Source organism: Beta vulgaris, chromosome 5 (assembly GCF_026745355.1).
Source record: "Beta vulgaris subsp. vulgaris cultivar EL10 chromosome 5, EL10.2, whole genome shotgun sequence".
NCBI classification, from domain to species: domain Eukaryota; kingdom Viridiplantae; phylum Streptophyta; class Magnoliopsida; order Caryophyllales; family Amaranthaceae; genus Beta; species Beta vulgaris.
This window is the reverse complement of record NC_079206.1, coordinates 21964924-22037012: the sequence shown is the minus strand read 5'-3', so window position 1 is coordinate 22037012 and position 72089 is coordinate 21964924. Positions and strand designations below refer to the sequence as shown.

General features: G+C 36.9%; 5 protein-coding genes across 5 annotated transcripts; 1 reads left to right on the top strand and 4 right to left on the bottom strand.

Annotated features, from left to right (window-relative positions):
• The first annotated feature begins 25910 nt into the window (after positions 1 to 25910).
• Positions 25911 to 35639, top strand: LOC104893098 (26S proteasome non-ATPase regulatory subunit 13 homolog B). The gene is made up of 6 exons (XM_010679174.4): positions 25911 to 26331; positions 29341 to 29787; positions 30943 to 31023; positions 33521 to 33717; positions 33829 to 33928; positions 35099 to 35639. The coding sequence occupies exons 1-6, from the start codon at positions 26182 to 26184 to the stop codon at positions 35282 to 35284; spliced, it is 1161 nt and encodes a 386-aa protein (XP_010677476.1). The 5' UTR covers positions 25911 to 26181; the 3' UTR covers positions 35285 to 35639.
• Positions 35640 to 37078: 1439 nt separating this feature from the next.
• Positions 37079 to 37729, bottom strand: LOC104893300 (uncharacterized). The gene has a single exon (XM_010679399.2). It carries the CDS (start codon positions 37727 to 37729, stop codon positions 37079 to 37081), a length of 651 nt encoding a protein of 216 aa, XP_010677701.2.
• Positions 37730 to 37751: 22 nt separating this feature from the next.
• LOC125497825 (uncharacterized) lies at positions 37752 to 38405 on the bottom strand. The gene has a single exon (XM_048645522.1). It carries the CDS (start codon positions 38403 to 38405, stop codon positions 37752 to 37754), a length of 654 nt encoding a protein of 217 aa, XP_048501479.1.
• A 2774-nt stretch (positions 38406 to 41179) lies between these two features.
• On the bottom strand, positions 41180 to 43030 carry LOC125497826 (uncharacterized). Its single transcript, XM_048645523.2, has 4 exons — positions 42754 to 43030; positions 42098 to 42676; positions 41642 to 41963; positions 41180 to 41486 (listed from the first exon to the last, which is right to left on the bottom strand). Exons 1-4 carry the CDS (start codon positions 43028 to 43030, stop codon positions 41180 to 41182), a joined length of 1485 nt encoding a protein of 494 aa, XP_048501480.2.
• An 8096-nt stretch (positions 43031 to 51126) lies between these two features.
• On the bottom strand, positions 51127 to 57570 carry LOC104893096 (metal transporter Nramp7.2). Its single transcript, XM_010679173.3, has 11 exons — positions 57316 to 57570; positions 55972 to 56050; positions 55850 to 55890; positions 54120 to 54198; positions 53811 to 54025; positions 53401 to 53582; positions 53055 to 53124; positions 52656 to 52937; positions 52238 to 52369; positions 52022 to 52117; positions 51127 to 51700 (listed from the first exon to the last, which is right to left on the bottom strand). Exons 1-11 carry the CDS (start codon positions 57493 to 57495, stop codon positions 51437 to 51439), a joined length of 1620 nt encoding a protein of 539 aa, XP_010677475.2. The 5' UTR covers positions 57496 to 57570; the 3' UTR covers positions 51127 to 51436.
• Positions 57571 to 72089: the final 14519 nt, after the last annotated feature.

Below are 72089 nucleotides of genomic sequence, written 5' to 3'. Positions count from 1 at the left end.
TTTCTCCAATCCTATTCATAAGACTGATGTTTGAGATAAATGATCCTGGTTTGTTCAAGGCTAAAATTTTGTTCTCCTCTCGTGGAACCATCATTTTAAATTGTTCTATAACACTATTGCCCATGTTGATAACTGGGTGGAAATTGCCTTCCTTCCTAATGAATTTTGGTCCATATATCACTTAGACACTATTACACAAAAGATTAGTCACTTAGTTAAGCTTGATCGTTTCACTCTCCTCAATGATGAAAAGCTCAATTTCCAAGAGTTTGCCTCAATATCAACATTGCCAAGCCAGTTCCATGCTCTTTAAAAATGACCTCTGATTTTGAAACTTCTGAATTTTTCTTACCTAGAGGTTCTTGTGTGGAAGTAATAAAGATCACTTTCTCAAAACTTGTCCGAAAAGACCCCATATTTAGATCTTGTTGTTACTTAATTGGAGGCAAACAATCTTGATAATCACTCTACTCCTATTCTTTCTTATGATTGTTTATTTGTTAGGCTCCAACGCCATTAGCATGGTCGTACATTCTCCCCCTGAAGTTCTAAATTTACTACTCGTGTTGCTACAAACTCCCTAATAAATGACTCTTTCTTGTGTAATGAACCCCCCTCCTTGCTATTCCTATTAGCCCTCATTGTCAATCCCCTCCCCGCCTCTGATGCCTTTGCCACTTAAGCCGAATCCCAAATTTCTTGTGATGGTGATATACAACTTAACCCCGTAGGTACCACTAATGACCTTGTTGATTCCGCTCACGAACCTACTGAGTAGGAACTTGGTCGGTCCTAAATGTACCTTAAAATACCACAAGTGTACGGGTCAATTAAAATAAATATAGGGTAAGCAAGATATCGTTTCCCACAAGGAGGTATAATCAACTACCAAATTAAGAGATACTAATATTATCTAGACGATCCGAAAATAGTGATTGGTGGTGATAAACTAGACTAATAAAATAAGAACTATACTAATTCTAACTCTAAAGACGTCAGACAATAGTTATAAATCAAGTATAAGAAATGGTTCTAGGACTTAGATTTCGCCAATTAACTTCTACAATGAAATTAAACTAATTGCAGGTTAAAATAATTAGATCGCAATGGTCGAATTCCTAATGTATATTATCCCCTCTTCCAAGGCAGAAAACGTATATTTGAATACTAAACTTATGCCTACTTCCGTGGTCATAAAATTTAGAACAAAATCATTAAGGATAAGAATTCATATAAAAGACCACCCTAAGTGTATAACTATTCCTAAAATTATACTACTTAGCGTTTAATAATCCCACGAACTAATATTGAACTTTCACTTCCGCTAATAATCCAATACCTTAAACATACAATTGATAGGGCCCTTATCAAAAGTAAGCAATTGAACTCAAGATTATCAAATTGCAATGAAAATAAATCAATCCAAACAACTTAGTTCAAATCATTGACAGAAAATAAAAGACTACATCTAGTCCTAGAACATGAAAATTTAGCTAGACATAACAACTAAATTAACCCATCTATTTGAGAATAAAATTCTGAAATTAAGCATAGTAATTAACAAAATTAGATAACATAAACTAAAAAAAGAGAGGAAGAACTCCAGATTCAGATGAACGTCATCACATGAACGACGCTTGCTCTCGTGTTGGCGTCCCGCGTCCAATTTCCTTCTGTAGTCTGCTGTTCTTCGTCCTCTTCCTCCTACGTACCCCCTGTTCTCCTTCTTTGGTTTTTCTTTTATATTGCTGCTATCAGGTTTCTTGTTCTGTCCTTAATTCTCTCTTTTTGCCAGCACCCTTGTTGGGTTAATATGGCCAAAATTTTATTTGGCCCAAATCACATGCTGCCACACTAAATATATATATCAGTAAGTTTCATGAATCATCTAGTAAATTCTTGATATGGTGTTAGAAGGGGTGATGCTACGTGCTTTTGCTAGATGGATTCTAGAGCTTTCTAGCTAAGCTCTTCTTGTTTCCTCAAGGCTCAACTAACCGACATTACAAGCCTATAAATAGAGTGTTGTGCATGCACCAAGAACACATCAAATCAAAGAAGCCATATCACAAGTCTTCCTACATTATAAAACCTCCTAGTTTTAATCACCTATTTTATTAATCCACTATCCCTCTTTGTAATACTCTTTAGCGAGTTTAATATTATAGTGAGAGTTTTATTGTAATACTCACCCTAATAATATATAGGGTTCTTGTACTCTCCTATTTTATATAGTGGATTTTGGGTACTCGTCGTCCGTGGGTTTTTTGCCTCTATTTGAGGATTTTTCCCACGTTAAATTCTGTGTCCATGTTTTACTACTTTTCTTGCCACATATTTCCAACTCTATTTATTTATCTCAATCTCTACATCTTTAATTTGCTTCCGCTACGCACTCACATTTACTCTCAATCTCTACATCTCTACATCTCTGTGTCCATGATAAAGTCGTGTTATTAATTGTCTCCCTACCTCCTTCGTACAAGCACTTCAAGGAAATCATGTTATATGGTAATAATGATACTTTATCTTTTGAGGATGTTAAATCACATTTACTCTCAAAAGAAAAATTTGACCTTGAAGTGAATTCCAACGATAATGCCGAAGGATTAAATGTAGAAGGGAGATCACACGGAAAAATAAGTACCAAAAATAGGGCCATATCTAATGGGCATAAATCTGAAAATTTATGCAAATATTGTAAGATGAATGGGCATGATGTTTCCGATTGCTTAAAATTAAAGAAAAAGCTCGAAAGGGAAGAAAATGAGAAAAAAGCATCGGAAACTACACAAGCCGATTTTGGTGAAATAGAATCCAATGATGTTCTTTTGGCTACTTCTCCTGGAAGAAGGTGAACTTCTAATTGGGTGCTTGATTCCGGTTGCACCTACCATATTTGTTCTCAAAAGGATTACTTTATTGATTACAAATCGGTGAAGAATAGATCCGTCTCTATGGGCAACGCTTCCCGTTGCAAAGTTCGTGGTATTGGCTCTGTCCGGGACATAAGATGGTAAGATCAGGACTCTGTCCAATGTTCAACATGTTCCTGATCTGAACAAGAACATCATTTCTTTGGGCACTCTTGATTCTAAAGGGTGCAAGATTTCGGCTCAAGGTGGAGTACTTAAAGTCTCCAAAGGTGCTCATGAAATTCTGAAGGCCGTCAGACATAGAAATCTCTATGTATTACAAGGGTCTTCTCTTATGGGTTCTTCCTACATAACCCCGAGTCGGCATCAATGCGTTCATAAAACGAGTTCCAGCATGTCACATTGCTCTAAGCCCAATATAAGATTGGGCCAGCGTGACATATCTACATAATGTTCGGGGTTCATACGACGAGTACATATAAAATTTGGTCCAAGGTGGAGATTGTTGGGTTAATATGGCCCAAATTTTATTTGGCCCAAATCACATGTTGCCCACACTAAATATATATATCAGTAAGTTTCATGAATCATCTAGTAAATTCTTGATATGGTGTTAGAAGGGGTGATGCTACGTGTTTTTGCTAGATGGATTCTAGAGCTTTCTAGCTAAGCTCTTCTTGTTTCCTCAAGGCTCAACTAACCGACATTACAAGCCTATAAATAGAGTGTTGTGCATGCACCAAGAACACATCAAATCAAAGAAGCCATATCACAAGTCTTCCTACATTATAAAACCTCCTAGTTTTAATCCACCTATTTTATTAATCCACTATCCCTCTTTGTAATACTCTTTAGCGAGTTTAATATTATAGTGAGAGTTTTATTGTAATACTCACCCTAATAATATATAGGGTTCTTGTACTCTCCTATTTTATATAGTGGATTTTGGGTACTCCTCGTCCGTGGGTTTTTTGCCTCTATTTAAGGATTTTTCCCACGTTAAATTCTGTGTCCATCTTTTACTACTTTTCTTGCCACATATTTCCAACTCTATTTATTTATCTCAATCTCTTCATCTTTAATTTGCTTCCGCTACGCACTCACAACCCTAACAACCCTTTTTCCTTTCTATCTTTTATTTTCTTTGTTGTTTGGAGGTTATAAATTCTTGGGCTTTAGTATGATAGGTTTGCTTTTATATTTCTTCTTGCAAATTCTTTTCACCTAAAAACAATTCAATAAGGTAATAAACAATTGGGCTCCAAACTAATATATTTGCATAGTAACACAAATCACTATTATAAATATTAATAAGCCAAATTAGCAAGTATAAATAGTACTAGAATCAAGCAAGTAATTTATTTGGCATACTTTTCATATTTTATTACAACTTTATTACTTAGATAAAGTAACTCTTAAAACGTTAAAATATAGGAAGAAAACCTATTAATTATTATAAGTCTCAGTTGTTATACCAAAGAGTAATATAATGGGCTAAAATTATATATAAAATAGAGTCTTATCAGAACTTAATGCAACTTTCCTCTAAGCTATTGGAGACTTTGGAGTCATTTATCATAATCCGCTTCCGATTTTGATGCAGAGATGACGGAGCTCCTCTCTGCTATTGGCAGTAGCTCCCCTCTTAAGAATGACTACCCTAGAAACGACACTCCAAAGATTCGCGAACGCCAAACTCTTAGCTCAAGGACACTCCCTTGGAATCTTCTCCATGATTAGACTCTTAATTATGTCCCATTTTGCTTTTAGGATCAAGATATTTTTGGGTCCCATCTTATACAAGCCTCTCTCTAGTTGTATTTTTAGTTTATCTTCGAGGCTCTTTCATCCTCATTTTGATCCCCCTCCCCTTCGTATGTATTATGAATCATTTGGAGGTGTAGTATTTTTTGCTTATTTAGTTTGTTTATAATAAATTAGTATTTAATTTCTATTATATGCAAAAGTTTAAAATTTCTAAGTATGAGTTTGATCTTTTTCATTTTTCGTCTTTATTCAATGTCTACTCCTATAATTACTCTGATCAAATTGCTCATTACCTTTATAAATTTGTTCTATGGTTTCTCCTCCACTCTGATACTATGATTTGGTGTAGGGTTTGTTCCACTAGAGAGCTTGTTTTCTTTGCTTTGAAGTCCCTAATTAAAGCTTCGTGCAAGCCTTAAGGTTTCCTTTGGGTCCAAAAGGTTGTTTCCTAAACTCCCTATCTCTAATGGAGCGTTTGGTTTATATAGTGGTATGAGTTTGGAATCAGGAATAAAATCAAGATGATAGAGGTTTGGAACATGATACCTAATACCATGTGTTTGGTTTTATTTCGGAATCAAATTTTTTCTTCTTTTTGACACCGAGAGGTATTGGTATGAGTCATACCCATCTCCTTCCTTGGGTTTCTAACCCTATACCTTATGGGTTTGAGGTATTGGTTTTAAATCTACCAATTTATTAAACAAACACTACCTATGGGTTTTGCTTATTCTAAACTCATACCTCATACCAGAATTATATGAACCAAACGCTCTCTAAGGGTGCGTTCTATTCAACTTATTGGTCCTGAACTTATTGGACTTTATCTGAACTGAACTTATTGAACCTGAACTCAACTTATTGGAACTTATTAAACCTGATTGGACATGATTCAACTTATTGGACTTGATTGAACCTGATTGGAACTTATTGGACCTTATTGGAACTTATTGACCTTATTGAAACTTATTAGACCTTATTGGCCCTGATTGAAACTTATTAGACCTTATTGACGCTACTGATTGAAACTTATTAGACCTTATTGGACCTGATTGAAACTTATTTGACCTTATTAGACAAAAAAAATTGATCATTATTAACATAAATATTACCACTAACGTAAATACTACCCCTCAAAATTTCTTATGGAGTAATAATTATTATAATTCGTCCTTTAAAAAATAATGATTATTAATTATCTCTTATGATGATTAATTTAACAAAAAACTTCACTATTTATATATTTGCCTATACATAACTTTCACCACTAATATATCTAATAGTCTTGTTTTGATTTTATAAAACACTAGTAGAAAAGCAAAAATTTTAATATGAATGATAAAATAATAGACATAATACAAATAAATGATAAAATAATAGACTTAATACAAATAAATAATAAAATAATGTAATTATAATTATTATTGCAAAATATTGTAATTATAATTATTATTGTTAACCTTAATTATTTGACCATGATTATAATATTATTTAGGGAAAATTTCAAAAAACTACCTTTTATAATCAAAAATTTTCAAAAAACTACCTTTTAAAAATTTTCTTTCAAAAAACTACCTTATATAACAAATTTGTTTCAATGTACTACCATTTTATCATAAATGAGGTTTAATCACCAATGATTAAGTCATCGTAAATTGCTTTTCTTTCTTCCCCTCTCGTTTCTCTCTTCTTTTCTCGCTGCCCCGTCGGCAACAACAGCTACGGTGACTATCATTTATTGATCCGTATTAAATATAAACATAAAGTAGTAGTATATTGAAAGGAATTTGTTATATAAGGTAGTTTTTTGAAAGAAAATTTTTAAAAGGTAGTTTTTTGAAAAAAGTTGGTTATAAAAGGTAGTTTTTTGAAATTTTCTCTATTATTTAATAGCAATATGAATAATCAAATAATAGACAATAATACAAGTATAATAATGTACATTGTGGTACTTTAATAAAAAATTCTAATAATAACATAATCAGCTAATAGTAATATGAATAATAAAATAATAGACATAATATAAATAAATAATAAAATAATAGACATAATACAAAAAAATAATAAAATAATAGACACTAATACAAGTATAATACTATATAATTATTGTGGTACTTTAATTAAAATTCTACTAATAATATAATCAGCTAATAGTGATATGAAATTATGAATAACAAAATAATGGACAATAATACAAATGTTTATTAAACATTGACTATGTGGACCTTATTAGACCCCATTGGAACTTATTGGACCTTATTAGACCTTATTGGAATTTATTGCACCTGATTGGAACTTATTGCACCTGATTAGAACTTATTAGACCTTATTAGACCTTATTGGAACTTATTGCCCTTATTAGACCTTATTGCAACTTATCTGAACTTATTGGACCTGAAACTTAATTTTTTAAGTTGAACAGAACGCACCCTAAGGGTGCGTTCTATTCAACTTATTGGACCTGAACTTATTGGAACTTATCTGAACTGAACTTATTGAACCTGAACTGAACTTATTGGAACTTATTAAACCTGATTGGATCTGATTGCACCGATTCAACTTATTGGACCTGATTGAACTGATTGGAACTATTGGACGATTGAACCTGATTGACCTTATTGGACCTTATTGGAACTTATTGACCCTGATTGAAACTTATTAGACCTTATTGGACCTGATTGAAACTTATTAGACCTTATTGAACCTGATTGAAACTTATTTGACCTTATTAGACAAAACATTGACCATGAATAACATAAATATTACCACTAACGTAAATACTACCCTCAAAATTTTTTATGGAATAATAATTATTATAATTCGTCCTTTAAAAATAATGATTATTAATTATCTCTTATGATAATTAATTTAACAAAAAAATTACTATTTATATATTTGCCTATACATAACTTTCATCACTAATATATCTAATAGTGTTGTTTTAATTTTATAAAACACTAGTAGAAAATCAAAAACTTAATAATCATTATTATTATTGTTAACCTTAATTATTATTATGTAATCATTATTATTATTATTATTATTATTATTATTATTGTTTACCTTAATTATTTGACCATGATTATAATTATTGTTAACCTTAATTATTATTATGTAATTATTATTATTATTATATGTAATTATTACTATTATTATTGTTAACCTTAATTAATTATTTGACCATGATTATAATATTATTCAATAGCAATATGAATAATCAAATAATAGACAATAATACAAGTATAATACTATACATTGTGGTACTTTAATAAAAATTCTAATAATAACATAATCAGCTAATAGTAATATGAATAATAAAATAATAGACATAATACAAATAAATAATAAAATAATAGATACTAATACAAGTGTAATACTATATAATCATTGTGGTACTTTAATTATAATTCTAATAATAACATAATCCGCTAATAGTGATATGAAATTATGAATAACAAAATAGTGGACAATAATACAAATGTTTATTAAACATTGACTATTTAAGCCTTATTGGACCTTATTAGACCTGATTGGAACTTATTGCACCTTATTAGACCTGATTGGAACTTATTGCACCTGATTGGAACTTATTGCACCTGATTGGAACTTATTGGACCTTATTAGACCTTATTGGAACTATTGCACTTATTAGACCTTATTGCAACTTATCTGAACTTATCTGAACTTATCTGAACTTATCTGAACTTATTGGACCTGAAACTTAATTTTTTAAGTTGAACAGAACGCACCCTAAATTAGATTATGTATCAATACCCCATTTGACTCGGGTGTTCCATCACTCTCTACTGAACTTTTCTTTAATGTACTCTAGTTTGTTTCCTTTGATGCAAATACCTTATGGGTTGTTTTTACACTACTTTCACTGAGCCCACTTCATATCAACAAAACCGCTTGTCTTTTCTGTGATCAATTTTCTCAATTGTATTATGTCCATTTACCACAGTATTTATTTATGAAAATATTAAGTTGGAATATTCAATGGGACAAAATATCCATGCCTTAGATGAGATTATTTATCTTAAGAACAAATTCAAAATGTACATCAATTTTTATGATGGGAACATTAACTAATCATCTAAATAGTAGGAAAATCCTAAATGCACTTCATGTCGATCATAAAATTATTATTGATTCTCATAATCATTGTGGAGGGTTTTGGGTTGCTTGGAATAACTCTAACATTATAGTCCATTCTCATGACTCTCACCCTCAATGCACTAGTTTAAATATAACTGATAAACCTATAATATCTTGAGTTTTGCCTTTATTTTATTAATAACTAGTCTTGATTATATATTGAACTAAAAGTGACCCAATTTTAGTAAATAACAATCACTAAGTTAATTTTAGTTTCTAAGTTATGTAAAAAAGGTATTAAATATTTTGAAAAATAATTTATGCATAATGAAGTTTATAAATCAAACTACTGAAATCTTTATATCAACTTTGTAAATAATTTGGGTATTAAATTTGATGTTAGTAAGAAATTATGTTGGTCCATTGCCCAAGTCCATGAGCCCAAATAAACAAAGAGAAACCCATAAACTGAAATTAACCCAACACACCATCCCCGAAATCAGATTAATAAAAATGAAAAGAAAAATAACTTCATCTTCTTCCTCCTCCATACGTGTAAGAGCAAGGATGGAGGTTGCTCATTAAAGTCAAAAACCACCTACCTTTTCCCAACTCCAACTCACTATACTTAATTTTCTAGAAACCCACTGAAAACTTGCTCTCACAATCACACTAATCCACCGAAATTTAGCAAAAATAATAGGTAAAACTTCTTGTTTTCTTGAATTTCATGGATTAAGTCTGAAAATATATCTCCTGAAATAGCTATTCCTCTATAAATAGGGGAGAATAGGTTCGAAATTTTGCATCTCAATCCAACAAATAAAACACAGAAATAAGCAACAATTAAAATGAATCAAAATTTTAATATTTCCCCTTCCTCTATTTTCGACCTCCACCACAGCCACCATCATTCCACCAAATAGCCATCGCAACCACTGCTTTCCACCTTCCGACCACCACTAATAAACACAGCCACACTCAACAATATTAGCTCATATTACTAAGTTTAAGTCACTCACATTTTTATTCTTTAAAATGAGCTTACATATTATAATCATAAGTAACATACTTTTAAGCTCTAAGTAAGAACAAGAATAATGTACTCACACTAGTGGAAAGATGCTCAATTGCTCCGGTTGGCTCCGGTTGAAAAGCTCTCAAATGCTTTGTATTTGACGCGTAGCAGACGTTATACGAGCATTTGAGTATTTTTCAATTGCTTCGATTGAAAAGCTCTCAAATGCTCCGTATTTGACGCATAGCAGACGTTATACGAGCATTTGAGTATTTTTCAAATGCTCCGGTTGTGCTAAAAACTGGAGCATTTGAGTTTTTTTACCCGCGAAAGAAGCCCAAATGCTCTGGTTTTTGAGGGAAAATCGGAATATTTGTACACACATGCTTCGGTTTTCCTTTACAACCGGAGCATTTGTATCTTTTTTTTATATAAAAAAAATTAAACCGCTAGTAGCATGAGTAACAGGTATTAACCTAGAAATACAATAACTTGAGCACTTAGAGTGTTAAAACATCAGAGCCACTTGTAGATAAAATATTAAATAACACATCCATATTATGTCCTAAAGGAAAATCACATTTAATGAAGAAAAAAGTTCCACATATTTAATGCATGAAATAATATAATCCCACATTTAAATAAATGCCATCAAATCCTATCCCTAAAATAGAAAGTTCTAGTAATAACTTGTCAAATCTCATCAACAACATGAAGCAGCACACAAAATCATAATTTGAAAGCTAATGTTAATGGAATAACTTGCACAAACAATTAGATTCAGCTACATGTAGTCTTACAATGCCTGTACTATATTCCTAAGGTTCCCACCACTCATTAATGGAAGTAATGAATTTAACAGAGAGAATGTTACTACAATCCAACAAGAAAAGCCTATCCTTCCTTGAATGGATTATCTCCACCAAAGCTGCAGCTCTAGAACCCAAAGAGATTGAAATGATTTACTAAATTAATAATGTATAAATACTAAGAAAAGAAGTAAAAAAGATCACTTAATAGGCAGAGTCAAAGAGTTACCTGATCTCGCTATCTCGTTATCTGTGCTAATTCCTTGTCAAAACACTTTGCATAACAGTTTTGTAATATTGAATAATTAAATGGGGAATTGTCATTGCGCTTTTCACTCTGCACATTATTTAATCCACCAGCAAGACCAAATTACAATCACAATGCAAGGTTCAATAGAGCATTCTATAGATGGTGAAAACGGATTCATAGCCTAAAGTAATGAATATGCACATGCTTGGTCTATTGGTGACAATGAAACACCCTATCTCTTTCTTTCTACAAAATCCATGTTCTTCTCCACCTTAGAAAACAATGATATGAATGACGAGGCAATCAAATTATAGTACAATCGATGTGCATAATTACATGATTAATTCTTTTTTGTTCTTTCTTGATAGAATTATAGATTTATGAATTAGGTCACCTAATACCACTATGAAGAAATCACACAGGCATACAATTCCACTCAGGATTTATTCATTACTAATAGTGAGTGTTTCTTCTCTACCTATCTTTCAAAGAATGCAGCGAGTCATTCCATGAACTTATAACTTATGATCTATATTACTCAAACTCTGTCATTTTACCCATGTATTGGATACGACACAACAACAAGCGCACAGATACAACATGACACTCCATTTCATGCGATTCGACAATTGGACAAATATAGCCGTGCTAGACACGAGTACCTGGGTCCAGCTACCTAAGTAATATAGCTTATGACAAAATGAAGTCTTAGTACTAGAACTTGCAGGAAAAGTTAATCCAGAAGGTCTGCTTAAGTTTGAAAAAAAAGTCGTAGATTAATTGGTTGAGGGCTTACCTAAGACGATGGAGGACAAGGAGAAAACAATAGAACCCTTCATTGAGACCCCTGCTTTACTACCTTCTGACCCCATGGCTGCAATCTGCTACTCTTAAATGCTGCTGAAACAACCTAGAAGCCACCACATAATCATAACACTGCAACTCCATAAGGACTTGACCAGGTAATAGCTGCTCCAACTGCAGAGTATAGGCATATATTCATGAATAAAATGACTAGGTTGGCAATAAAAAAACTTCAGATAACAAAATTACAATATTAAGATCATAAATTCAGCTACTACAAGCTGCCACACCTAGTTAGAGCAAGGAAAAGAGTTATGCATTCCAAATTTGCAAGCCCCTAGTTAGAGCAAGGAAAAGAGTGATGCATTCCAAATTTGCATAATTCAGCTGCTGTAATTTGCCACACCTAGTTCATAACCAGCCTTAAAACTAAGAAGGGCATAAGGATATTATCACCAGCATGATGAATTCTCTCTTGAAGACCATTACTCAACTCTTATCTTAATCAGTTTATCATCTCCACATTTAGAACACTGAGTTGCTTGTTAAGAAAAGAAAAGGTTAGGTCATTCACCCCATATTATGGGCATCAATCTGCAAGTTTGAGAAATAAGAAGTCAAGTATGATGTACAGAAAGTCGTATACATGCCTCAAAGAGTCAGAGATGAGGAGAGAGAAACCTTGCTGACTCGCACTTAGTTCCAAGGTTAATTCAGAACCGAATTCCTCGAAATTATTTGGTAGAGGAAATTAGGGTTTTCAAGCATCAAGATCAAGTGATAAAATTACTAAGAATCAACAACTTTAGCCAAGCAAATAAGCATGCTCAAGTGATTGGTTCTTCACTGCTATATAATTAGCCAAGCAAATAAGCGGCAGATAAATCACAAAGAAAAGAGAAAGAGACCAAGAGATAGCAAAGCATACCACCAAAGAACAGTCCGTAGCCTAAGAAGTTGCCAACCTATTAGTCAGAAAGTTTCATATCAGATTGTTTATGGGAATGATGTTGTTCTAGATTCAGGAAAAAGTATCCCGAAAAATTGATATAGTTATGTTGAAGATTCGTTGTGAAAGTTTACTGCTAGGCTACAATCCAACAAATACAATTTCACAAATGCCACACTTATAATAGTTAATCAAAAATTGCATAAAACATAAAAAACCAACGTTGCTATGTGCTTCTAAATCTATCACATCCATTTCTTCAAAGAGTTAAATTATATTAGTAGTTTAGTACTAAGCTATTTCTAAGCGTTAAAGCAAAAAGAGTAAGAAACATGAAACTGTGGCATCATAAGCTACCTTGAATCCTTATACATATCAATTAGTTAATTGCCAATTCCTTTCCTATAATATTCCCAGTCTATGGCTCAGGTCCTACATAGTGCATGATAAAAAAAATGTCATAATTATTTAATCCTCAGATTAAACAGACCTCATGAATTAACAAAATTTGTAAACCATCAACAAAATCCAGATAATCCATAATCAAACCAAGTTTCACAACAGGAAAAAACATCACATTTCATAAAATCACAAATAATCAATCGAAAAAGTGGACATTACAATAAGCCTTAAGATATTAAAATCAACACAAATAACATGTTCCTGAATATGAACCAAACTTTGCCATGCTTAAAATAAAATGTTCCTAAATATAACACAAATAACATGGACAAAAAAACCTTTGCCATGCTTGAAAGACTCAACTACGGATATGTGAATAGCCAACTAATTGCAAAAGGACTGGAGCATTACCAGACCTCGAGCTAAATGAATCATCACCTAAATATGAACCAAACTTAATGCAATTCGGGGGACTTGCTTATTAACTCTAAAGTCGTTCACTCATTACAAAGTTGTACCAGCTTAATACATTGCATGCCTCCCATTAGCACTAGCTTATACTGACTCTAAAGACGTGTATGTTCCTTCAATCCATAAGGCTACAGCTTAGACTGACTCGACAGTCGGCTTAATGATTTACAAGAGTTCCCATAAACCAAATAAGTAAATAAAGAATTGATAGTCTAACTAGTCAATGAACAGAACAAATAGACTATTATAACACAATTAGACTACCATCTTGAGTATACTTTCTTTCTATTCCGCAATAACTAATGCTCCAATTATCACAGTATATAAATCTCTTTCAAGAAACTTATGGTACCGATAAGTACCTTATGTTCCAGTGGATGTAATTTGTTTTTAACAGCCATGTCATATTGACCAAAAGAAAGTGATGCCAAGATCTTTGTAATATTTGCTTGACATATACGAAAAAGCTCCAGATGCTTGCAGATCAGATGAATTACATCACTGCATTAAAATAGATATATTATACACTTTTAATTAGATTTGAGCAAGTATCTCGTGCCTCAATTAAATATATATATATATATAATGCCTTAGAGAGTCAGCAGAGATGAGAAGAAAGAACCCTTGCTGACGGTAATAGATCAACACTCATCAAATAATTACAGTAACAACAAGTTCCAGTACAAATTTTAGATGGAGCGAAGAACGAAGTACCTGAGAAGAAGCCAGCGGGGAAGTCACGGCGGCGAGAAACGGCAGCACGGTCGGAGCGATCGTGATGTTCATCAGCGTCGTCAACTCTGGCCATCTCGGTTTGAAAGTCCCAAACACACCATATAAGTGGGCAAGTCGTGGTGTTCTTAGTCCAAATTTCAGGGTTGAAGGGAAATAAACTACTTGAAAATAGAACAATGAAGAGCAATAACAAGAGTGATCCTTCAAATTCACTCACTCTTTTTATATACCTTGCAATTTCCACTGTAGCAGGTGGGCATGTGTGTCAATATACAGAGAAGCATCGAGAAATGATCTCAGCAGCTTTATGGAAAGCAAAAAGTAACAATCTATTCTAAAAGCAAGATTCAAAATACTTGATTGCGCCCATTTTTGGACTTGCAGTGTTCCTTCCATAACACAACAACCATGTCAATTTGCTTCAACGTTTTCTCGATCTCTTTGACTTGACTCAGACTTAAGAGCTGAATTCATAAATGTAATAGCATTCCTTTGTTGTGGCAGGGAACGAGACAGGGAGGAGAGGACAGGTACTAATGTCAGGCACACATATCCAAGTGTCGTTCTAAATTATTATACAATGAATTTCCATGTTTCCTCAAAAATGAAGTATCGAGAATCCTATCCATGGTTGAGTATCAAGGATTAAAAAAGAATAATGCAAGTAAAATTAGAAGTTTCGGTATCAAGGATTAAACACAGTGGGAAGAGCTTAACAACCTAATATAAATCAATAAAGCAGCTTTGCAAAGTATACAGATAAGATGCTACAACATACCAGAGTAATTAGGCAGAAAGTTAAAATGCATGAGGGCTCCCACATTGTTCTTTTCAAAACTGTCTTCCACGTGTGGGAAGTTAAGAGGTTGAGGGTACTTTGAGATTGCTTGGTGATTATACTCTACACCAACAAACAACGCTCAAGCTTGATATATCAGATAGAAAATAATCTGAATAAATCAGTAGAAAATAATATAAATAAACCAATCAACAATTTGAGGCGAAAAGAATGAAGACAAAAGGGGAATACTTGAGTTAGAGAAATAAAGGTATAGTGATCAAACACAGTTTGGGTATAAATAATAGCACAGATTTGCAGAATGAGATTCACAAAGCAAGGGGAAGGAAACTACCAGATTCAATATCTTCATAAGAGGAAGTTAGAGAGCTAACTGCACTTGGCGATCCCATATTTCCCGTAAAAGCTTCACTGTGCCACAATTTATTAGCCATACTCCAAAGCGACATTTAGAAAAATATTCCTCAAATCAAAACTAATTAGCACAATTTATTCTCCTAGATTAACCTTCTAAATGTGGCAATTTCTCAACATTCATGCCATTTTTAAGCAAAACCCTTAATTTTCCAACACCGAAACTGAACAAGACCCAACAAACTCCAACTTATAGTCGAAAAACCCTAATCTAATATGCGAAAATGAACATAAAACCAACCAAATATATTAAGGAATTAAAGAAAGCACGAGATAATAAAAAATGCAGCGAAATTAAGCACAAGAAAATGAAGAAATGTCTTAACTTTAGACGAAATTAGGGTTTAACAACAAGATAAACTTTCATAAAACAATTTAAGATCGGAAGCTCTAATGATACAAACCTGGACCGAAGAACAATCAAGAACAAAATCAAGCAAACACACGAGATTAAGCAAAAACAAATAGTCGTAATTTGAAACCCTAAAAGCAAATTAAGAAGAGGAATTGAGGACAAGGAAATATACTTTATGCTTTCCATAGATAGAGAAGAGGGATCAGAGTAGGAGAGACGGAGAAGAGAGAGAAGCATCAGATAAGAGTTGTAAACAAGAGAGGAGAAAGAGAATGAAAGGAAATGCGAGGAGATGAGGTGCGGGTTGAGTACGAGAGAGGAGAGGGAAAATGAGAAAAAATGAGGAGATTTTTTTTTGAGGGGGTTCTAATTACGAGGGAAAATAACCAAATGCTCGTGTTGGGCAACCGGAGCCCTTATTTCCAAATGCTCGGGTTGATTAGTCCACCGGAGCATTTGACATCAAATGTTCCGGTGGACTAATCAACCCGAGCATTTGTTAATTTTTTTAATTAAAATTTTTACAAACGCTTGGGTTGATTAGTCAACCGGAGCATTTGATAAGTAGCAAAAATAGTTTTTTCCACTAGTATCATGTGAATGGTCAAATAAAAACCACTCATAAATTACAGGTTATCAACTCTTAGGTTATTTAAGTTATAACATGTTTGACATATATTCATAAACTAGATTAAAAGTTATAACTATTTATAATCTTAATAACTAGCTCATTTATGTTATTAATTTCTAAGCTTATAATATAATAATATGACTAAACTATGAGTAATACTTTAATTCGATTTCTAAATTTTCAAGAGAAGTATAAACTATTACAATATTAACATGCTAAGTATAATAAATTATTCGGCACATAAGTCAAATTTTATTTTAACTCATATAAATGATTATCTAAAGTAAAAACCATACTTAAAGAGGACTAGTAATAATTTCCAAATAGTTACTAACTTATTATAAAAATGGTCGCATTGGAACTTAAAAGAACTCGTTCCTCGTAGCTCGAGAAGGACGATCTCAAGAACATAAGAATAGATTTATTATACAACAATCGAGGTAACAACTACTACTAGTACCCACAACTTCCTTGAAATGTGTTTTATGGGATTATAATATGCTAGTGAAATGATAATTATTTATGAACATGTGTTTTGTGAGTTGTGGGACTAATATTCATATTTGTTTTGATTAAGTATTATGAGATTCATATGATTCAATAAGATGATATATGATAATCATTGATCACTGAAAATGATATTGTTTATGAGATATTACTGAAAGAATAAAAGTTACTATATTACTGAATTATACTGATCATTATTCAAGTAAAAGAAACGTAACATGATAAATTACAATGAAATCACTGGTTGGTTGTATCCACTGATTGACTGAAGGTCGTGCACGTACCATACTGTTTACTAGGACACTAGCCTGCTACCATTTACCGAGGCATTGTCCCACTACTGTTTACTAGTGTAGGGTAATGCTCAGGGTACATGCCTTTGCATAGTGGTGCATACACATACTAAGAGACATCCCAGAAATGACTGATGTACAACGACTAGAGTAAAAAAAAAACTAATCAAATGGAATTATGGTTTATTAAAGTGAAACTAAATGAATGTTGTTTTCTTAAGTTTTTTTTGAATTATTCTATCCCTCTATTTGCAAATAAAATGAATTGAAATGGATTCACATTGCTAAAGAATATATTTTTACTAAGCCTCGGCTCGGAACGTTTTGTATCTATGTTTTAGGTGATGTTGGGGACGATGGTGCTGTGTAGTGGCAAGGATTACCACCTTATAATATCATCTAGTAGTAGTGCTATTAACTTGTAAGGTTAACTTAACTAAAAAGTAAGATAATATACTTTAATATGAGTTATCATTGTTATATCATGTAATGTTAACATTAGATGCTTAATATAATATAAGTTGTTTAAGTTAACACTGTTATCATATTATGTATCATAAAGTTTAATTATGTTTTATAACTATAGCCTTGTACCTTCTTAACCGAAGGTGCGACGGTAATGCCTCGACCAAATAGGTGTTTCGCTGCTAATTAGGTCGTCTTAGATAATGAAACAGTGGTCGGGGCGTTACAAAATAGAATTCGAGCAAACGGTTCTGAACCCTAACGTTAACCTCATGATTTTACGTCAAATAAAAATGATTTAATTTATAAAAATGATTTGAAGACATTATGATCAAATTGTAGATAAAATAAGGAATTACGATTAGAAAATAAAAATCGAGTTAATTAAATTGAAAATAAAGTAAAAATTGTGTAAATTATATAACGAGTGTGAGCGTGGGTAACATGAAAAGGGAAATATTTTACCATTTTCTCCAACCTAACTGTAATTTGACATGCGGAATGTCAACCATTAACGTCAACAACGATGTTATTAACGGTGCTGAAAATTTGCATGTAGAGGATGACCATGATGACGATTATGAACCTTTAGAATGAAATGTAGATTAATGGAAAGTTTAGAAAATATGAGCACTTTGCTGAATTAATCCAAGAATCTCGGAGGAAGATAGTTGCAAATGAAAATGAGAGCGTTGTGATGTTCAAGAAGTTCTCATCTCTTAACCCACTATCATATGATGGTAAGCCTGATCTTGTGCAATTTGAATATTAGATTCATCGTATTCATCAGTTGATTGAAACCTTACAATACCCTGAGAATTTGAGAGTAGACTTTGCTGTGTTTTATCTCACGGGTCAAGCAAGTTTATGGTGGAAGATTGTTGAGGAAAAGAAAAATGAACCTGGGTTTGGATGGAGCAAACTCCAGGAATTGATGCAAGAAAAGTTTTTCCCTCCCTCCCTTCGGAAGCAAAAAGAGGATGAGTTCCTTCATTTACATTAAGGTACAATGAGCGTTTTGGAGTATGCTAATAAGTTCATGGAGCTGTCAAGATTAACACCCAAGTTGGTGACTAGTGAGCAGTCACGGATGAACCATTTTGAGTGAGGTCTTCAGCTCATATATCAGGATAGGTTGGCATCCCACGGATTCATTTATTATCAGGATGTGGTTGATCTTACTATTAATGTGGAGCGAGTAGTATTGCTTAGGGAATCTCAGAATATTAATTTTAAAAGGAAGAATGATGGGTGGAATGATAATCAAGGAGGGGTAAAAAGGCCTAATCAAGGGAGTCAAAATTTCAGGAGTAATCATGGTGGTCAATCTGGTTATAGGGGTCAAGGTTATCGTGGAGGTAACCAAGCTCAAAATAACTATAATGCGCCTGCGCGAGTGAGTGTCGTGTCAGCTCGAATGCTTTTTATAGATGCGGGAGCCGCGACCATTATGTCAGGGATTGCCCTAAGCCACCTAGAGTGAGCAATACAATTGGAGGAACATCTTCACCTGGTAATGATCGCAGCCGAAACAACAACATCGCTGGAGCAAGCCGTAATCCAACATGACAAGCACCAACAGGAACAGTTTATGTCATGACACAAGATGAGGCTGATGATGATGACACTGATATTATCGGTACTTTCTCTATCCAGTCTTTGCTTGCTCATGTTCTATTTGATTCTGGAGCTTCACATTCCTTTATTTCCCTATTGTTTGCCAAAGGCCTGAAATTGCAACCATTATGTGGTTTTCCCTCTATGAATGTTTCCCTGCCCACTAGACAAACTGTTAAATTTAGAGTCATGTATAGTAGTTGTCCAATCGTCTTGGGGAAATATGAGTTTTTACTTAACCTGATGGAGTTTGAGTTATTCGAGTTTGATGTGATTTTTGGATAAATTGGTTGACCAAATATGAGGTTGACATCAATTGTTTTAATCAGAGTGTAACCCTTAAAGCACTTTATGGGCGTAGAATTTCATGCCAAAAGAATATAAGAAAACCACAAATCCAAATTGTTTCTGGTTGAGAGCTCAAAAGATGCCTGGGTTTGACTATTTTGGGTACCTATGTAGTGTCATAGACTTAAATTCCCGTAAACCTTCCATAGCTGATATACATGTGGTCTGTGAGTACCCAAATTTGTTTCCAAATGAGATACCCGGCATGCCTCTACACAGGGAATTAGATTTTAGCATCACAATAATCCCAAGACCAGCTCTTATTTATAAGGCACCCTATACAATGGCCCCAACCGAGTTACAAGAATTGAAGAAACAATTAGATGAGTTACTTAAAAAAGGATATATTCAACCGAGTGTGTCACCTAGGAGAGCCCCAGTTTTGTTTGTGAAGAAAAAGGATGGAAGTTTGAAGTTATGTATTGATTATCGGAAGTTAAACAAGATCACCACTAAGAATAAGTACCCATTACTCGTATAGATGATTTGTTTGATCAACTCCGAGGTTTAATAGTCTTTTCGAAAATATATTTGAGGTCTGGTTACCACCAACTTCGTATCAAGCCTGAGGATATCCCAAAAACTGCCTTTGGAACCTGATATGGTCATTATTAGTTTGTTGTTATGCCTTTTGGGTTAACCAATGCCCCAGCTGTATTTATGGATTTAATGAACCATGTCTTCAAGCCATACCTAGACAACTTTGTTGTTGTTTTCATTGATGATATTTTGGTGTACTCTAAGAACACGGAGGAACATGAGATGCATTTAAGGAAAGTAATGGATATGTTAACAGAAATCAATTATATGCCAAGCTGTCGAAGTGTAAAATTTTGGCTGAAAAAATATATCATTTTTGGGTCATGTCATATCTGAAAAAGGTGTGTCGGTAGATCTCGAGAAACTAAAAGCAATAGTGTAGTGGCCTAGACAACCTAATGTTCCTGAAGTTCGAAGTTTTATGGGTTAGCTGGCTATTATAGAAGATTTATAAAAGATTTCTCTAGAATTGCGCTACCCATAACCAAATTTATGAGGAAGAATGTTAGATACACGTGGACTGAGGAGTGTCCGCATTATAATTACTAACTTATTATGAGATTCCCGCATTGAAACTTAAAAGAACTCGTTACTGGAAACTCATTAAGGACAATCTCAAGGACATAAGAAGAGATTTATTATATTCAAAATCGAGGTAACAACTATTGCTAGTACCCGCAACTCACTTGAAATGTGTTTTATGAAATTATAATATGATACTAAAATGATTATTTATGAACATGTGTTTTTGAGTTGTGAGATTATTATTCATACATGTTTTGATTAAGTATTATGAGATTCATATGATTCAATAAGATGATATATGACAATCATTGATCACTAAAAATGATATTGTTTATGAGATAATACTGAAAGACTTAAAGTTACTGAATTATTGAAATATACTTATCAATGTTCAAGTAAAAGAAACGTAACATGATAAAATATATTGAAAGAATTGGTTGGTTGTATCCACTGATTGACTGAAGGTTGTGCACGTATCGTACTATTTACTAGGGCAATAGCCCGCTACTGTTTATTGAGGCACTAGCCCACTAATGTTTACTGGTGTACGGTAATGCCCGGGGCATATGCCCTTGCACAATGGTGCATACACATATTAGGAGATGTCCCAGCACTGGCTGGCGTACAACAACCAGAGTAAAAAACCGATGACATGGAATTATGGTTTGCTGAAGTAAAATTGAATGAATAATGTTGTTTTTTAAAATATTTGAATTATTTTATCCCTTTATTTGTTTGCAAATAAAATAAATTGAAATGGATTTACTTTGCTAGAGTAGCTTGTTACTAAGCCTCGGCTCATAACATTTTATATTTATGTTTTAGGTTCTGTTGGGAACGATGATACTGTGTAGTGGCAAGGATTACCACCTTATAATATCATCTAGTAGTAGTGCTATTAACTTGTAAGGTTAACTTTACTAAAAAAGTAAGACAATGTACATTAATATGAGTTATCGTTGTTATATCATGTAATGTTAACGTTAGATGCTTTAATACAATAAATATATGAAAATTTGTCAGAAACCAACTTTTATAACCACTTTTTGTGAGAAACCACCTTTTAAAAAAATTGGTTAATTAGCCACCTTTTTAGTTCTTTTTTCGTTGGAAGCCACCACTTGACGAAATTCGTGGTTGACCTCGATTTTCTGGTGTTGACCACCTTCACGCTTCTCCCTTCTTCTGCTAGCATCTTCCTCCCTCGAATTTTTCTTTTAGGATCGACATTTTGATTTCAAAATGATCACTCTAGAAATGAAGAGTTTGAACAAAATGATTTGTTGTTACTTGTTACAATGGGGTCCGAGGAAGAGATTGAGGTGCTCAAGAGAGAGATGAAGGAAGATAATGGGTTTTGGGGGGAAAACCGGGGAAAAAAAGAAGAAAGAAGGGTGTTATGCCATCCCATGCCATGCGCGTGATGGTCAACGCCGGAAACCGTCAGTCAATACCCATTTTCCGGCAACAGGTGGCTTCCAACAAAAGAAAAAAGAACTAAAAAGGTGGCTAATTAAACAAATTTTTTTAGAAGGTGGTTTATAAAAAAAGTGGTTATAAAAGGTGGTTTCTGACAAATTTTCCTACAATATAAGTTGTTTAAGTTAACACTATTACGTCTCAAAAAGTCCAAAAATGTTTTATAACTGTAGCCTTGTTTCTTTCTAACCGAAGGTGCGTGGTAATGCCTCGACCAAATAGGTGTTCCGCTGCTAATTAGGTCGTCTTAGACAGTGAATCAGTGGTCGGGATGTTATAGAACCGACAAAAAGAACAATATACTATTGTTGGCCAGCTGAAGAAGAAGAAAAAGGTTATTTTTGGAATTATCCACTACTTCTCATCAAGCATCTACCACAGATTATTCATCTACTATACATGTCGCCTGGGTCCCTCCTATATATTACCAACTCAACTTTGACGTGTCCATTTCAAAAAACTCTACTGCATGTGGGGTGTAGGCGTGTTTTTATTTCGCCTACATGGTGTGAGCGCGTATTTGATTCGACTACCCCACTATAAATGTTTTATTGAAAATCGTTTTGGAAGAAGTCGCCAACAATTCCTTTTAGGAAGAATCATAAACCTAATTGTATATAGGATAATCGCAGGGACAAATTATCCAATGTAGAATTCCCCGTCATGACTCCATAGATGGTCAAAGTGAACCAAAGATTGATTTTAGGGGGTGAGGGTACAACACAGTCAGGAACTATGTTGTCCATTGCTGGCCTCTACTAAATATCGATTTATGCAATAGTATAACTAGATAATGTTTTAAGCACTCTAAAAATAATTAGTCTAGTTTGGTTCAAGAAACACATAAAAAGCCTATGTTTTTTAGTGATATGTTATTATGCAATCAATATTACAGGGAACCTAGCAAGTTGTCCAGATTAATCTGATTAATATTAGAATAGTTCTTTAGGTCTTTGATTAACAAATATAACATGTGGGTGATGAAAGCAATAATGTAGGACTATCATAATATGCATAGAATAATTAGGAAAATATACAATAATATATAAATATAAATAAAAAGAAGAAAAAGGTTTAAAATATACAGTAGCTAGAACGATTTTATATTAAAGATCTACATCATGAAAGAAGCAATAAAATAGAGAATTTATTTAAGAACCCTCAAGATTATAACGTGGTTTAGGTCTGCGAGATTGACAGCCTTCTGGATGAGCAATCGTGAAGCTTGAAAAATCTGAATGTATGAAAGTATGTAGATTGAATGTAATTGTATTTGAAAGGTGTGAATTTTGTAAGGAGGTTTCGTAGTTTGTAAAAAAGTATTCGTAAAGTATTCGTCGAGTGTTATGTGAAAAAATCCGTTTTTCTTTTCTGTATGGAAATCATGCCTATATATAGGGAAAACGGCATTGCGCCTCACACGCCAGTTGCGTCTGACGTGGGATGCCTAGTATAAAGCGTACACGTGGTACGCATTTTGAAAAAGATAAGAAAGAAAATCCGTGTCTCATGCAGAGAACCACGCTCGACGCAGAGCAATGCGCCAGACACATGGCACAGTGCGTGGCACGGTGCCACGTGTCAAGAAAGCTTCGCCAGGCACACCAGCCTGACTTTTGACACGTCTTTGCCAGCTTATTTAGACCGCGTTTCAAAAGATTTTTCTTTATCCTTTAATTCCGAAAATCTGATTTTACGGGGTAAAATCTGATTTCAACTATAAAAAAATATTTTATTGAAAATATTTATTTATTAAAATAAATTAATTAATTATTGTTAAAAAATTAATTGGGCTTTTCAAAGGATTCGGCTCAAAATACACTTAATTATCATGAATAATGAATTGATCTTTAAAATAGGACTTTAACACTTTTCTAAATGATTTTGAATGACTTTTTAGACTACTCTACCCTTGGGTTAGACCAATTAAGACCACGGTATGTTTCATTATTAGATCCTTAAACGGGGAGGCACAATTCTGTGTCTACAGAAGCCCCCACTTTAACCGAAGTTTAGGAAATCGAAAGTCAAAGTATATGGTGTCGGGTGGAGAACGATTATATACACTCTGCAGTTTCGAACTGATCTATATACGTCGGTCTCAGCAAAACAAAGTTAGTATGCAGGACAATAACTACAAGCAATCTGATTACCTGTAGAAGAAGATGTTAGCAGATAGGTGGAAACAACTCAGATAAACACATAATGATTCAAAGATGCAAACTTAGACTCTCTAAGGATGCATGAGACGCTATGCAAGGATTAAGGTTATGCAAAGCTAAGGGATGACACGTCATGCAGGGTCAGGGTTATGCAAGACTAGAATGTATGTAATGTAATGCAAGGTCAGGGTTTTGCAAGGCTGCAATGCAAGGTCAAGAATTTGCAAGGTTAGAAGATGTGTAGAATGATAGAATGATTTTCAAAAATCATTTGTAAGAAATGACCGGGGTGCGTAAACGAGGTCCGCAAATTACAACTTTTCGAGAGTTTGATTTGAATTGGAGGAACTACCACACATAGGAATCCCCCAGTTTGGGTGAGCTTGTTTTGAATTTGGTATGTACTTGATTTGATATTATAGTTGATTTGTCTTGAGCGTTAAAAATTGTCATTGAGGAGTCTTCTTTCAGAAGTGATTTAGACAAAGTCAGATATCGCCAAAGACTATATATGGAGTTGTCGGAGAGTCCTTTCGGGAAATGTAGAGTTTGGATTGAAAAATAGAAAGTTTGAATTTGTGACTTAAATGAATGTAGATGGGAAAAGGCTTTGACGAGGCTGGGTGCAGACTCGAGCCTATGTTGGAATTTAGAAAGAGATTATGCTCCGGAACTCTAGAACATCAAATCATTAGAACTTGATTAATTTTATTTTATTGAAGCGGTCAGACCTCGAGATCAGGATTCCTACATATCCTTGGGGAATCAGACCATTCGTAATTCAAGATCTGATTTCTCTTTTTTATTATATTTTTTTTGTGCCCTAACTTTTGCCTAGGCCGCCCTTTCGGATTTTCAACCTAGCAGGCTTGAACATATCTTGAATAAGGAGGTAGGATTGATGAAAAGTTGAAAGGTTTAAAGCTTAAAGTTCTGTGTTTAGTTAATTTGGATCACAATACCTCAATTTTAACCATTAAATTAAGACTTCTGTAGTTTTTTTTTTTTTGAGAAATTTCATTAATTGAAGGCTAAACGACATCTACAATAGATATTAAAGAAAAACAAGATACAACCAAACATGGTAAAATCAAATTCGTCTTCGAAAAAACTACAATGGACCAGATCGAGCAATACAACACAACCCTCTTGATTGTATTTGCTGAATCAAACAGTTATTGATGAGGAAGTCTATCATTCTGACATAGTCTGGGAAGAATATTCTTGATCGAGCCATGTTTACCGTGTACGAGATTCCAATACCTTTATGTTGAGTCTCGAACTTCAACCAATGAGAACAATTTCTCATACCTACAAAAAAAACCATACTCACAACTTCCATAGGGGAAAAGGAGATCTCCACAACAGAGACTAGAAAAATCCTATAAAAAATACTAATTTATTCAATAAAACTAGAAACTGAAAATAAAAATTCCATAAGGAAATATTAATTTCTTTAGTTAACAAATACACAACGTAAGCTTCTTATAAGTTACTTCTATAACGCAACAGAAATAAAGCCATAGCAAATAGCAACCCATCTCCTAGCCCAAAGCCCCAAACCCATTAGAGATTCTTTTCTTTGAGCATACGAAACAAACGAAAGAAAAAGATTTTTTCACCCAAACTTGTAAAATACAAATAAAAGAAAAAAAGAAAAAAAAGAAAAAAAGAAAAGAAAAGAAAGAAGATCAAAGCTTTAGGTTAGGCTTCAAATCTTCTTACGTCTCTCTCTCTCTCCCCTGGGCTCTGTACACTTCCGCAACGAGTTCTCCTCTGTGTTCGGTGGTTCCCTTATAATTTCTGCTCATTTTGCTTCGTCTCTCTCACTTGAAGAAATTTCACAGAAGAGTGAGAAAGTTCAGCGATGGCGGCACTTCAGTACTTGGAAACACAGAGAAACTCGCATCCAGAGCTCTCAGAATGGTACAATACTCTAGCAGATCTGTACCAGAAGAAACTCTGGCATCAGCTTACTCTCGAGCTTGAGAAGTTCGTCGCTCTCGCAGTATTTCAGGTTCGTACTTCGTTTTTTACATCGTTCAGTTTATCTTTCTTTTTTGATGATTTCATTTTTGAATTCGATGTTGTTTTTGCCGCAATTGTATCGTGTTTTACTGATTTGTGTTGGATTTCGCGGAATTTAGGGTTTTTGTGATGTATAGGGTTAATTATAGCGAGGATAGGGTTTTTAGGGATCGATCTTTGGAGGATTTGAGCGGTATTAGGGTTTCAGGTTTGTTTTGTGTGTTTTTTGAGGTGTAACGGTGATTGAGGAATGTATTGGAAACTGATGGAATTAAGATTTATCTTGCGGAACAAGTACTGTGTGAAAGCAGAACTTGATGTGGTTCTGTGGACTTTGGTTACACATTGTAAGTAAGAAGGTTTTACATGTCTGATTTCTTTGTGTGATTTGAACTGTCGTATTGCTAATAGTTTCGCAATGCTGTATTTGTTGTACCTGAGCCTGAATAGTTGAATAAGATGGTACTATCTCTTATCTTCGTGTGTCTGTCTCTAGTTGACTTGTGAGTTTCTTAGTATTGTTAGATGGCTATATAGTCTTGTTTACATTGTTGGTTTCTGATAGAAATATAGATCCAAACTTCGTTGTATTGCTTGTATTTGCCATAGATCCAAGTGTTAGGCATGTCAGTTTTTGGGAAGTTACTTTGTTGTCTTCGTCCAATTTGAAGTCTTTTAAGTTTGATATTGCTACCATTTTAGGAAAGATTATTTTCAATTAAGGATTGTACACTGGTTCTAACTATAATTCATTATTTTATAGGAACGAGTTTAGTTTACTTTTTGGAATGTGTCCAGTCGACATAATTTTTCACCCGCCTTTGTTAATCCCTTTCAAAGGAATATTTGTGTAAATAAAATTCTTTCTTTCACTGTTTTAAGAAGAAGTATTGGAACTGTCAACTTTGATTTGATGAAAGTTTGTTAGCTTCTCGTGTTTAGGATACTTAAATGCAAATTTTCCTCTATGATGAACTAATCTCAGCACGAGTTTTCACAATGAATATGATCATCAAGCGTCCTAGGATCTATATTTTTTAAAACAATAAGGCTCTTGATAGTTAGTCTCATAAGGTCTTCCCTAGATGTGCTCACAAAGGGACACCTTTGTTCTTTTCCATATTTTTAAAGGTCTTTTTGTGTCAGCTGAATTAATGAGTTTGGGATCATGCATTATTGTTTACTTCCTAGCAATCAAACTAGATGTGGATCCTTGATTGTTTAGATAACAATTTGTTAGGTTGGAATATTTTATCATGGATCCTTGACTATGCAGCTTTTATTCTATAGAGTTTACAAGCTATTTAGTTTCAGAGACCTATTGCAACTCGATAGTTTTGTTTTCACGATTCGATGAAATATGGTTGAAGTTTATAGTATATTTGAATCTCGAGGTGGTAGTTAAAATTTCTTTCTTCTTTGTCCTCTTTGTAGTTCATGACTATGAGTTCATAATACTTTCTTTTGTTCTGACAAATGGTGTATCCATATTCACTCAATTTAACACACCCTCAACTTGGGTTTAGATTAGGTTGAAAGTAGGACCTTGGAACATGTTTTTTTGGGCTAATAGTTATGGTCAATTGTGATGAAGAAACATAAACTGTTGGATATTTAGGATATAGAATACTTCTATGTTACTTTGACACTCTCTTCTACCTCGCGTGTCGACTCGACACGACACACGACACACCTGGAAGGCTGGAAATGGGTGTCGATACGCGTATCAAAAAAGCTTCTCCTTTCGGACACCCATTTAGCAAAAGTGAGAAAGAAACGAAGGGAGAAAAGGGGGAACAATTACCTAATTTATTGCACTTCTATTCAAATTTTGAAATTTAGAGTTTATATGTAAACCCTAGATATGCTAATTGATGTCAAATTATATGAAATCTCTTCATACTATGTTGGGGTTTTTGCTCGGGAGATTGAGCCGCACCCAATGATGTGATTTCCTCCATTAAACATAGGCACACAGCCATGGATTACCCTCAGTTTCTTCTTCGGCAACGGTGGAGAGATGAAAACTCTTCGCAGCTTTGTCAAATACTACGTCCACTACTATGTTTTAAGTTGTCAAATTATTTGGTACATCTGTACAACTGTCAAATAAAATTATTTAATAATGTTTTAAATGTGTGGTGTTAATGTGTTATGGTGTACAGCTAAGAAGAGTCATGTGACTTCTGGAAAGAATTCCAAGAGCTGTACTTTTTGTAAAACTTAACCTTTTCGATTTCTTCTAAAATATAACACTGAATATAATATAATACTTAACTTTTTGTACAGCTAATAGTACTATTTTTAATTTTATCATTTTTTTACTAACTTATTATTATCATTTTTTTTAATCAAAATAAAGTGTTGGAAAGTTTTTTCTGACACATTCTATGATAGACGTGTCTAGAAAATTGGTCTATCTTGACCGTGTCGGAGTATTGGCTAAATTTTTGGAGTAGGGTGTTGGATCCTTACTTGGATACGACACCAGTATCCGTGTCGGAGTAACATAGGAATACTTTCAAAGACCCTAGATCTGTCAATCAATTAGCTTTGTAATCTGCTATATTCATTGGTCATCATTGGTCATCTACCAGTTAATAGGTATCTTATGTGGGTTCTGAATTTTGGGGATCGATAGTTGAAATCTACTTTATTTGTTTGGAAATTGATACTTAATCCTCGAGGGCTGCATCCTTTTTCAGTTTTTCGGTGAAAGAAATATGATTATACCTGATCAAAAGATTTCACAAGGAACGTGAGTGATTTGACAGCAGTGCTTGAATGAAGTTATCAAATTTGCTTTGAATGCTAAAAAGGACAGCTCTCTGCAGAATAATAGCTATCATATATTCTCTTTTCTCGATCTTTATTGAGAATATCAATTACAACTTCATAGAATCCGTTCTCCGGATCTTCATTCATATCTATATATTATATTAATACATAATTAGATATTTATGTATATATATAATAGCTTTTGATATTTTTATTGCAGGCTGGTGATGCCCTGATACAGTTATATCACAATTTCATCACTGATTTTGAGACGAAGATAAATCTCCTTAAGCTTGCTCATTTTGCTGTCATAGTTTCCCGACAGTATGCGGAGAAAGAAGCGGCTATTGGTTATCTAGAGGGGGTAATTGAAAAGCTTCGTGCTACTAAGGAAACTCGTATTGAGGAGCCTGTCCTTTATATAAAGATGCAGATAGCTTTGTTTAAGCTTGAGCAAGGGGAACAGAAAGAATGCAAGAACCTTTTGGATGATGGAAAAACGACACTTGACAGCATGACTGATATTGATCCATCAGTATATGCTAGTTTCTATTGGGTCTCATCTCAATATCATAAAGCACGTCAGGAGTTTGCCGAGTTTTACAAGAATGCTCTCCTTTATCTTGCATACACATCTGTGGAGTCTCTTTCCGAATCATTTAAGCTGGTAAATTTTCTTTTGTTTGTTTTGCATCTCTTGAGGCTTGGACAAATATGATATTGCAAGACTGAGGTTTAGACAAATAGAATTTGATAAGTGATTTGCACAAATTGAAGTATGATTTATTTATTGTTGGATCTGTCAAAAATCTCTGACTAGTCCAAACCATGAACTTTGGCTCAAGGTCTAGGGCCACAAGTGTTGCAGCACTATAACGGCCTTCCCCTGTTTGCGGATGATAGAGTTTGAACCTAGGGGCATGTAGTGATGTAGTAATTATAAGTCCTAGTATGTAAGAATGGTTCCTCAGAGCTATAGGTGAGAATTAGACAGCAAATTATGCGGATAAAAGTGGGCTGGTTGGATTGGACATTTCTACAAGTAAAAGATTGGGTTGCTTGCTACACTCTAGATGCTATTACAAAGGTGAAGTTTCTCTAATCAACCTCACATTGTACACTAAGTCTAGTTCGACAAAATGATATTGTTTGTTGTGTTTTTAAGCATCACAAACTAAATGCTCCCCCTGATTTTTTTTTTTTGGTCTTCTTTTTGAACTTGTGTTCATGTCATTCATAACACTTAAGGTTTGATTGACAATTGAAAACATATGATAAATTGTTGAATGTTGAACTGGTGTACTAGTGTCAGACAAGCTGATTCAACAATCCGATGAAAATTTTCATTTTTGGATCCAGAATAAAATATTAATCACTCAATTGTACATACCCCATGCTGTTGGATCCCATATGTTTACTAGAGGTGATAGAAGGGTTTTAAGTAACATTAGCCAGGAACCACTAGATGAAATGTGCAATAGGGATCTACATTGAACTTGACAAAGTTGAAGGTTTGCGTAATGGGTGATTGTAGATCCTACATCAATTGTCTATTTACTTTTTTTTACTGCTGAAATAGGTTCGTAAAGTAATCTAAATGGTCTGATTTGTTGGCCGATGCTTGGTGTTTGCCTAGGATGTTGGTGAAAACATGAAACTGATACCTTTGAGAGAAAGGCACTGACCGGAAATTTACATACTAGAGACTTTTTCTTTCTTTGTTATTCTAGTTTATTGCGTATGTTTGTGCTTTTGGTATGTCTTGACAGTTTTTGCTTATATATTCTGCTGTAGTTCTCTTATGGTCTTAAATACGTTTTAGGATCTGGCTTTTGATCTTTCATTATCTGCACTTTTGGGAGAGAATATCTACAACTTTGGGGAGCTACTTGCACATCCAATTGTAAGTCTCCTTTACCTGAACTTTTCTAAGATGCATGTTTCACTTGGCTATTATCTTGATGGCTCTAAGAAGATTGTTTTGAGACATATTCATATATGCAAGTTCTTATTTGCTATTGTTTGGTGGTCTTATTTACTATTAACATATTTGTACTTGGACTCTTGTCTTCGATTACTTGTTACTTTTGGAATGAGAATTGTGAGTTTAATGCATCATGTCTTTTGTTTTGAAAAGATTATCTGTGTTATCCTGTTATAAATATGACCCTCTCTAACAGCGTTTTTCAAAGATAGCTTTCAGAAAAGAACAGATGAAATGGGGAAATTTAAAGTGATGCTGTGATGACAATTGTATTAAAGATGAGGAAGATTGAGTAAATGATGTTCTGTTTCCAAAATAAAGGAGTTACCATCCTTTTCTTTATGCATGCGAGTCTCTCTTCATTGTTTGCCATGCCCATGATATATATTAGTGTCAGTGAATAAAAGCTTGGCCACAATAGATCTTTCGTTTTTGAAACTGTGGGAACCGATGGCAATTGGTATGTCTTTTCCATACTAAGTCCATGTATGGAAAGCTGGTTTAATTAACAGTTTCATATTTTGAATAGTCTTTAGAATAAAGGGAGGCATATATGGTTTCCGAAGTAGGAAAATACATCAATTTTAGTAGTTTATTTTTATTTTTTCCTTTTTGGAAATAATGATTATCCATTATGTGCTCGATATAGTTGAAGTGCTGTAGTCTGTTCCATCAGCTTTTACTACAAGCCAATTACATGTGTCGAGGACCCTGAAGTACGTTTATCCCCCCCCCCTCCCCCCAAGCGCCTAACTATTTGGTTCTTAGAGTATCACATGAAGAAGAGGGTTTTGGATGTGTGGCATTGTGGTGTTTATTATCTTCGTCCCTCCCCCCTCCCTGTTTTTTGATGTGGACTTTTTCGTACTTTAAGTTTCTTATTTTGTGCTTTTGGGTAATGAAACCGTCTAGCCGAATAAGGGATGACAACAAACATAAAAAGGACAAGGCAGTCGAGTATAGTATCTGATGGCAATATGGCATGGAATACGGTTTTAAATCTCAGATGCAGTTGTGATCGTGGAACAACTTCTGCTGTAATAGTGGTGTTTTGTGGCCTTATATTGCACTCAGCTCAAAATCCTTGACAATGTTGTCGTGATGCAGAGATGCAGCTGAGATTTAATACCATGTCATGGAACTGTACACAGAACTGTGCATTAGTTCAAGTCATTGAGTGTGATGTGATGTACTTCCTCTGTTTAGAAATAGTTGCACCATTTCATGTTTTCATGCTTGTCGATGTATGGTTTAACACATTAATATCTATAACTATCAATAAGTTAATATTACAAAAAGTTGGTATTAAAAAAAATACATTGAAACGAATCTAAAGATCGCATATGACTATATTTTTCCTAAAATATATATCACTAAAGACAATCAAAGTGTAATGGTGAATAGTAAATACTATGCAAATTGTGCAAGTGTTTCTAAACAGAGGGAGTATATGGTAGTGGAACCGAACCCTACATGGAAAATTGGTGCGGTTTTGATAGAAATATATAAAGAAGGTATCTTGGAAGGAAAAACTGTCAAGAACTTGAAAACCTATGTGACTCCAATAGGGGTATGGGTGATTGGGCTTGTACTCGTGTTTGACACTAGTATTCCTGGGTCCTGTTCGAGTAAATTTGGGAAAATTATGGTTTGAACAAGAATTATTAGGAATGATGTTTGAAGCTCAAGGCTCACTGAGAATCCTCTCTTGATTTGGTCCTCGCTAAGAAATTCGAAAATCATACATTAAGTGCTGAAAATATCAGCTTTTAAGTTTTTTGTAAAATTTTTTTTGCTACAAGCATACAACCCTAATCTTAATAACAAAGCCATGCTGCAACTACTGATACTCCTTGTAGGTTCAAAATTAACTTATCCTGACTAATCTTAGTAATCTAATCTTAGTAATCCTAAAACAGTTAAGACAAGTTGGTTTGGAGCTGAAGAATGCCTAAACAAACCTTACCACCCAACATGCAAAATTGACTATTAAATAACATCTAGTCCATTACAAGTTGGAAGTGATGAATTAGCTCCATTATTGTCACGTTGCAAGTTGAGAACAGTTTGCCTTCACTTCAGCTGAACACTTCCTTGTCTTATGCATAGGCACCATTGTTTGTTCGTTGTTGATCTTGCTAGGCATCTGTTATGAATATCTATCTTGCAGATAATCTATTCTTTTGTCTGAGACAACCTGGTGTTCTGTTACTCTATATTATCTTGCAGCTAACCTATTCATTCTTCCATGCTATCTTCTTTGCAAAGTTCAGTCATCAATGGGATGAATCCATCAATAATATTTTTTTATTTATATATTCTCTTTGTAACTCATACTTGCACATTACATCGGTTACTCAAGCAGCTTATTGCTTCTTATGTCTTTTATGATCTGATAAATATTATTTCCCCTCAGTTGAACTCTCTTCTTGGAACAAAAGTTGAGTGGCTTTACTATATCCTGCAAGCATTTAACACTGGTGACTTGGTTCGATATCAAGAACTGTGCCATGTTCACAAGGATGCTCTGAATGCACAACCAGCATTGGTCGCCAATGAAAGAAAGTTGTTGGAGAAGATAAATATTTTGTGCTTGATGGAAATTATCTTCAGGTATGCTGTAGTATTCTATTACAGTTTGACTATGTTTAGTTTTAAAAAGCTCTCTATCAAAGTTTTACAGTTTGAGTATGATAGCCTGATAGATATGTTTTCATATTGCAGCCGACCTGCAGAAGACCGAACAATTCCATTGAATGTCATTGCAGAGCGGACCAAACTATCTACTGAAGATGTTGAGTATCTTCTTATGAAGAGTCTCTCTGTAAGTTGTCTAATAATGTTTCCTACATGAAATATCTTTAGTATCAATTGTTTTAGCCTTTAAATTATTCTTCTGTGCATCAGATTTGACAGACCTTATAGATGCTTTTCTGTTATTTCTGTGTGCTTGTGATTTGAACTCTTCTTTATAGCTTGCAAGCTAAGAAGTAATTGACCATTATTGGATGAATTGGTCCACCATAGTTCTTGAAAAGAAATTGTCTTCATCAGAACGTATTGTGCATCTAATTTTACTTTGTGCAAGTACCTTTTTCTGTAAAGGAAGATATCGCGAAGAATCCAGGAAAGCATCTTCTTTGGATCTACTCCCTCCGTTTTTTTTGTTTATTTGCTATAGTTCACTTTGGAGGAGAACCAAGAAAATTGTGCGAAAGACAAGGAAGAAATACAAAAAAAGAATATTTGGTTTTGGCAAATGTGGGAGAGAGAAAAACAGGGTAGGTGGGAAGGTTTTAGGTGGAATAATAAGATGGGTGATGGGGTGTATGAAGTAGAAAAGTGTAAAAACTTGATATAATAGATTATCATACAAGGAAAAAGTGAGTGTAACAATTAAATAAAAAACAGCCAAAAAAGGGAAGTGTACAATAAAAAAACAGGGGGTATATCTCAATTTACAATGTTTTTTGGTATGCTTGTTTCTGGAGACCTTGGGAAAGCTTGAGATTCATGTCCTTTGCAGAATACAGTGGAGTAGCTTTAGGATAACTACAAGTTCAGGGTACATTTCCTGAAGTGATTTAGATTCATGCATTTCAGCAACTTTCTGGAATTCCTATGATTTTGTAAAGATAATAGGGAATTTTTTTAAAAAAAATGGTAAGGAAAAAGGAAATATTAGAAGACCCTTCACTCAAGAGGAACTAGAATTATAGGGAACTTGTGTCAATGGCAAGTTATTGCTATTGGATGGGGATTGGGGTTCTGGTTTTCTTGGAATATATGGGAAGAGTTCTTTGTATTCTTCTCTACTGTTCAAGGTTCAAAGGAAAGGGCTAATCTGCTTTATAAATTTGGCTACTTGTTGGCCTATATCTTCTGCGATATCTTGTCATCTGTGTTGAAACTTGAAAGGTCATCCTCTATTATTTGCGTAAATACATAGTCATGTTTTTTCGTCATGAACTCTTGAAATCTATTTTGTATACAGGTCCATCTTATTGAGGGAATCATCGACCAAGTTGAGGGTACAGTTCATGTGTCCTGGGTGCAACCAAGAGTTTTGGGGATTCCACAAATCAAGTCCTTGCGTGACCGGCTGGATAATTGGGTGGGGAAAGTACACACTGCCTTATTGTCCGTTGAAGCTGAAACACCAGACCTAGTTGCGTCTTAATTTTTAGGTTATCTTACTTGTCTCTTGTAACAGATACTTAGTGCTCAAACGTAAGGGAAAGATGGCGTATATTTTGAGAGAGAAATTGGTTGTGAGGTTATCTAGTCTCACCTGGGCTTTAACTTTTTTATGCATCTTTTCAAGTATTTTGTTGGTCTTAATTCATTTTTCCTGAAAGGAGCAAATCTTTCCCCTTGTATTATTCCTCTATCTGAGGTGTTTAATCTGCTCGATGGGACTAAAAGAGGGGGCGAGATATTTCAAATACATCTCAATTGTGCTTTTGTAGTGTTGAATTTGTCTTTTGTACTTTAGTTTCTCGATTTCTATTGAACAAAAATGTCTGCTTTCTTCAGTGGATACTCTTCCACACTGTAGTCCTGTCTTGGGATGGTAGTTTTGAGTCGTCTTGATTCATGGCCGACTGATTTCATATACTTCCTCTGTTGTATATTACTTCAAACACTTTTCTGGGTAAGTTTATTGATGTGTAATTTTAATTATTTAAATTTCTGATTCCCTACAAGTAAAAATAATTTTATTTTGATGTTTTAAAATTAGATGTTGGGGTGAATTTAACGAGATTTACATGATTATGTTTCTTATATGTAGATTTTACAAAACATGATCAAAAGATGTGCATGGTAAAAGTCAAAATATTTTAAGTATTATGAAATAGAGGAAGTATGTATATTATTGAACTAATTAGTGGTTGCTTTTTGGCTATTAATGTTCTTCACCCTTTTCTTTTTGTTTTTTTATGAAGTTCAGACAATTTTATTTTTGGTGTTAGTATGTATAATTTGGGAAGAAACCAAAGAAAAAATGAGTATAGTTGGAGTATGTAATATGTTCCTCAAGAGGTTATTTTGAGTATCAAGGTTGGTCAAGTGACTATAAGGCCTTCCTTCCACTTTTGTGATAGAGATTCAATTTTCACCTCTTGCAAAAATGATTTTCAATTTTTCCCTTTCTTTACAAAGGAATTATCTTAACCTTAAAAAAACGTTCCTCAAGAGGCATTTGGAACCATCTAATGGGGTATTTGGAGGTTGAATTGTTGGACATAAAAAGAAATTGGAACAAGGTGAGAAAAAAAAGTGAAGTGGTACGCTTGGGCGAGAGAGTATTTTATTTGATTACTAGTTTTTTGACCCGTGCAAAATGCACAGGAAGTATTTTGTTTTATTAATATAAGATACTCATGTGTATAAATTATTATTTGGTTTAGAAGTATTCTACATGAAGATGTGATTCTTGATTTAAAGTTTAATCTTTTCAGTAGTGTATGTGAATCGACTTACTATTGCCATTGAACATTTAAAGACAACAAATTTGCATGAGAGAAAAGTGTTCTTGTAAGTTCAATGTAGTAACATATAGGTTTTTCGGAATTGAATCTTTAAATATATATAATATAAGAAAAGAATGATTGGCTACTATGTAATAAGTAGTCTATAATATTGTAAAGCAGAATAAACGTTTACTAAAGAATACGATTTACAAAAAATAAACATATAATAAAATTAAAAATGAGTAGCTTACATCAATAATCAAATTAAAGTATAAGTTCTGGAACACTTCCTTATAAACAACATTACTCGTGGTATTTGATCCTCCGTGTTCTTTGTTAAAAATTAAGATCTTGAGGCCTTGTTTGTTTGTTACTCTATAAATGGCAACATATAACTGACCATGACTAAAAACGGGTCTAGGGAGATACAAACCTACCTGCGATAGTGATTGACCCTGACTTTTGTTTGTAGTCATAGCAAAACAAAAGACCAAAGGGAACTACCTTCTTTGAAACTTAATTGGAAATCTCGTTGCATCGGATGGAGTCAAAGTCATGCGAGGAATAAATACCTTATCCCCCACGTTACTTCCAGAAATGACTACAGCTTCAATAACACGATTCCCAAGATGCTTAATCACCAGCCTCGTACCGTTGCACAACCCAGATGTTTGGTCTATATTTCGTAACAGCATAACAGGTGCACCTACCTTTAATCTTAAATGGTGATTAGGTAGGCCTGAACATCTAATGATATTTAGAAATTTAGTTGAGTAAATTTCACTCGCTACTAAATTGCCTTCAACATTGCTTATCGCATCTGAGCTGAGATACAATTTCTCCTCTCCCGGTAAATGGGATAGTACGTAATCATTCACCATCTCAACTATCTCATATGTTGGGGCTAAAATAGCCATTTCTTGAAAATATTTTGGCTCCCACAAGTGATCCTTTAGGAGAGGATATGTGCTTTCCACAATTGTCGCTATAGGATCAGATTTCCCTTCTATGAGTATATCATTTGACACCTTAATTTCGGCCTCGCCTTCATTTGGACCTCCTGCATTTCCATCTCCAACACTAAGTATCCATTCTGAAAATTCTTTCACCTCCTTCAAACTTGTTTCAGAAGATCCATTTTGTAGACGCATATTTCTCGTCAATTTCAACACCTTACATGAATTCCATAGATAAGAAGAACTTAAGGTTGATATCTTGTCTACTTTCTTTATGGATTACAGGTAATATATGCCTAAAATCACCACCGAAGACGACAACCAAACCACCAAATGGTTTGTACTTATTAGAAGGATCCATAGACTGCATGATGTCTTTCAAACTTCTATCAAGTGCTTCGAAGCAATACTTGTGCATCATTGGCGCTTCATCCCAAATAATTAGCTTTGTTTTCATGAGTAGCGCAACCAAGTCTGAACCGGGTTTGATGCCAACACATGTTGAGTTTTCACTAACATTTAACGGTATTCCAAATCTTGAATGAGCAGTTCTTCCTCTTGGAAGAAGGAGTGAGGCAATACCACTCGAGGCCACTGGCAAAACGATTTCTCCTTTACTCCTTATGGCAGCACAAAGAGTTTTCCAAACATAAGTTTTCCCCATATCTCCATAACCATAAACAAAGAATACACCACCACGTCCTCGTGAAACAGCGATCATTATTTCATCATATACACTCCTTTGCTCGCAAGTTAAGCACGATGAAAGTTCTTCATGCTCTTTTCTCAAAGCTTCTTTGTCACAAGACAGTTCGTCGAATATGAGCTTGTTTTGACCCTCGGGTGTGATTAACTCATCAGGGAAAGGCATAACACTGAATTTATGAAGGGTGCTCCCATTACTCTACAGTCTTGCTTCAACATCAGCCAAAGCATACATTTGTAGTTGCTCGTCAGTTAGATTAAGATCTACAACACATGATCCAAGTCCATAAAGTTTCCTCAAATATTATTTATACAAAGGTCTTGATTAGTCATGATAGACGTTAGTGGTATACATTTCAGACTAAATATAGATAAAGCGTGTTATAGATGAAAATACCTTGATTTTGCATAATGGTTCGTTGTCTGTGGAGGATGTCATCTGATAGTAGATGCCAAGTCTTATGCCAAACATCTTCTGGTTTTGATAAACTACTAGATAATAGTAGCATGCAGAATAAGTTTCTAAGATACCAACCCGACTCTCTAAAACTTGCTTCAGTTATCACATCAACATACTCCTTGTCTGTTGAGTCATGTAGTATTTTGATGATTGTAAACAAATGATGATTATCTAACTAACATGTGTTTGAGATGTGCATATTACATTAACATGAAACAAGTCATCAAAGGTTGAATATATCACATCATGAAGGTATTCCAACAAGTGAAGTTCCTAAAAGAGTTCATAGAAGGAACACAAATAGAGCGGTTCCTAGGTACATCCTATGAGGGACATTGAATATGAAGTTCTGGAGCAGTTCCTGAGTGGGAGCAGCAATATAACGTTTCAGAGTTGAAATAAGAAGTTCATGAGCAGGAACTATGAGTGCGAAGTTTCTTAAAGGAACTAGCACACTGAAGTTCCAAAGGTGGAGCATCAACATGCGGTTCTTGAGTTGGAGCAGCATGGAGCATGAAGGCAGAAAATATGAGTTTATTTTCTAGGATTCATGTAAGTATGTGGAAACGTAAAAGGTAAAGGAACAAGGTCTAAAGGAACTCGTAAGGATAAAGGAACTCGTGGAACTTAGAGTCAAAAGTATTTAAGAGTCAATAAATCTGATGCATATTATTATCTTATCTATAAGAATTTATTTAGAGTTTATTTCTTAATAAATCTCTACTTGGTTAATTATTTATAAATAATATGCATTAGTTGTTTTAGGATAAGTTTTAGTTTTAAAATAAAAGATAAGTTTTAGTTTTAAAATAAAAGATAAGTTTTTAATAAAATCGGTTTCTTTAGGAATCTGATTTTAATTAATTTAATTTTATCTTTTCAGTTTTTGAAAAATAAAAAAGCCTAGATTTATAATACGTATGATGAGTGTTGTTAAAGAAATCGTCTGTCTGTTCCTCTCTAAAGGAACAGACGTGGTAGTCTATTACACTTATGAGTTAAAGGAACTAGACTTAGGATGAAGCATTACAACGGTTCATTTATGTCAGTTGAGTAAATTACGCCTAGATTCTAGGTAACTGATTTATTTAAGGAAAAATCTGATTTTATGGAAAATCTTTTTAAGGAAAAATCTGATTTTATTTTTCAAAAGATAATAAAAATATTATTCGGTTTTTACGGAAGAAATTTGAAGATAATATTTTTATTAAAATGATTTAATTTCATATTTAATAATTAATATGTTTTTAATTAAATCAGATTTTCAAATTAATGCTCAAAGTGGTTGCTAAAATTTAGGAAGCAGTAACTTAATTCTCTCCCACGTTTAACAGTGATCATGGAGATCATGGGATGTGTTAAGGATAGTGTTCCTTAAGGGAAGGAACATCATGGGATAATGGTTTAACCACTAACACATGATTCATCCCACGTTCATTCTAAAAGACTGCTATAAATATACAAGTTCAATTGAGTTTCAAATTGTCTGACTGGTGTCATTCCATAGTGTCTGACTAGTGTCTTTCCATAGTGTTAGACTTATGTCATTCCATAAGTTTGGCTTAAGGAATAGCGTTACAAAAGAATTATATTTTCTATTCCTTGTTTGAGTCAGTTCCTTTGAGTTTCAAGCTAAGTTCCTACGAGCGCCATGTTCCTATACAGTTATTCAGTTTCTATATACTAGAGTTAAACCAAATTATCAAGCGTCTCTATTTGAGTTTGGGGTTGAAGGGTTTGAGTGAACTCTTGTAATGGGAACTTGGTAAAGGGTTTGAGTGAATTCTTGTATCAAGTTCGGGTTAGGAACTTGAGTAAGTTCGAGTTAGGAACTTGAGTAAGTTCTTGTTGTGTATGCGTAGACTTAGTAGGTGAAGTCTATCTAGGGGTGAAGGTTTGAGTAAACCTTTTGTAAAGAGTTGTGGAACTCTTGAAAGACTTAGAGTTAAGTCTAGAGTATAGAGTGGAGATTGTGAGAGAGTTGGAGTTTCGAGTGGAACTTGAGTCTGTAATAGGTTGAATAATAGGAGATTTCCTATTATAGCGAAGAGTTTGAATCCTGAGTAGGTCGTGGTTTTTCTTCTTGTATTGAGACAAGAAGTTTCCACGTGAAAATCTCTCTTGCAATTTCAGTTCCTTATTGCTTATGTTTTAAATTCCGCATTATTTGGGCAATAAGTTCCACACTACAATTCACCCCCCCTCTTGTAGTGTTCCTAGTGAAATAACATTGTCATCATCTAATAACCCTCTTGCATAGCAAGCTTCTTCAAAAGAATCATAAAGAACACCATCAACTGTCCTTATATCCTCATAACATGCAACACCTTTTACGAAATTCAGCAAGGTTCTCAAATAATACTATTCACCAGCGCCACGTATAACATGATACATCCTACCAATTGCAAAACCTCTTCTACGTGGCATTCACTCTCTTTTATCTTTTTTCCACACGAATTTGGTTGGGAATTCCATATAGCTTAATTCTCTAGCTCATCATATGTCTTATTGCATTCCATCCAGGATAAGAATTTTGTCCTCTCAATATTTGGCCTTTCAAGGACGGATTCAACATGCGAGTCATCAGAAAACATAACCATTTGTTCATCGGGTAGATGAAAACTTAATCTTTCAACAGGAGGTGTTCTATAATGAATGTTAAACCCAAAAATCCTCCAAACAACCTCGCAAGGAGAAATATACTGACAATCATAATACATCTTGATCTCATCAATTTTTTCAGGATCGTCGGGATTTTGTTGATTGTGATAAGCTGCTGCAGTAACCCTGCCATACCCCTTGTTGATATATTTGAACAAATACTTGATTGATCTTGACTGGTTGCACCATTCTACATTAATGTGTGCACGATACTTAAGAAGCAAATATGGGTTGTATGGAATCACAAATCGATTATGTAGATGAACACCATTTTTATCAACCTTTGCTCCAGTATCTCTTCTTCTATAAATGGGTACCCTTCTTCGTCAATCTTTGTCATCTCATTAAACTTTTTTGGAAAATGTTTGGAGCATTTTTTATCCACCATACACGGTGCACCCGTGTTAGCATTACCACATGGACCATGTATCATCAACTTAGTCACTATTTCGTATAGTTCTGGATTCTCTTCTTTGTCTGGCAACTCAGCACATATTATCTTGTCGATGTCCTCTGTGTTAGGAAGTTTATCATCACGATGAAGGAACAGGAGTATATGTGCATGAGGAAGACCGCGTTTTTGAAATTCGATGGTATACACAACTGTAAACATTATGTAAAATTTAACAATAGGTTGAACTCATATATTAAAAAAGCAAACACATATAACTTTATCAATAGAAATGATATGTTAAATTTGAAACATCATAAATATTAATGAAATAATATATGCTTACCAGCTCTTACTCTTCCAAAAATCTTTCTCTCTTTCAAATCATTCACCAGCTTGTCAAGTTTGATCTTAAAAACACAACAAACAATATCTGGTCTATCTTCAGGCCTCAGACCCTTCTTTTTCACAAATCTTGTGATCTCGGGCCATTTAGGATTGCATGTAAATGTTATAAATAAATCTGGATAGCCATACCACCTACAAATTGCCATTGCATCTTGGTAATTTTCTCTCATGTAGCTATGACCTCCGGTGACTGAGGCTGGTAAAATTACACGATTACCAGTAGATATGCCATCAGTGTCTCCTCTGTCAATCGCATTCTTCAAATTCTTGACATTATCAGCTCTCAATGCTTGTTGATTATTTCTAATGAAAGACAACCTTTCTGCTTCCATCTTTGTGCAACCATCAACTAAAAATTGTTGATAAAGCCTTCTAGAAAGTAAAATTGTTGAAAATTCAATGCGACGATCTTGAATCCGATAAGCAAAGAACTCTCTCATGGTAAGCCTATCCCTTTTCTTAGACGCAGTATCCGAAGGAAACTTATCTCTATGCATAACATCTACCTTGTAACTATCTTCACCATACGGAAATAACAAAGGGTACTGCATTGGAAGGTAGGATGGATGAAGCTCAAAATTTTGTTTTAATTACCATTTTGTGTTTCCACAACTATATCCCTTTTATCACCAGTATCAACATCTCCAACAATAAGTGCAACAACTTCAGAAGCTGTTGGGAGGTTGTAAGTCCTTCCATCGGAATCCCTTCGTCCAATAAGTTTCAACCGGACATTTCTGCATGTACTTGAACAAAAGCGATCGTTTGCCATCCTAAAATTTTTTGCAAGAACATTATATTCATCCACCATACTTTGAATCTCTGATATAACTTGGTCTTCAAATTTATTCGGGTTTGTAGCACTACACATAATATATGTTTTGAGAAAAAATTTAGTTTAGATGCATAATAGATTTGTAATTCATCCGAATGCAAATAAAACAAAAAAACAAATATGCTTATTACCAAGCAGCCTTTTTTCTATTGACAATTTCATACTCGGTGTCATAGATGTATAGATGAGAAAATTTTGGACATTGTCCTTCGTTGGGTAATAAACTCCCAATCAAATGATGATTTTGTCCACCTATTTTGTAATTATAAGGTCCGCGTCCCTGGTTGATTGATGTTTGTAGTTTACCTCCCATTGATGTGAACGAAAACATCATGTTGTATGCACGAATATTCTCAAAGAAGTGATTTGTTTCTTCTCCAATAAATTTGCCAAGAATGATGGCGGCCTTTGTAGGAGTGGGAGTTGGACCTTCCCTTACATACAACACAATGAGAATTTGGGCTTGCTTGTTTTGTTTATTTGATCATTCATCGAACCACATCTATGCTCCACAAAACTCACATTCTGAGGTGGGATCACCAATATCCCAATACCCTTCAAAATTTGAAAGAATTATTTATGTTTATTCGTCCCTTTTTTATATCTCATATTACATTACTAATGAGTATATACAAAAAAAATTTAAAAGTAGAATTTCAACCTTTGGATATTAACAACTATCATATACACACCCTAAAATCTTGCTTATGAAAAGCAAAAACTTTTAGTCGAAAAACATACCAATGAAAGTATTAACATCATATTCTTCGACACTCTCTTCATCATGATCATGTTGTGGATCTTGTGCATTCATGCCATTGCAATTAGTCGCAGACTGTATATAACTAACTTGGCCTATCATAACACATATGAGGATGTAATTAATTACACTAAAATTTTGCTTATATTAAATATTTTTTATATTAAAATATTATTACTAAATTTTATCCAGCAATTAGAGAATACCAATATCAATGTTCCGTGCAACTGATGTTAGTACTATAGTACTTCGAATAACAAGTTTTTTGGAGTTGTACTTCGCACTCATGTGGCAGAAGTTTACCGACTCACCTGGAGTATTCGAGGTGCCTGTAATAGAATTACTTATATTTTGTGGTATTAACATTTAATGTATGAAAATAGATGCATTTTTTAAAGAAAATATATTACAATCTATATACTACATGTTGTTGCAATATATATTAAGCATATGTTTTAAAACTTACTTCCTCCAATAGCCTTTTTTGACATTATTAATCTTCTCTTCTGCCTTGCAATTCTAGCGGCAACATATTTATCTAACAAATAAATGATGTAAAAACTTTATTCTTACTCCAATATTTATATAATCTTATCTTTTACTTTATACAAAAAAAGAGGAATTATGTTCTTTAAATTCCACCGTTACTTATGTCAGTCAGCGGGACTGTGTTATTCTTTTCCACTATGACTGATGTGCTCCCTGTTAATATGAGATAAATTTTAGAAGCACATTAAAATTACACAAATATATTCAAATTATATAAATATGAAAATAAATATATTAAAGGATACAACAATTCTAACCATTTTCCTCCGGGGTTGTGTAGTTCCTCATGCAATCGGTCATCATTGTACACGTGCTCGGTGATCCGATGTTTGTCAATATTGAAAAACATATATGGGTTATCATAGTAAAAAAATCATACAAACTTCATTGTTATCTTACAATAAGAGATAAAGTAATTTGAACATAAGTGATTACCATTTGATAGAGTACTCTCATTAGTTTCGTGCGAATTGCACAAACTCTCATTTTCTTGATGCATTTTGAATGATTTGATCTTCTTGCTCGTTTCTCAGTCATAATGATCTTTCTTTTATGTCTGGCAAGTCTCATTAATGTTTGTTTTGCGAAATGATCACTTAATGTCCCTTACGTTTGTCAATATTGAAAAACATATATGGGTTATCATAGTAAAAAAATCATACAAACTTCATTGTTATCTTACAATAAGAGATAAAGTAATTTGAACATAAGTGATTACCATTTGATAGAGTACTCTCATTAGTTTCGTGCGAATTGCACAAACTCTCATTTTCTTGATGCATTTTGAATGATTTGATCTTCTTGCTCGTTTCTCAGTCATAATGATCTTTCTTTTATGTCTGGCAAGTCTCATTAATGTTTGTTTTGCGAAATGATCACTTAATGTCCCTTACGTTTATTTAATATGAATGATTATTTACATTCATTTTCTTATTCAAATATGAATCCAATTATAAATTAGAAAAAAATTTACATGACTGTATTACCACTTGAAATACAACTTAGTGAAGTTTGAGGAGAGCTGAGATGATGCATATAACTATGTTGAGCGTTGCTTGAGCTCTGACCACATAAACTTTTTCTTTCACCCTTACTTATTGATCCCGATTGTCCTAATAACGTCACATAAAAAAAATATTTCTTCAAAGTATAAATTATAAAAAAAATTATATGTAATTAATATACTCGTGTTTCCTTTTTTTAATATGTTGTGTCTTTCTGATGATATAATTATTAAAGTTGCGGAGCAGGATACTGCTGCTGGTCTGTGGTTGAAGTTAGAGAGTTTATACATGATGAAATCTCTAACCAACAAGTTGCTTTTGAAGCAACGTCTGTTCAACCTGAGTATGCAGGAAGATTAGTCTCTAAGGGATCACTTAGATAAACTAAATACTATCTTAATTGCTAGATCTGCGAAATATTGATGTTAAAGTAGATGATGAGGATGTTGCTTTAATATTGTTGGTATCTTTGCCTGTACCATATGAGAATTTTGTGGATTCTTTTATTGTTGGAAAAGATAGTCTGTCGTTAGAAGAAGTAAGATCTGCTCTTCATACTAGAGAGGTCCGTCATCAGGCATCTGGTTCTAGTACGGAGAATCAGGCATCCAGATTAGTAGTTACAGGGGGTAAGGGACAAAAGAAATCTGGTAAAAAGATTACGAACTTTAAAAATTCGAATTCTAAGAGTCCTAAAGCTACTAATATCAGTAAAACTGTAAGGAATAGGGACACTGGAAAGATGAATGTCCTAAGAAAAAGAAGCAGCAAGACAAGAATGAAGGTTCTGCTGCTCTGGCAGAAACTGGAGGTGATTCTGAGGAAGATCCGACCCTAGTAGTTAATAGCTAGTCACATTGTAGGGATGTATGGGTTTTTGATTCTGGGGCGTCGTATCATATTAGTCCATGCAGGGAGTGGTTTTCAACTTACAAGCAGATAGATGGAGGCAATGTTTCTATGGCCAACAATGCTGCATGCAAAGTAGTTGGAGTAGGCTCTATCAGGGTGAGGACTCATGATGGTACATTATGTACCTTAAACGAAGTTAGGCATGTTCCATTAACGACAAAGAATCTGATATCTTTGAGTCTTCTTGATAGCAAGGGTTTCAGTTTTCAAGGTGAAGGTGGAGTTATGAGTGTCTATAAAGGTTCAAAGGTGGTTATGAAAGGCATTAAAAATGGTACCTTATATATTCTTCAGGGTTCTACTGTGACAGGTTCTGCTGCTGTCACATCATCTGAGATTCACAAGGAGGAGTTGACCAAGTTGTGGCATATGAGACTTGGGCACATAGGTGAAAGGTGATGCAAATTCTGTCAAAGAGGGATCTTCTATGTGGGCACAAGGTGCAAGATCTAGAGTTTTGTAAATGCTATGTGTTTGGGAAGCTTCATCGGAGCAAGTTCCTAAAGACGGTTCATACAGCGAAAGGTACTCTTGATTATATCCATTCTGACTGTTGGGGACCTTCCCGAGTTGCATCTATTGGAGGTCACATGTATTTTGTGTCGATGATTATTCAAGAATGACTTGGGTAATTATGACGAAGCATAAAAGTGAGGCTTTCAAGAATTTCAAGCAGTGGAAGGTTTTAGTGGAAAATCAAGTTGAAAGGAAGGTCAAAAGGCTGCGTACTGATAATGGTCTGGAGTTCTGTTGGTTTGAGTTCGATGAGTTCTACAAGAATGAAGGGATTACTCGCCATCATACTATTAGAAATACGCCACAAGAAAATGGAGTTGCAGAACGCATGAATCAGACACTGTTGGAGATAGCAAGGTGCATGCTCTCAAATGCTGGATTGGCTAGGAGATTTTGGGCAGAAGTTGTGAGTACAACTTGCTATTTGATCAACCATGGACCTCGTACCAGTATTGACTGTAAAACACCTTATGAGGTGTGGTCTGGTAAGCCTGTATATTCTTCTCTGTTGAGAGTTTTTGTAACTACTGTTTATTATCATGTAAATGAGGGAAAATTAGAACCTAGAGATAAGAAGGGTGTATTTGTGGGTTTTGGGAGTGGAGTTAAGGGCTATAGAATCTGGTCACCTTCTGAAAACCGTGTTATACGTAGTAGAAGTGTAATATTTGATGAAAATTCTATGCTTAACTCTCCTGTGAAGTCTACCGTGGTGTCTGTTAGTAGTGATGTTGATAAACAGGTGGAGCTGCAAGTCAGTCAGGCTGAGAGTGAATCATAGCACCAAGGTGGAGAAGATCAACATGGTGCTACTGAAGAGTCTTCTAGTTATCAGTCATCTGAAATACATCAACCAAGCATAGCACTTGATAGAGCTAGAAGAGTTGGTGTGGGGCCTCCAAAGAGGTATGGTTTCGAAGACATGGTTGCTTATGCACTTCAAGTTGCTGAGGAGGTGGAGGTTGAAAATCATGAGCCATCCACCTATAAAGAAGTTGTTTCTGGAAGTGAGCCTACTCTATGGCTTGCTGCAATGGGAGATGAGATGGAGTCTCTAGATAAGAATTAGACTTGGGAGCTAGTCAAACGTCCTAAGGAGAGGAAGATTGTAACATGCAAATGGGTTTTCAAGAAGAAAGAAGGGTCTTCACCAATTGTGGGGGTCAAGTATAAAGCTTGGGTTGTTGCAAGAGGGTTCACACAAAGGGAAGAAGTAGATTATAAGGAGATTTTCTCACCAATAGTCAGACATACTTCCATCAGGGTGCTACTAGCAATAGTTGCACATCGGGATCTTGAACTTGAGCAACTAGATGTGAAAACAGCTAGCTTTCCTACATAGGGAGTTGGAAGAGGAGATTCATATGACACAACCAGATGGGTTCCAAGTTCCTTGAAACGAAGATTATGTTTGCAGATTGAAGAAGTCCTTGTATGGACTCAAGCAGTCTCCTAGGCAGTGGTATTAAGCGGTTTGACAGCTACATGATTGAGTTAGGCTACAATAGGAGTGAGTATGATTGCTGTGTGTACCACAACAAGCTACGTGATGGGCTTCATATATCTGGTTCTTATGTAGATGATATGCTCATAGCTGCAAAGACTAAGTCTGATATTTAGAGGTTGAAGGGTCTTCTCAGTGCTGAGTTTGAGATAAAGGATTTGGGTGCTGCGACGAAGATTTTGGGGATGGAGATCTATAGGGAAAGAGGTCAGAAGAAACTTTTCTTGTCACAGAAAGGTTATATTCAGAAGATTCTGTCAAGGTTTGGCATGACAACAACTAAGCCTATAGACACTCCAAGTGCTTCCAATAATCACTTGTCTGTTGCTTTTGCACCCAAGACTGCTGTGGAGAAGGAGTACATGAGTCAGGTTCCTTATGCTGGTGCAGTAGGGAGTTTGATGTACGCTATGGTTTGCACTAGGCCGGATCTTGCACATGTAGTTAGTGTTGTTTGTAGGTTCATGGGTGACCCTGGTAAGGAGCACTGGCAGGCAGTCAAGAGGATTTTTCGTTACCTTAGAGGTACATCTGACGTTGGTCTTATTTATGGGAATGATACTCAGTGTTTAGTCACTGGTTATTCTGATTATGCTGGAGATGTTGACAGTAGGAGGTCAATGACTGGTTATGATTTTACTCTTGGTGGTTCTGTCGTTAGTTGGAAGGCAACTTTGCAGGCTACAATTACTTTGTCTACTACTGAAGCTGAGTACATGGCGTTGACAACAGCTGCTAAAGAGGGGATATGGTTAAAGGGACTAGTTAGTGATCTCGGTTTACATCACGATCAGGCTACTATATACTGTGATAAGTCCATCATGAGAGGACTAAGCATATTGATGTGAGATATCATTTCCTGAGGAGTGAGACTAGGATTAAGGTGAAGAAGGTAGGAACTGCTGATATGTTCACCAAGCCGGTTCCGAAGAGTAAGTTTCAGCATTGCTTGGACTTACTCAATGTTCGTGATTGTTAGTTTCCCTCTTGGGGTAATTCTGGGGTCCTTAGAGACTAATCTAGTCTGGTTGTCTTTTGGGACAAATCTGGTGTAGGGGGATTCTGGGCGTTGTGATCAATGCATCTGGTTTCCGGCTTATTGTGAGAGGATTCAAGTCAAGGTGGAGATTTGTAAGAATATGCCTTGAATGTTGCTTCAAAGGTGTTCGAAGAAATGCGTCAAAAAAGGAAGCTGCATCTCGCCCGGGCAGGTCGGGCGGATCTCGCCCGGGCGATTTCTGTCGGGCTCGCGTGTAAATTTGGAGAAGCAAAGTCTCGCCTGGTCAGGCGGATTTCACCCGGGCATCCCGGGCGGTTCGGCTAATTTTGCGGAAACGCATTTTGAGCCGCTGAGTATAAATAGTTTATTTTACCTAATTGTTTATATGACGAATTAGACTTAATTCTCTCCGTAATCTGTTCTCCTCTCATAATAAAATATTCTCTCTCTCTCTGCCGTGGACATAGCCAAATTGGTGAACCACGTAAATCTGTTGTCTGTTTTCTTTATTTTTGCATTCGTTATTTGTTTCTTTCTCACGTCTGTTATAATAGATTAGTTGACTGAATCAAACGTCCGTTAAAAGTAAGGATATTTTGATGTATATATGAAAAGCTCAGGGGTATATGGTAAATTTTGAATGCGAGAGTATATGGCGAATAATTTTTTTTTGAGGGGTATACAGTGAAAAAACCGATGTTTTTTTCATAAAATAATTAGGGTAGTTAGGTTAATTAGTAAGGGTTAATTGTGATGTTTAAAAGGAATTAACAGAATTTCCTTTAATGACTAACAAAGTTGATTTTCGTTAGTCATAAAGGGAATTCTGTATATTTTTTTCAATATTAAGGGGTTTATGGTGAATTTTTGAAACAATGGTAGTATATAGTGAATTATCGCATTTGTCAAGGGTATATGGTGAAAAAATGTTACTGAAATACTCATTAAGATGGACCAAACAATACCATATATGATTATATTTTTTTATAAATATTGAGAGAAATTTAGAAAATTTTCTATAATTGAGAACAGTGTTAAGATTTGAGGTGAGCAAACTAAAAAAATTACAACGGGAGTTTTTTTAAATCAAATTTCAACTGGGAATATTGAGTTCTTATTTATTTGGGACTTGGGTGAAGAAAGATTTGGGGAAGGGTGTATTGGGAAAGAGAAGTTGGATTCTTGAACATTGCCATGGAGTACAGGAAGAAAAATTCTGGAAGAATGGAGAAGAAGAGCAAAGGGAATAAAAATTAAATAGTCACATGACTAATAACATGTTATCGGAGGTTAGAGTTACACAATTCATGAAGTATGATGGTTCATCTTGCAATTTGAATAGGTCACCACATCCTCATTAGACCCTCTCTGAACTTCCAACATGAGGTCAATTGGGCTCCTTCTTGGGATCATCACAATTATGTTGGGCTTACTAATACAAGCCCACATCGAAGAAGATATAAGGTTGGAAGGTTTCATCTTAAAACCAACCGGTGATAGTCATAGGTGGAGTAACCTACCAATCTATATATTAGTCATTTTTTCTCTAATTTTACAATGCGAGACAAGTATTTTCCAACTCAGATGTGAGTTATCTTTTAAAATTCACACATAAGATGAACCGATATAGCCACAAGAAAACTATAGTAGTATAATAGAAGTATATAATGATGTATTTTAAAGCTAATTCTTAAAAGCTCATTATTAATCAACAATAAAAGTCGATTCACACCCCTTGCAAGAAGGATCCCTAATTTTCCTCCTTCTTTGCAAGGAAATTCTCCCTCCCTTCAAAAAAATAAAAATAAATTAAAAACAACAATAAAAGCAAATTAAAAATAAGTGTGGATGCCTTATATTACAAATGGGAGAAACTCTTTGAGAGATATCAAAAAATCACAAACATTATATATAAAAGTGATTGCTAAACTTCTCAAAAAGCTGATAATAATTTTTATTTGAAGTAACTCACTGATAAACAAAAGTTGCGAATTGAAGTTCCTCAAGAAATCTAAGTAAAGACATGCAACTCTTTATAGTTTCAAGGGGTTCTTAGGAACACCGAAGAACAAGCATACAAATGTGTTTTGAATACGAATATTAGATAACATATCCCGAAGGTCTTATATCTAGAATTAGTGGAAATCTGCTACATAAAAGGTATAATTTTGCATAGCAAACAACAGAAACGTATTAGTTATGGTAGTGGACTTTCTGCAATATCCTCCTTAAGAGCAGAATTTGTAGGGTCGATGTAGGTAACAACCCTATCTTTTCTGAGCATGAGATAAATAATTGATAAGACATAGATAGCCATCAATGGAAACACCGCGATCCCGATGAACACATTTCCCACTTTAGGTAAGTCATTGTGTATCAGCCACCCGATGAAGGCTGTGATTAGGTAATAAATGTTGATGCCAATTATTCCGAGTCCCAGAATCCAAGAGATGACAATAATCTGTCCAAAGTGAAATTAATAACACATTAGTTCTCGTACTTGTTATAAAAAGTATACTTGAGAACCTAGAGCTTGTTTGATAAGCATTAAGCAGTAATGATTTATGAGCGAGAAGTTGTGAAATATGAACATGATAATTTAGATGTTGCATCGAGTGACAATAGAAATTTATGAATACTATATGTACTTGGAAATTTTTGCAATCTTACACAAACATATTAACATCACCTAAATTCATTCGTCTAGATAATATGATTAATGTACTAATCATAACAATTGTGGTTAGATGAAGGCAATCAAAATGAAGCTGAATCAGCTTACAATAATAGAGTTCTGGTGAGGTCCCATCTTGGTGGTGCCACTGCTAAACTTAAGGAGGGGAATTAGAGCAAATGGAAGCTCAAATGACAATATCATCTGCAATTTTAACTATGATGTTAGTAATCATGGATACACATTATTACAACAAATGAGATACTATGTTATATGCAAAAATGAACTCAGTCATTTGTATTTGGTCTAGTTAGAGATACGAACCGATGCAATAATAATCAGGTTCCCAGCTGCAGCTGATCCTCCGATGATCGAAACAATTAGGCTTGGTGTAATGGCAATGGAGCGAGTTACCAAGTTCCTTTGCCATGATTTCATTTTAAGGTCTAAAAATCCCTGAAATACATAATAAATTAAAACCCTTTTGTATGGAGATAAGAACATGAAGTACTCAAGGATTCACTACTTCTTGATGACTTCAGGATTACGATATTCTAAAAATTAAAAACATCATAATTTTTTTTTCTCTTCTTTTACCAATTTCTCGATTATCACAAGGATCGGATAATGTTACGTACATCTTATTTCCACACACTATGAGAACTTCCATCAAAGGCGCATATCAGATGACAATTGACAGTAGTGTAATATGATTACTTACAAAGCAAATAGAGCTAGTTACCTGCATGATATATTGGCCAGCATAAGTGCCAGTGATTGTAGAGCTTTGCCCTGAAGCAAAGAGGGCAATACCGTAAAATATAGAGGCAGTTTTTCGCCCCAAGACATTTTGAAGAAGGACAGAAGCATTATTAAGGGTTAAATCACTGCATATTCCCGCCTCTTGCTGTGTGAGATTTCTGCTTGAACAAACTGTTCCAGATACTGATATAATTGCTACATTGATCCAGAACGCAATGAACAAAGCGAAACCACTCTCTAATAGAAAGTATTTACATGCTTGCTGCAAAATTATTGATGATGTTAGATAAAGTCAATGATTTAAGCTAATAATCATTGAGATCGATTAATAATAGTAGTTTTTTTTAGGGAACAATAGAGCGTTTTTTTTGGTACATACGTTAATGCCCTTCTTAGATTTGGTCACTGTTCTGGATAACACAAGAGCTGAATGGAGAAAGAGGTTGTGCCTGTCAAAAGTTGTCAAATAATTAGCAATGCTGATCAAATTTAACAAGATATACTTTTTTTGGTTAGAAATTGTTCGTACATGTAACAATTAAAACTATTGCATCATGAGTTCATACATCTATATGCGCGATTGATTTTAACTGAATCAAGTGCAAGCTTATTTATCTAACAAAAATTTAGCCAAATAGCCCTACTACTTCATATATTAAATTCCATGCTATGCGAAGAAGATATACATTAGGTAATTATTACTTAATTATAATTAGAAAACTTACGGCATAACAAGAGCACCCATCAGTGCAATAGCATCACCAGTGGCCCCTTGGCCACTTAACTTAGGGATAAACATGCCCTTAAGCACATCCTTTGCTGGTGGCTTCACATAACTCATCTCTCCAAAGAAGCAAGCTCCCATTATAAGCACTAATATTGCTATCAACAATTCCAGCTTTCTTATCTATATCAGCACCAAAAGAACAATATAAAGGTAATTAACTTGAGAATTTGATAATTAGTGACAACTTGTAATGTACTCTCGAATCAAAAATGGAGTATAAGACAACATGTTTTCGATATAACTTTTTTCTTTGATAAGAAAACATATTACAAAAGTAAGCGCGAGAATTAAATTTAGACAGAAAGAGTATACATTTGCATGTTAATGTTTGAACAGAAATAAGATTACCCCATATTTTTGGAGTCCAAGAAGAAGGAGAGTGCTTAAGCCAGTAATAAGAACACCAGCCCAAACAGGAATATGAAAGAGAATATTCAAAGCAAAGGCAGTGCCTATAACTTCAGGTATATCAGCTGCTATTACTGCTACTTCTGCTAGCAGCCATAAACAATACTTCACTATTACTGGGTACTCTGCCTTGCAATGCTCTGACAAATGTTTGCCTGACAGTGGAAAAAATTGATTGATTAGTTACAATTACTATATGCTGACATAGTTACTTTTTTATGTTTTAATTAAGCTAATAACGGGGTTTACCTGTTGATACACCGAGATTTGCAGCTAGAGATTGGATAATCAAAGCAAATATTAATCCAATTAGGATCACCCACAAGAGCTGAAAAACATAATTATCAGAATTAGTATTGTTTTGGTTTGAAGTTGTTTTGTCTTATTATCTTTGTTCCGACGCCAATCTGCATTCTGAATATATTGGAAGATTACTACACCGTATTCCTGTCACCTTAATTTTTGCAAATATGAAACCATATTTACTGATTAGATCTAGTATTTACTAATGTCCTGTTCACTTACTTTACCTTATTGAGTTAGTTGAAACAGTTTTTCCCCACGTACCCCGAGTTTTACGAGAATTCACAGGTACTTTCATGTTTTTAACAATGCACCTGGTGTCTTTGATGTTTTCAAAAATTATCATGGCTTGCCCCTACAGTTAAAGGCTCCGTTGCAAAGTTATTTCACCAAATATTGTGACTTTGTGAGAATTCAGACTTGAATATGATTGCCAGCACTTCCATGAAAAGTCGAATGCTTCAAGCTCACTCCCCCTTTATCAAATGTTAGCACTCAACACTACTACTATACAACTCCATTGATGTTCATTCTAATCGTCACCACCCTAATCTTCCATGCATTTCACTCTCTTTAAATCTCTTATGGTCTTATCTCCTATACTGATGCAGAATTGGTCGTTGTCCCGATACTCGTCGCTCAACTTTTGGCTATTGTGTTTTTCTTGGTGATAATCTTGTTTCATGGTCTTCTAAGAGACAAGCCACCTTATCTCGATCTAGTGCAGAGGCTAAAAATCGAGGTGTGGCGGATGTTGTTGCTGAAATCGCATCAATCTGCAATCTTCGCCTAGAGCTTCATTGTCCATTGAAAAAGGCTACTGTTGTGTATTGTGAAAACATTAGTGTTGTTTACATGTATCATAATCCCGTGCAATATCAACGCACCAAACATGTGGAAATGGATATTCACTCTAGGTCTCATTCGTGTTCTCAGTTTGCGGATATTTCACCAAGGGTCTTCCTCAACCCTTGTTTACGGATTTTTGTTCTAGTTTAACCATCTGTCCGGCCTCCTCTTGCTCCAACTGAGAGGGTGTATTAGAGTAATATATGATAATATATTTTGTCCATATTTAGTGTTATGTAAATATGGTAACTAGGTTACTGTGTATCCATTGTATCCTTCAATTTTTTTTAGACCCCTAGGTAAGATGGACTCTGCAAGACCGTCACCTCTCACAGGTTAACCCGGCTTGGGTTTGCGGGAATAAACTGAGACTGGGGTAGGGAGATGGTAAGAGGAAACCCTCAACCAATATCCCCTTAATGGAGATCGAACCTCCAACTTTGAAGTTAGAAGGTTTTTTTCTTACCACTAAGCCAAGCTTAACTTGGTTTTGTATCCTTCATATATATTGTTAATAAGATGACAAAGTCTCCTAAGGGAGTATTCTATATTATAATACTAATCACTACTCTAACCTCTACTACAGGCACTATCTTGCCAAATACTATTTAAGTCTCAAATAGCATTTTGACCTATTATAAACTCTACCCGTTATCTAAAACGCTGGCGCCAAACATGATTTACTAATTAAAAATCATTGATTGTCAAATAAACGTGATTTTAGCTAATTAAAAATATTTGTTATTGATTACCACATAAATTATTGTAAGTCCCCCACTCTAAGTCTCTAACAAAAGAATACCAAAAGATAAAGACTGAGTGATTACCTCGAATCTGTGATCAGCTCCTGCTTGCAAGTCAGTCTCCACTGGTACAAATTAAGCATGTATTAGAATAATGAATTAAATTTAATTTGATTCAAATACAATAAAGAAAAAGAGAAACTTACAATTGCCAGGGTCAAGATAAGCCAAGGAAACCAAGAAGCCAGGGCCTACAAATGATAGAAATTTTTTCCATTTTGGTCCCTGTCAATCAATTAACGATTTCAATTCATGAGTAATTTGGGCATTTAATAATTCTACCTCATGTATTCGTCTCAAAATACACTACTACTCTCACCTTTTCTAGATAACTAGTTATTAGGCCCGGGCTATGCCCCGGGTAAGAAAAATTTCATTTATTAATATTGTACTTTGATATGATATCACTAATTACAACTTGGTCTAGTGGTTAAAACTTTAGTACATGAACATGAGGTCATAGGATCAAAACCTATACCATGCAATTTCTAATTTTTTTTATTGTACATGGACTACATGATCTAAAACTCCCTAGGGAGAGCGCCACGTGGCACTGTTTCTGGTTTGCGCACGCCTTTTAATATATTAGTATAGATTATTGGTTTAAAGGAGACTTTATAAAGACAATATAAATATAGTTCAAAAATAAGAGAGAAGGGTAATTGTGTGACTTCAGTTTAGAGGCCCCCATCATCCTCTCTTATAGATAACATTTCATTATCAGGATTGCAATTTGATAATACTTAACAATACGCAATGATATTCTCAAATCTGATATTCGACAAATTGCCCAATACCATGTCATGTTAGTAATTTTTATAAAAAAAATAATATTTAAAATTATAAATTAAAAAAAATAATTTCTCTCATATTTTAATTTGGGAATTGTTAGTTGAAATTTAGTTGATGTATTATATTAGATGACAAATATATCATATCTTAAAACCATCTTATCATATCAATTAGCTATTATGTCATATTGTGTCTGCATCTGATCATATTAAGTCAATGTTATATTATATTGTATTGTATCAAGTTGCTAGTAAAATTACAAAAACGCCATGTTATGGGACAAGTTGTCCAATATCGAATATGAGAGAATACTTCCTCTCATGTGAAAAGTCATTTTTGTCTTGTCACACTTCCTATTTATAGCAGCCTATAATTTTGTTAGACTTAGACCAATGCCTCACACACGTTAAATTCAGTTTCACTTTGTAGTCTTGGCTTAAGAGGGTGCGAGAGGAAGTTCAGGGGATATCTCACTCACAAGGAGCCCAGTAGTAAGATGATTAGAAACACTACTAGATCATATACAAAATTAGAGTTCTCTTTGTATCTAATAAAAGGATAATAAGGTAAGACACGAGACACCTTTTAACCTTTCATTGTTGCGTAAGTGTTAAACAATTAACCTGGTCGCTATTCAAAGAGAGAGATAAAACTATCTAGCACAAGTTAACGAAAGTAGAGAGACGAAGTAATAAGACCTGTTGAGTAGGACTTTCATCAAAGCGTTTGCTAGGAGAAAGAGAAGGCGGACCATTGTTAATGTTGTTGCTATCATCAATAACTAAGTCAACATTAGGAGACGCTGTCAAGGCAACTACACGGTTGCTGCTCCCTATAACTCCACTCCTCCTTGTATCCTGCTTCTCAATGGTTGCCATTTTGATTTGTAATTTTCAATATGAGCTCTTTGATGTCTTACTATTATTGATGTATCATGTAGTATACTTCTATTTTTGGCTGTAGACATAGTCTTATTATATATGGAAAAACAGTTATTAAAGCCTTCACCATATGTAACTGGATACTACCAAATTATTGCTGTTAAATTCCTATTATATGAGATTAGGTTTGTGCTTGCATAAGACACTGACGTAGTTTCAGAGAAAGAGGCATGGTTCCACACTTCATAGTCCACTTAATTCATAGTACTATATGTCTCTTCTTTTCTTTCTTTGCCTTTTAGACAGTCGCATTATATTGATTAAACTGAACGAATCATAAGTTTCACATGATTGAAATCTGTAATACTCAAGTTTATGGAAATTGTTTGGGCTTATTCCCAAGGCTAGACCAATTGAAAGAAAATCAAGGCCCAGCAGGTTCCTAAGCGCCTGGGGGCCATCTATGGTGGCTTCCTCCAGCTGCCAGTGCCCTCCAGCTAGCCTACAGCTGGGAGTCCCAAAGCACTATAAATACCCAACACCCTCATTAATGAGAATGTATTGAATTCTTACCTAACAAACCAGAGCATCTCTCTCTAGACTTTATCTCTCTAGCTTGATCCCTGACTTGAGCGTCGGAGAGGCGATCCCGGAACCACCTCCAGGGCAGTCTAACTTTGCCTTTTGCAGGATTCCGGCGTACGGACTATTGACTCAGGACTTTCAGATCTGACCCGGTATTTTCTTGACAAGGCACTTAGCATTCTTAATTTCTAGATAGAAACAGTTTGGCGCCGTCTGTGGGGATAGTACAAAAATTTACTTCGCCACCATTTATTGAGACTGGCCTCAGTAGCTACTCAGCTTCGATCATCAATCCTCGAACGCCAGTCAGCAATGGCACCAACCAAAAACACCCGTGGCAAGCAAGCCTCCGACGAAATTCCTCGGCCTAAGAGAGGCAACTCACCCACGCATAATAGGGAGGCTGAGCAGGTCCCCTCACCGGGTCGACGGTCACCCACCGTTCAGACTTTAGACACCCGGTCAGCCTCTCAGCAAATACAGAATGTTGACCTCAACCGCTCTTCGCGGCCGACATTGCTCTTATCACTGCCTAGCTCCAAGAAACCTTTCAAAAAGGCATGATGGACATGATGGCCATGGTTCAGCACAGGCAACACCAGCTCATCCCACTCAATCAACCTGAGCCCAGAGAGCGCACTATAGCCCGCTCTCAAATGGATGTCCACTCTCGTTCCAATCCGGATCAGCAGCCTAGTCGGCCACGATCCGATGCGAGGGAACCCAGTCATCGACACAAAGAGAAGTCAGCTCGCCAAGGGTCGGCCCGTCAGCACGCAGAGACCCACGTATCCAAATCCCCAAGAGGGGGCGCGGGTCGGAAGCTCGAGGATGCCCGGCACTTTCTTAATAAGAAGCGCCTCAGCAAGGGCTACGACGCCCGGGAGCTCCTCAACAAAAAGGCGCATCATCGAGAAGGGCAGGGCGACTCGGCCCATTCTCAGCCACCTAAGCTGACTGGAGGAGGGCTCAAGTTCCTGATCCCCTTCAGTCAAGAAATCCTAGGGACCCCAACCCCGGGAAAACTCAAAACCCCATTGATCGAACCATTCGCGGGCCTAACCGACCCTGACGATCATATGGCCAGCTACAAAGCTCAAATGAGCGTTCAGACTAGCTGTGAGGCCACCTGGTGTCATTTCTTTCCCACCACCCTCAAAGGCCTTGCCCTTAATTGGTTCCAAGAACTCCCAGCCGGAGTCATCACAGACTTCACCATACTTGAACACCTCTTCATCCACCAGTTCGTAGCTGGAAAGAGGCAAAGGAAGACCAGCCTCCACCTCATGGGGGTGAAGCAGGACATGAATGAACCCCTGGCAGACTACATCAAAAGGTTCAATGAGGTGTCCCTCAAAATCACCAACTTGCAAGATGCGGTGGCCTTTGCTGCCCTCATGTCCGGTCTCCAGCCGGGTCGGCTCAGATGGTCCTTGGCTGAGAATGAAGTGAAGACCTTCTCGGAAGCCATGACTAGAGCCCAAAGATTCATCCAAGCAACGAATATCTGTCGTCATTCGGACGAAGGGGGAAAGAAAAGGAAAGACGAAGGGAACCACAAGGATCAGCCTAAATATCAAAGAACGGGAGGTCGAGGAGATCGCCTCACCGACAACGGCAATGATCCTCGGTTCAACAAGAATCGGAAAGAAATCTATTTCGACATTAGGAACAAAGCTTGGTTTCCGAGAAGAATGTGGGCACACCACCAAAGACTATGGTGCGATTACCACAAAGAATGTGGGCACACCACCAAAGACTGCAGGGAACTCAAAAAATCCTTGGACGGTTTAGCCGACCAGGGAAAGCTCAATCAGTACCTGAAACACTCAAGCGAGGAAAAGGGGAAGCAAAAGGTGGGTCAGTCGAACAGCGGAGACACCAAAGGGTTCATTGGTGTCATCACTGGAGGATTCGAGTCGGGGGGCCTAACCGGCCGAGCACGCAAAGCACACCTCCAAAATCTCAAGCATCAGGTGCTTGACGTCCAGCTGCCCCGAGCCTGCTGCCCAGTCATGACCTTTGGGGAACCCAGTCGGACGTTGCATACTCCACACGACGACCACTTGGTCATCGAACTCAAGGTAGCAAATAGAAGGGTAAAGAGAGTGTTGGTGGATATTGGGTCATCCGCTGACATCATTACCCTTGATTGTCTCAAGAAGCTGAAGTACAGCGAGCGGGATGTCACCCCTCTGAATCAGCCGCTCATAGGCTTCGGGGGCAACTCCATTCACCCGGTCGGTTCAATAAAGCTACCCACTCGGATAGGTGAAAAAGGTAAGGGGAGAAGCCTACCAATCGACTTCTTGGTAGTGGACATCCCTTTGCCATATAACATAATAATGGGAAGACCCACGCTGAACAAGGCTAAGGCCTCCATATCCACCTATCAGCTCCTCATGCAGTTCGAAACTGATGATGGAAAGGTGGGAAAGATACAAGGCGGCCAGCAAACAGCAAGAGAGTGGTACGTGAATAGCCTTAAGAATAACGACGTCCAAAAGGACACGAAAAAACGAAAATATGAAGAGGGTCAGCCCTCAACCAACCTCGGGGTATATATAACTGACAACCCCAAACAATATGAACGACCTCAGCCAGCTGAAGATGACGAAGAGGTCGCGATCGGACAGAACCCCAGTCGGACTGTGAGGGTAGGCAAAGCCATGGATCCTCAAACAAGGCAAGATATCATTCAACTGCTCACAGAGTACCAAGACGTCTTCGCCTACGAGGCCACAAAAATGCCTGGCCTCGACCCAAAAATCATGTGCCACGAGCTTAACATCAAAGAGGGGTTCAGACCGATTAAGCAAAAGCTCAGGCATCAAGGTCCTGAAAGAAACGCTGCAGCGGCCGCGGAGGTCAAAAAGCTGCTGGAAGCTGGGTTCATTCAAGAGTGTCAGTACTCGGAATGGTTAGCCAACGTAGTGTTGGTCAAAAAGCCAAGTGGGGCATGGCGGATGTGTGTAGATTTCACAGACCTAAATAAAGCCTGCCCGAAAGACAACCACTCTTTGCCGAAAATCGATAGGCTGGTCGATTCGACGGCAGGGCCCACCCTTCTCAGCTTCATGGACGCAAATGCCGGCTATCATCAAATTCCCATGGCCAAGAAGGATAGGGTTCACACGACATTCATCACGCCTCAGGGGGTTTACTGCTATAAAATGATGCCATTCGGCCTCAAAAACGCGGGAGCTACATATCAACGAACCGTCAACAAAATCTTCAACGACCAACTGGGTCGGAACATCGAGGTATATGTTGATGATATGATAGTCAAAAGCAAAGCTCAGTCGGATCACCTAGCCGGTCTGAGGAAAACACTGAGCACCCTGAGAAAGTATCGAATGATGCTAAACCCCAAAAAATGTGTCTTTGGAGTCAAAAGGGGCCGGGGGAGTGCCTCAGATTCCTAGTGGATGAGAGAGGAATCGAAGCCAATCCGGACAAGATTAAAGCGGTCCTAGAAATGAAGTCCCCTTGGAATGTGAGAGAGGTACAACGCCTAACAGGCTGCCTAGTTGCACTCGGGCGTTTTCTCTCTAGGTCGGCTGATAAAAGCTTGTCGTTCTTCAAAGCCCTAAAGCGAAAGGAATTCACTTGGGATGACGAGGCCGAACAAGCCTTCACCTCCCTCAAAAATCACTTGGCAACCCTCCCTAAACTCATCTCCCCCTTGCTGGGGGAGCCCTTATTCATATACTTGGTCGTCTTGGACTATGCTCTCAGCGCAGTCCTTGTAGCCGAACGAGAAGAAAAATAACACCTAGTCTACTTCATCAGCCACGCCTATAGAGGGGCTGAAGCGAAGTACATCGATGTTGAGAAGATGGTTTTCGCCTTAGTGATGGCGAGTCGGAAGCAAGCCTTACTTTCAAGCGCACCCCATCAAAGTCCTAACCGGACAGCCGCTTCGAAAGATCATTAAGAACATAAACCATTCGAGTCAAATGACTGATTGGGCAGATCAATTAGCTGACTTCGGGCAAGAGTTCGAGCCCAGAAGAGCAATCAAGGCACAGGCCCTTGCTGAATTCATCACCGAGTGTGCAACCCGACCCCCGGTCGGTTCACAAGAAGAATGGGAACTACAGGTCGATGGGTCCTCCACGAAAAATGGTTGTGGGGCAGGATTGGTCATCAAACCCCAGGTCGAGGATAAAATTGAATACGCTGTCAAGTGAGTTCCTCGGATCCAACAACGAAGCTGAATATGAAGCCCTTATCCTCGGGGTACAACTTTGCATCCTGGCCGGAGCAACGTCGATCAAAGCAAAATCCGACTCACAGCTCATTGTGGGTCAGGTTTCGGGAGAATATGAGGCCAAGGAAGATAACATGAGAATGTACTTGGCCAAAGCTCGAGCTGTCATTGGAAAGCTGTCCGGATTCCGGATTATTCAAATACCCCGCTCGAAAAATCAACAGGTCGACGCTTTGGCTCGGATGGCCAGCTCCGCTGAGGGGTCGGCCCCTATAATATAACATGGGAAGTGCTGAAGGAACCCAGCATAAATGCCAAAGAGCAACTCGTCCTCAATCATTCCTCAGGCTGGATGGACAAAATCGTGGGGTATTTGCGAGACAAGACCCTGCCTAATGAGCCTAAGGAAGCCGATCGGGCCAAACATAAGTCAGGTTGGTTCCTATGGCACGAAGGGCAGCTCTACAAAAAGTCCTTCACTCATCCCCTTCTCAAGTGTGTAACCCCCGAGGAGGGAAACTATATCCTTAGGGAAATACACCAGGGAGCTTGTGGGAGCCATCAAGGGGGCAGAACAATTGCCGGAAAGGCCTTATGAGCCGGGTATTACAGGCCCACCTTGAAGACAGACGCATCGGATCTGGTCCGGCGGTGTCCCTCTTGCCAGATCCACTCGGATATACCGAGAGCACCTGCCACCCTCCTTACCACAATTCAAGCAGTATTACCCTTCGATAAGTGGGGCATGGATCTACTCGGTCCTTTTCCCCCAGCGTCAGGACAAAGGAAGTTCTTGATTGTGGCCATTGACTACTTCACCAAATGGACAGAGGCCGAGCGCTAGCTTCAATAACCGACAAGCAGTTCCAGATGTTCATTTGGAGAAACATCATCACTAGGTTCGGAATTCCAAGAGCTCTAGTATCGGACAACGGCAGGCAATTCAATAGTGGCCCGACCCGAGATTACTGCGCTCCATTCGGCATTCAAACAAGGTTTTCGGCCGTCTCCCGACCCCAAACCAATGGCCAAGCCGAGTCGGCCAATAAAATTGTCCTGAAGGGAATCAAGAAATCCCTTGACGCAGCTAAAGGGGCATGGGTAGACGACCTACCCGGAGTCCTTTAGTCGGCCAGAACAACAGTGAAGGGAGCCACAGGGCATTCCCCGTTCGGGCTAGTATATGGCAGCGAGGCCGTCCTCCCGGTCGAAGTGGGCATTCCTTCTCCTCGAATGACATTCTATGAGTTTGACAAAAACGAAGAGGAAAAGCCCATAAACCTGGACCTACTACCTGAGACTCGAGGCAACGCCTTGCTGCAAGCCATCCGGTATAAGCAAAAGATCACTCGACACTTCAATAGACGAGTGAGGTCCAGACCGATCTGCCTAGGTGACTGGGCCGTCCGGAAAGTGGATGCTACCGGTCTATCCCATCTCAAGGGAAAGTTGGGGGCAAATTGGGATGGCCCCTACAAAGTGACAGAGGTCCTCAAGCCAGGGACATTCCGACTCGAATCTCCCGAGGGAGTGTCATTGGCTCGACCTTGGAACTTAGACAATCTCAAAAGAAACTATGTGTAATTTATTTCGTTACTTGCAATAGAGGCATTGTACAACCGGCTATATATCAAGTAGGATTTAGCTTAATTACATATGTATCGAATCGGACTAACCAGTCCATGTAACAAGATGGTTTGTTAACCTCATGAAATGAAATCAAAGACTTAACCAGACTATTTCAAGTGTTGCAAGACTTAACCAGTCTACTCCAAAATTTTGCAGAAATCAGATATTGCAAATAACAAAATAATAAATGGCAAAGGGAAAATGAGAAGTTGCAAAATGATAGTTATATTCCATAGATGAAAGTTGCAAAATACAACTAAGAGTTTACAAAAATACAATGATGGTGCAAAAAGGCACATCAGTACTCCAATTGCAGAAAATTAGCAAAAGATAAAGCTAAGCAAAGACAAGCCTAAATATCTAAGGAAGCTGGGCTGAGGGGTCGGCATCAGGCTTCTCGGTCACAGCTTCGGCATCAGGCTGCTCAGTCGCAACTTCGGCCTTATCCCCGGCAGCGTCATCGGTGTTGCCGCCTTCCTCATCATCGTCGCTATCAGCCTCCTCGGCCTCGGCCTCGGCATTAAGCTTGGCGGCCTCGGCATCAGAGAGCTCCTGATAGCGGGACCAGACAGAGTTTAAGTCTGCTAATGGGCAGGAGTCGGCCAAGGCAACCTTGAGCCTGGCCAACGTCTCATCTTCGCCTATCTTGTGAGAAACTTGGCCCACGTCGGCGCAGAACTCATCACAAGCTTCAGAGGAGTGCCATTCGGCAAACCACTGCTCCCGAGCCTGGGAGGCTTGCACTCTAGCTTCCTTCAGCTGCGCCTCGGCCGTGTTCAGCTTAAACTTGACCATATCCAAGTCGCCTTGGATCCGAGTCACTTCTGACTCAGCTTTGACTTTGGCCTCCTCGGCGCTAGTCTTGGCCGTAGTCAGGTCGGCCCTCTCCTTCTTCCAGGCTTCCTGCTCCTTCCTTCAAGCCTCCTTGCCCACCTTAATCTTGTCGTTGGCCTCGTCCAACCGCATCTCGGCCAATCGCTTATCGTCCTTGGCTTGGTAAAGGGCATCAAAATGCTTTTTAGCTTTCTCCCTCAGCTCCTGAACCTCCTGGACCAGCGCAAGTCGGTCCTCAGCCACCCTGGTCATCCGGATAGAAAACTGCGGAGAAATAAAACAAGTTAAAAAGCTGGAAGTTGAAAGAAATAAACCACATAGTGAATAAGTTACTTACATCCATCCAAGATCGGAAGAGCTCGGATGACTCGTTCCTCTCATTGACCGCTTTGATATGATCTCGGTCGGCCTGGGTGCACAAGATCTCCAGGGCGTCATTAATCCTCTGCTTCTTGTCCGACTTGGACAACTGAGTGAAGGGGATCGGGGCTTCAGACATCGTCTGTTCAGCCTGAGACGGGTTCGACGACAACGTAATATTGCCCGGGCTACGGACCGGCTCAAAGTCCAACGGATGGACGGAGACATGAGTGTTGTCATCCTCGGACCTCGGTCGAGGACTATTCACCTCAACTGAGACCTCCATTCTTGCCTTCTTTGCCGAGGCCTCCTTCTCGGCCCGAGCCTTCGCCAAGGCCTTTTCGGTCACAACAACCCTCTCCCCCGCCCTCTCTTTGCGCTTCTTCGGCTTAGGGTTGGACGGATCCTAAAACTTACAAAAAGTTATAAAAGTCCAAAAGTCATAAACTGCATAGAGTCGGACGAAAGATACCTTCGGCGGTCCGGGTTTGTTTATCTTGTTGGCCTTCATTTCATCCCTTATCCGGGCAATATTACGTCGTCGTCGAACCCGTCTCAGCCATCTCTTGGTCGGTCTCTCTGATATACGCAAGAGAAGCCTCTGCAAAACAATAAAAGAACACAATGAGAAGGATAGAACCAATAAAATAATAAAACAAGTCAATCGGACCCCCCTTGTCGAATTACCCTTGGGAAATGCCGGACTTAAACCCATAGCTGCCAAAAAATTTTCATCGTTGAAGATCTTGCAACTCGGGAGCCAGTTCCCAGCAACGAAGACCTCCCCGCCATCAACTATCTTGGCCTCCAGCTGCATGTAGCAAGCAGCCACGGCCTCCTCATCTAATAGCTTGGGCACTTTGAAGTTCAAGCATTGATTGGGCTCGGCGGATGGAGGTGCAGTTGGGATACCCCACTCTCCCCCCATAATACACAAAGGCAAACCCTCGGCGGAATCCCTTTTGAGAAGAAGGAAGGTCTAGAACAGTTCGGTAACGCCGCCGAGCCTGGAAGCACCACCAACCAGCACCATGCTCTCCGGCCATCATCTCGCATAGTTTGTACATGTGACACCAGAGAGTAACGGTCGGCTTGACCCCTATGATTTCGCAGATGACTTGAACGGCCAAAATTCCGCCACAGGAGTTCGGAGACAGTTGGCCCAAGCATAAGTTATAGGCATTCAGTAAATCCTTCTTGAACTGGGTCAGGGGGAACCTCAAGCCCATCTCCATAGCCTTATAATAGAAGGCAGTGCACCCCAGAGGAGGAGCCAAGATAGTGTGGCTTGCATCTGGTCGGACCAACAAGTAAGGGTCCTTTATTTGAAATTTGGCCGCTTGCCCTCGGGGATCCTCCAGCAGGGCCTTTATTAACGATGGAAGGGGGAACTTTCTCCCGGTCCACCTCTCGGATCTATCTCCGGATATGTGAATCGGCCCGATGTGGAAGCCTCGCCTTCTTCTCCCGGCATAGTTACCCTAACTACACCATCAGACAAATATTTGTCTAAGCAACTCCTCGAAGAGGGATAAGCCAGGGACAGCTTCCAGGGTAGGGGGATGGCACCCTCGGCCTCCTCCTCCTTGGCTTGCGAAGGAGTACTTGGGAGGGAAAGCGCCTCAGGCACAGCCGAGGGATCCGGGCAACTTATTAAAGTTGACACCAATACCATTCCCATTCCTCTCACCTCCTCGGCTAAATTATAAGGAGGTGAATGAGGGGGTGTCACCAACTCGGACGAGCTCCCCGTTATTTATCAATAAGAGGGGGTCGGCCGATTTTATTAAAAGGAAAAGGAAAAGACTTAACTAAAAATCAAAATAGAGGCGAACCTGGTCGGACGAAGAAATGAAACCTGGACTAAGAGAGAGAAAAAGCTCTGAAGTAGAGAGAGAAAGAGCAGAAAACTCAAATTTTAGAGAGAGAGAGAAATATGGAAAAAGTGGCAAAATCTCTCTCTTTTCTCCCTACTTATAGGCAAAAGTCCTCGGGTTCTGCGTCCCGCGTCCGATAAGGGACCGGGACCTGCCTTTCAACCTCCTTAATGAGCCTCTCACTCGGCCCAAATAACCAAAAGGCGCGCCTTAAAGAAGACGAAGACTCATGAGGTTTCAAGAAATTTCCAGAAGATGAACCGCCACCATGTTTTCCAACACCCCAATAATCCACGACTGCCACGTGGCACTCAGGGTTAAAGGAGACTATCGAGTTCATCAGCTCAAGTTCACCAGCTCGGGTATTCTAGCCATCGCGTCCAGATCCTAGGCACCGACTCGGACAAGCATGGGGCTCATTAGCCCCTCATCCGAGCCGCGTCCACCCAACTCGGCCCAAGGAGGTCCCCCTCCTTGGTTGAGTCAATCTCCTAAGTCCCCGATTGATTTAGCGAGAGACGGCACCGGCTCAGACAAGCATGGGGCTCATTGGCCGCTCATCCGAGTCGCGTCCACCCAACTCGACCCAAGGAGATCCCCCTCCTTGGTTGAGTCAATCTCCTAAGTCCCCGATTGACTTAGCGAGAGACGGCACCGGCTCGGACAAGCATAAGGCTCATTGGCCCCTCATCCGAGCCGCGTCCACCCAACTCGGCCAAGGAGGTCTCCCTCCTTGGTTGAGTCAATCTCCTAAGTCCCCGATTGACTTTGCGAGAGACTGCACCGGCTCGGACAAGCATGGGGCTCATTGGCCCCTCATCCGAGCCGCGTCCAACTAAGTCGGCCCAAGGAGGTCCCTCTCCTTGGTTGAGTCAATCTCCTAAGTAACATGTTGAGCAGCACCGGTTCGGACAAATATGGGGATCATTAGTCCCTCATCCGAGCTGCTACCCTCCCGTTCGGTCCGTTCATGATCGAGCCACATCTCCCCTTCCTACCATGGATACCGGGTCGGCCTCGCCTTCCCCTCTCCCTTGGAGACCGGGTCGGCCTCGCCTTCCCCTCTCCTTTGGAAACCGGGTCGACACGTCATTCCCTTCTCCTCAAAGGAGACCGGGTCGGCACGTCCTTCCCTTCCCCTCAAAGGAGACCGGGTCGGCACGTCCTTCCCCTATCCTCAAAGGAGACCGGGTCGGCACGCCTTTTCCTCTCCTCAAAGGAGACCGGGTCGGCACGCCCTCCCCTTTCCTACAAGAGCGGGTCGGCCTGGTTCTCCCATCCATCTGGAGACCGGGTCGGCCTTACCTCAGGATGGTCCAGGTTCTGGCACGAACGGGAGACACTTCAGCAAGGCCTCGAGACTCCCCATTCTTGGCGTGGGGCTAATTGTTTGCGATTATTCCCAAGCCTAGACCAATTAAAGGAGAATCAAGGCCCAGCAGGTTCCTAAGCTCCCGGGGGGCCATCTATGGTGGCTTCCTCCAGCTGTCAGTGCCCTCCAGCTAGCCTACAGCTGGGAGTCCCAAAGCACTATAAATACCCAACACCCTTATCAATGAGAAGGTATTGAATTCTTACCTAACAAACCAGAGCATCTCTCTCTAGACTTTATCTCTCTAGCTTGATCCCTGACTTGAGCGTCGGAGAGGCGATCCCGGAACCACCTCCGGGGCAGTCTAACTTTGCCTTTTGCAGGATTCCGGCGTACGGACTATTGACTCAAGACTTTCAGATCTGACCCGGTATATCCTTGACAAGGCACTTAGCATCCTTAATTTCCAGACAGAAACAGAAATCATTCGCAATAAAAAGTTAACCCCAACTTCATTATGCACCGAAGCCAATAGAATGGGTGTTTTGGGTACTAGTTTGGTGGTGATGTGTGCACCCTCGCCATAACTTGTGGTGTTCACGCCAATTTTTCCTACAAAATATTTTTAGTTCATTATTCATTTTTCATTATGATACTACATGATCCATTGCAATATATATGTAATATACTAGTTTTTGTGTTCGAAAGATGCTTCAAGTTCCTCATCATTTTCTCATCTTCTATTATATACTCTCTTTGTATTTGTGGAAGAATAAGGTAACTCATATAAAATCCTCATCATGTTAGGAAGACATGTATGAGGATAAAAAGTTTTGAAGCAAAAATACATATTATTTAGGAAAAAGATTATCACAAATAAGTCAATTTTTAAACGATCTGCTCAAAATAAGTCATAATTTGGATTAATTGTGAATAAGCAAACCTTACAAGTATTATGTTTTAATGACTTCAACATGTAAACAACCTGTTATTATAGGTCACTTGCCCACATGTCTTATTTTTATTGGTTTAGATTTTCAATATTAATTTTATTTAAATTCTAAACATTAATTAAATAAAAAAATAAAAATAAAACCCAGCCTTTGATCCTTTCCCAACCAAAACCCCTACCCATCCTCTCCCCTCACTCCTATGAAAATCCACCCTCCCCCCCACCCTACAAAAGCCCTCCACCTGCCCCCTTTTTATATGACCCCCTCTACCACCCCCTGCGAACACCTCCCCTACCCACACTCCCTGCGAACACTAGCACTCCGGTCGTTCTCCCGCATATTCTTTCTCGCTCTTCTTCTCTACGCATTGCCTGTATGTTTCCTTCATATTTCTCGTCATTCGGCCTAGGGGGGTAGATGAGGGTGTACAAAGTGTCCAACAGCACAGGGTCCCAAATTTGTAAGGGCCCTAAAATATATTATCTTAAACAAATTTACTTCATATTTGGGGAACTCACCCTCGTTTTCCAACCTTAATAAAATTTCTTCAAGATCAATTTTTAAATTTTCAACTTTCCATCTTTAATATCCCGACCTCCCATTATTATTTTTTATAAATTTTGGGTCTAATCTTCGAATTAGAACAGGGGCCCAAAATCATCAAGACGGCACTGGGTCGACCCAAAACAGACTCCACCTGCAGGCCTGTGGTCCATGTTTGATGCAAATGAGGCCAACTTTCATGAATCGTCATTTGCTCCGGGGCTGTTTTTTTAGTACTATTATTATCATCAGTGTCAGGGATATTATGGTCACTCTTTTTGGGATGTTTTTTGGCAGACCTGATCGTCACACGGCGACGGAAACATATACTCGAAGAAGCATGCATGTTGCTGTTTTGCCTGCTGTTGGGGGCCCTATGCTCGCGAAGGAGGGAGAAAAAAAGTTGATGGTGTTCTGTGGAGGGAGAAAAAGTTTGATGGTGTTTTGTGGAGGGAGAGATAGGTGGTGGTGATGGCTCGTGAATGATTGAGAAATAGGTGAAAATGTTGGGTTTTGGTATTACTGCCGAGTATGTCCGACTTGTTATTGGGTGATATTGGGGGTTTTTGGGTTAATTTTTGTAGTGGTGGAGCTAGGGTGTTGGTTGTGGCGAGGAGGAGGGAGTGAGAGAGGAGAGAGAAGCATAAAGGGAAAACAATTGAAAAACAACAAAAACTATCAGTTGTTTAGGTCACTGGTCCTTGAACCTATTGAAAACCAAGACTTCCACAACCTTTGCTTATTCGAGGTTAATCAAAAGTTCGCTTATTTTAAAAAGACAAGTCAAAGATTGACTTATTTTTGACAATTTTTCCTATTTTTTATGTTCATCAATAATCCTCTATATATTGACTCTCTATTCTCATACTCTCTTCATTCCCTTGGGGTTTTTCCTATTTTAACAAATTAGTTTTCCCACTTAGGGCCTGTTCTCCCCAACTTATTTTCAGTTCAGTTCAGTTCAGCTCCAATCAGTTCAGTTCGGCTCCATTCTTTTATAACCATTTTGTTAAATATTATTATTATGTTGGTATAATTTATTTTACTAATTACTTTTATTATTATTATTATTATTTTATATCATTATTATTATTATCATTATTATTATTATTATTATTATTATTATTATTATTATTATTATTATTGTTGTTGTTGTTGTTGATGTTGTTGTTGTTGTTTTGTTGTTGTTGTTGTTGTTGTTGTTGTTGTTGTTCTATATATTATTTTGTTTATTATAGCTTTACTCATTATTATTATTATTATTATTATTATTATTATTATTATTATATTATTATTATTATTATTATTATTATTATTATTATTATTATTATACTCCCTCCGTTTCCTGAAGATCTTCCCTCTTTCCATTTAAGGGTGTTTCCAAAAGATCTTCCCTATTTTGCTTTATTCCTTATTTGGCAAAACAAATTTTCCTATTTACCCTCTCATGTCACTATCATATGGTCCACCATTACATTATTTATTCAATTTTACTCCCTTTCTCTCTCCTACTTTAACCCCTTTTTATTTGTTTATTTATCTTAACCCCTTTCTCTCTCCTACTTTACTCACACCATGCCCCACACAACTTGATTTTCCTTGGTATCTGTAGGAACAGTAAGTGGGAAGATCTTTAGGAAATGGAGCGAGTATTAGTATTATTATTATTATTATTATTATTATTATTATTATTATTATTATTATTATTATTATTATAATTATTATTATTAGGAGGAACATGGTAGGTCAAAGCGCAAATAACCCACGTTTTTAGCCCATAAACCAATCAAATCGCGTCAAAACGGTTTATGATGCAATTTTCGCTGTCCAATCCAATCATTATTTTTAATTACTCAATATTATTATATTATTAAATCTAATTATTAAAAATAGTAATATTAATTTACTTCTTAGATATTATTGTTATTATATAATCATCATCAAGTATTTATATATTAATACAAATAATATAAAATAATAATTATTAATTATTATTATTATTATCCTTAGTTATTATTATTAATATTAATTTATGATTATTAATATCATTTATTTATAACTATCATATAAAAATATCCAAAATACTATTATTATTATTCATTATTGTTACTTATCATTATAATTGTTATTTAATATTCATATTATTATTGTTTAAATATTATTTATATATTTATTACATTTATTTTGATTCAATTCAATTTAATTTAATTCAATTCAATTCAATTCAATTCAATTCAGTTCAGTTCAGTTCAGCTCCAATCAGTTTTGTTCAGTTCAGTTCAGCT

Coding starts and splice junctions, on each gene's coding strand:
- LOC125497826 (XM_048645523.2), bottom strand. CDS start 43,030: ATGTGTAGTGCTACAAACCCGAATAAATTTGAAGACCAAGTTATATCA. Junction 42,677..42,753: donor AGTTGTGGAAACACAAAATG/GTAATTAAAACA, acceptor CGTATGGTGAAG/ATAGTTACAAGGTAGATGTT. Junction 41,964..42,097: donor TTTTGGAAGAGTAAGAGCTG/GTAAGCATATAT, acceptor TAATGTTTACAG/TTGTGTATACCATCGAATTT.
- LOC104893096 (XM_010679173.3), bottom strand. CDS start 57,495: ATGGCAACCATTGAGAAGCAGGATACAAGGAGGAGTGGAGTTATAGGG. Junction 54,199..55,849: donor GAGCTGATCACAGATTCGAG/GTAATCACTCAG, acceptor TATGTTTTTCAG/CTCTTGTGGGTGATCCTAAT. Junction 51,701..52,021: donor CTCACCAGAACTCTATTATT/GTAAGCTGATTC, acceptor CACTTTGGACAG/ATTATTGTCATCTCTTGGAT.
- LOC104893098 (XM_010679174.4), top strand. CDS start 26,182: ATGGCGGCACTTCAGTACTTGGAAACACAGAGAAACTCGCATCCAGAG. Junction 26,332..29,340: donor TCGCTCTCGCAGTATTTCAG/GTTCGTACTTCG, acceptor TTTTTATTGCAG/GCTGGTGATGCCCTGATACA. Junction 33,718..33,828: donor TTGATGGAAATTATCTTCAG/GTATGCTGTAGT, acceptor TTCATATTGCAG/CCGACCTGCAGAAGACCGAA.
- LOC125497825 (XM_048645522.1), bottom strand. CDS start 38,405: ATGCCTTTCCCTGATGAGTTAATCACACCCGAGGGTCAAAACAAGCTC.
- LOC104893300 (XM_010679399.2), bottom strand. CDS start 37,729: ATGCGTCTACAAAATGGATCTTCTGAAACAAGTTTGAAGGAGGTGAAA.